This window comes from Nyctereutes procyonoides, unplaced genomic scaffold, assembly GCF_905146905.1.
Source record: "Nyctereutes procyonoides isolate TBG_1078 unplaced genomic scaffold, NYPRO_anot_genome, whole genome shotgun sequence".
Lineage (NCBI taxonomy): Eukaryota > Metazoa > Chordata > Mammalia > Carnivora > Canidae > Nyctereutes > Nyctereutes procyonoides.
The window spans coordinates 68,518,562-68,590,650 of record NW_026575146.1 but is presented as its reverse complement, the minus strand read 5'-3'; the positions used below and the strand labels follow the sequence as shown (position 1 = coordinate 68,590,650).

Genomic DNA, 72,089 nt, shown 5'->3' with positions numbered 1-72,089 from the left:
AAAATAGTTTCACTGACGTAAAAAAATTCTTTGTGCTGCATTTATTCAACCCTACTCCCCCACCCCTGAATCTGTGGCCACCATTGCTCTGTTTACCACCTCTATATTTTGCCTTTTCCAGAATGTCCTGTAAATCATACATATATAGCCTTCTCAGACTAGTTTATTTCACTTGGCAACATGCATCTAAGACTTATCTATGTCCTTGCATAGATTTATAGTTTACTTATTTTTGTTGCTGTATAATATTTTGTTGTATGGGTGTACCACAGTTTGTTTATCCCTTCATCTTATTGAAGGACATTTTGGTTCCTTCCAGTTTTTAGTGATTATGAATAAAGCTATATAAATATTCATGTATAGTTTCAGTATGGAAAAAGTTTTTCAAATCACTTGGGTAAACACCGAGGAACGTGTTTGCTGGACTACATGGGAAGAGTATTAGCCAAGCTATCTTCTAAAGTGTCCATAATATTTTGAATTCCCACCAGAAATAAAAGAGAGATCCTGTTACTTCATATTCTCAGTGTCAATTGGTATGGTCAGTCTTTTTTAATTTTAGCTATTCTAATAATGTATAACAGCAACTCATTAGTGTTTTAATTTCATTTTCCTAATGACAAATGATGTTAAGCATTTCTTCATATTCTTTTTAAGTTGAAATATAGTTGACACACAATGTTACATTAGTTTTTCATATGTGCAACATATGATTCAATAAGTGTATATGCTATACTGTGCTCACCATAAGTGTAGCTACCATCTGTCACCACACAACCTTATTACAGTACCATTGACTATATTTCCTATGCTATTCCCTTTCATTCCCATGACTTATTCATTCTGTAACTTGAAGCTTGCACCTCCCACTTCGTTTCACCCATTTTAACAACCCCCCACACTCTCCTCTTTGGCAACTGTCTGTTCTCTGTATTTATGGGTCTGTTTTTCTTCTTTTTTGCTTATTTGTTCATATGTTTTGTTTTTTGGATTCTGCATATGAATGAAATCCTATGATGTTTTTAAAATTTAAATTCAATTAGCCAACATAAAGTACATACCTTCAGATGTAGTGTTCAATGATTTATCAGTTGTGTATGACACCCAATGCTCATCACATTATGTGCCCTCCTTAATGCCTATAGTATTTAGCTTTCCCCGTCAGATTTACTTCACTTAGCATAATACCCTTTAGGTCCATCCATGTCATTACAAATGGTGAGATTTCATTCTTTTTAATGGATGAATTATATTCCATTACACCCCCCCACATACATCTTTATCCATTTATCTATCAGTTGGCACTTGGATTGCTTCCAAATGTTGACTATCATAAATGATACTGCAATAAACATAAGGGTGCATATATCTTTTCAAATTAGTGTTTTCATTTTCTTCAGGTAAGTCCAGTAGTGGAATTGCTGGATCATATGCTAGCTCTATGTTTTTATATTTAAAACGTCCAGATATTTCAGTTTTTGAGATATAACTTACATACAATATGGTATTAGATTTAGATATAAAATATACCTTTATATATGTATACATTATGAAATGATTACCACAGTAAGCTTGCTTAATATCTATTACCTAACCTAGTTATGTTTTTCTTGCAACAAGAACTTTTATTATTTCTTTTCTTAGCACCTTTAGAATATACAATCCAATTTTGTTAACAATCATCACTATGGTGTATGTTACAAGTGAAATAAATCAGAAAGAGAAAGACAAATATTCTATGATATTATTTATGTAGAATCTTTTAAAAGCACTTATATATGGCAGTTCTATTTTTAATTTTTTTAAGGAACCTCCATACTTTTTCCCACAGTGGCTATACCAATTTGCATTCCCACCAAGAATACACAAGGGTTCCTTTTTCTCCACATCCTCACCAACACTTGCTATTTCTTATCTTTTTTATTCTAGCCATTCTGATTGTAAGTAAGTAAGTAAGTAAGTAAGTAAGTAAGGTGATACTGTAGTTTTGATTTGCATTTCCCTGATGATCAATGACGTTGAGCATCTTTTCATGTGTTTATTGACCAACTGTATGTCATCTTTGGGAAAATGTCTATCCAATTCCTCTGCCCATTAAAAAAAAGATTTTATTTATTCATGAGAGATACAGAGAGAGAGGCAGAGACATAGGCAGAGGAAGAAGCAGGCTCCCTGAAGGGAACCTGATGTTGGACTCAATCCCAGGACCCCGGGATCACGCCCTGAGCTGAAGGCAGACGCTCAACCACTGAGCCACCCAGGGTCCTTCCTCTGCCCATTTTTAAATTGTATTGTATTTTTGGTGTTGAGCTAAGTTCTTCATATATTTTGGATGTCAATCCCTTATTAGATTTTCTACTTTTTCCTGATTCAGTTTTGGAGGATTGTATGTTTCTAAACATTTATTCATTTCTTCTACATTGTCCAATTTGTTGGCATATAATTTTTGTAGTATTCTCTTATAATCCTTTGTACTTCTGTGATGTCAATTGTTACTTTTCCTCTTTCATTTCTATTTTATTTATTGGATCCTTTCTTGTTTCTTTTTCCTTGATGAGTCTGGCTAATAGTTTGTGAATTTTCTTTTTTCAAAGAACCAGCTTCGGGTTTCATTGATTTTCTATGCCATATACATATACTCCTAGTGGGGTGTCTATTTATATCTTTTACCTATTTTTTATTGGGTTTAATTTCTTGTTGAATTTTAAGAGCTCTTTGTATATTCTGGATACAAATATTTTATCAGAAACATAGTTTTGCGTACCTTCCCCCACTCTGTAGCTTCTTTTTCATGGTCTTAATAAGGCTTTCTCAGAGCAAATGTCTTTCATTTTAATAAAATCCAGCTTATCATTTTACTTTTGTGGACCAGGCTTTTTATATTGAACTGGGAAAATCTTCTTCCCCAAGGTCATATAGATTTTCTTCTCTTTTCTTCCAGAAGTTTTATAGTTTTGAATTTCCTATTTAGGTCTGTAATCTATTTGGACTTGATTTCTGTATAACATGTGAAATCTATGTCTATATTTTTTTTCCATATAGACTTCTAGTTATCCCAGTACCAATTATTGAAAGAAGAAAAATCCTTTCTGCATTGTGTCTTTGTCAAAAATCAATTGACTGTATTTGTATTATCTACTGAGAGAAATGTAATTCCTTACCACTTGTAAGTCTTTATTTGCTTTGAAATTGAGGATATGTCAAGCGAATATAGGTTAAGATTTTTGTATCTTCTGGATAACTTCTCTTTAGTAATAGGTAAAGATCTCACCACCTGTCATCTTGATTTTTGCCTAAACATTGAACTCCCCAGATAGTATAACTATATATCCTTCATTTGGACAGATTTGGCTTATCTAACTTTTTTCAGTTGGTTTATACTTATACTTTATACTGGGTACTTACCTGTGTATCTTATCAGGAGTGCTTTCCTATATATGAACATTGATACTTTTTATGAACATTGGATACTTTTTATGAACATTGGATACTTTTTACTATGTGTCTCCACCAGGTATCATCAGAGTTAGGGTTAGAAGGAATTGTTTGAGGGGTTATTTCTTACTCATGCTCAATTTTATTATCATCCTTCTCTTGATCATTTCAATAAAAATATGAGAAAAGTTGAGTTTGGTCTAAAGAACTTCTTCCCCTCATCCCCAACCTTTCCAAAACTAGCAGGAAAGGAAAGCCCAGTCCCTGAGAAGCAGGAACTTTAAAAATCCTCACCGGATTATCCCCAGACGGAAAGGCGTTTAGCAGGGAAACCGGGCAGAACCACAGGAGGGGCAGTGGAGCCTCTAGGTTCCCGGGGTCACTAACAGAGGAAGTGCGCCCAGGGTAGAGCGCGCCACAGACTGTGGGCTGAGCTCGGTAAAGGGCTGGAGCGTGCGCCCGGCAGGGCCTCAGGAGAAGCTCAGGCAGCGGCTCCGGCTCCAGATGGAGGGGGCTGAGCCCTGCTGCCTTCCGGAGCCTTGGCCCCGGGAGCCCGATTCCAGCAGCACAGGCCCCAGATCCCAGGATCCTGCACTCCTCCTGGGACAGCCGGAGGTGGGGAGGGCACACAGGACAGAGAGGACTCTCTTCTGTCAGGTACCTCCAAGCTGTGTAGATCAGCGCCCCCCACCCCCAGAACATCCAGGCCAGTGTGGACTGGAAGACTGTGGTAGTTACTGCTGGAGCGGACTCTAGAGCTGGAAGGCTGGCCGCCGCCAGTGTTGTTGTTCCTCCTGGTGTCACCTGTGCCTGGGATGGAGCGGGGCGCCAGGGAACAGGGGCCTCACAGATGCACACACCTGAGAATCAGCACAGCAGGCTCTTCCCCCAGAAGACCAGCTGGAAGGAGAGGGGAAGAGCAAATTCTTGGCTGAGCATCGCTGGAAAGCTCCAGGGGAAGTTGAGGGATTTACAGTATATAAAACCAGAGGATACCCCTCCTTGTTTTGTTTTTTTTTGTTTGTTCGTTTGTTCTTTTTTTTTCTTCCTTTTTCCAGTCAACACGTTTTTAGCCACTCTGCACTGAGCAAAATGACTAGAAAGAAGAACTCACCCCAAACTAGCAGGGTGAACTATACAAGAACTTAGTTATTCCAACTGATTATAGCTTGGTGCTGACCTGAATTTTTCACAGGTTCCATTTATTTCTTTTTCCTGGTAATTATCTTTGAAGATTGACATCTCTGCCCTGATCAGGATGGCATCATCTTTATTTTCTGATTTTGGCCTTATGTGGTACTTAGAGGAGCTCAAAAAGGATAATTTTAGAAAGTTTAAGGAGCTCCTCAAGCAAGAGCCTCTGCAGCTTGGGCCCAAGCTAATTCCCTGGACTGAAATAGAGAAGGCAACATGGGAAGATCTTGCAAACCTACTGATGAGGTATTATAAGGAGCAGCAAGCGTGGAATGTGACTTTCAGCATCTTTCTTAAGATGGATAGAAATTATCTCTGTGAGGAGGCCAAGAAAGAAATTATAGATGAGGGGATCTGGGGTTGTGGGATGGGGACAGGTTCCTCATAATGAGGATCATGCTATGATTTTGATGAACATCTCTACTTGCCTCCCTACAGCAGGGCCAGAATGTACTATGGGACAGTGTTACCCTTGTAGATAGAAAACGTCTTAATTAAGACCTCATGGTTAGATGTGGTAAAATGTGGGTGGATATCCTATCCTAACCTGTACTGTGCCTCTGTCTGGAATACCAGTAATTTTGTCCTAAGCAGAGGACTTATATCTAAGCAGAAATGCCAAGGTGAAGTTGTACCATAAGAACTATGGGTTTGGCCCATTAGCATTGACAGCACCTGCTGTGGGTGGTGCCCTGAGCTGAGGCCAACCAGTGTGATTGTGTGCCTGTTCAAGACAGCACAGAATACCAGTGTTCAGGAAAATTTCTAAATCATTGCCATGCAGGTGTGTGTTTTAATATCTAGCAAGCAATAGTTCATGTCAGAGAAGTTATGACCTGTAAGCAGTATAGTCTTAAAGTCCCATATTTTTTTTTCGAGGTAAGGGTGTCTTTTTTTAAAGATTTTATTTATTTATGCATGAGAGACATAGAGAGAGAGGCAGAGACACAGGCAGAGGGAGAAGCAGGCTCCACACAGGGAGCCTGATGTGGGACTTGATCCGGGGTCTCCAGGATCCCACCCTGGGCTGAAGGTGGCACTAAACCACTGAGCCACCAGGGCTGCTCGAAGGGTGTATTTTTTTTTAAAGATTTATTTATCTATTTATGATAGGCATAGAGAGAAAGAGAGGCAGAGATTCAGGAGGAGGGAGAAGCAGGCTCCATGCCGGGAGCCCGATGCGGGACTTGATCCTGGGACTCCACGATCGTGCCCTGGGCCAAAGGCAGGCGCCAAACCGCTGAGCCACCCAGGGATCCCCTCGAAGCATGTATTTTTGTTCAGAACTTCATTGAGTTGTTGGCCACGTTATGTCCTGATCTCCCCAAATAGCTCTTTTCATGATCTCTGAGTTGCCATTACCACCGTCTGTGTTTGTGCATATCACATTCACATATAATGCAGATTCTTGGCAGCTTTATTACATCTTTATAGTAGCCTTGTTGGAGCATTTAAATATTGGAATACATTCCATTTTACTATAAATTTTACTTCATTTTAATAATTACAGTTAGGATATCATGTTGACTTTTTAATTACATCTGTGGGAAAGTTATATGAGGCACAAATGTTCTTTCAGATTAGTAAAGGAGATATGACACAAGATTTATGACTAAAAAGGTGTGTGTGTGTGGGCATTGAGTCTAATAAGATGGAGAACTACTTACTTAATCTCTAGAGGAACACTGATGGTACAGGCTTGGGCTTGGCTCCAGGTGGCAATCTCACACCCATTCTCAAACCATATCAGAGTCGGGGAGCTATGACAGAGTCTAGGGACTAACAGAGGTTCATACCTAAGACCTTCTGCTTCTCACCCCCATGCATTCCCAAAACCTGGACCAGAGAGGACAAAGATAAAACAAAAATATTTTTGGAGAGTTGCTGTGGACTCCTCTTTTAATTGCCTCCTCTTTACTCTGCTGGTGAGAGAAGGATTCCACCTTCAGGTTATGAAATTGGCCAAACCCATAATCCCCAACAATGAACAGATGAAATCAACAGCGGTGTTTCAGCCATGTATATTCACAGCCTGAGGAGGTAGGACACCACATGCCACAGAGGGCTACATGATGGATGCACTTGGGAACAGAGTGACCATGAGTGCAGGAGGCATTTTGTGATATTGAGAGTGGGTGTCCCCTGGATCCCTGGAGGACGTGAATAATTCTATGGCTAATAGGGAACTAAAACCCACTACCCAGCGATAATCAGGAACTCTGCCTGGTCTGTCAATAAGGAGATTATTTAGCTAGAGGACCTTATCTGTGGGAGCTGAGAGGGGACTTAAGGTTAGGACAGGCTCCCTCTCCCTGACTTTACTGCATGTCGAGGCAACACATGATACCGAGTCTTAATTCGGGGTCTGGCACCTCAGCTTCTTGTATAAAGTTGCCAGGTGATAGCAGACCATGTTGGGGGTACAAATGCCAGGCAAGTCTTCCCTCCAAGGGTTAAACAGGCAGGTGACCCTATAGCCAGGGCACCAGAGGCTGTGGTCATAGTGGGTTGTGTGAGGGCAGCCTCCTCTGGATCTTTCACGTGGGAATATGTGCCTTCCCATGCACAGCTTTGCAGCACTACATGAATCCATGCTGGCCTTTCTCTTTAGGGTGTCTGGAGGTTTGAGCCTCATGTACTATCTGGGTATCTCCAGGCCTTCATTGCAACAGAAGACAGCCAGGCTGAGTGTCATTCCTGTCACCACACTCCTATTCCATCACTCCTGTTGGCACATGAGAGCCTGAGAGTTGCTTTCAGGAATAAGCAGTCACTCTGTTGGGGCAATGTTGAGCTGTCCTGGCAACACAATCTGTCACGTTAGTCCGCTTCTGGTCTGTCTGCTTCCAATCAATCCCATGTATTTTGTAGCCAAAGCCACATACTTTGTTCTGTGGATATTAATGTATTCCTGCTGCTCTACCCTTGTGAGGTGCTTTGGATCTGAGCACTCCTATCTTTCTCCAATTCAGGAAACGTCTGCCTTATTACATCTGAGTTTCTTCTGACCTGTCTCTCCTTGTGTAAGGCCAGTTGTGAGTGTATGTCACACCTTCAGAGTTGCTTGTATATTTATCCTAGTGTAAGGTATCACTGTTTGTTGTTTTAAGATATCAGTGGCAGGAAATAGCCCTTCTGACTTATAGTTGTATTTTTGTCTTTGTCTTCAACATTCAGCCCCTCACTATGATATGTGTAGATATGGCTTTGTGTTCACCCTCTGTTTGAGATGTCAGCACTTGTGGCTTGGGGATATTCTTCATCCCCTGGTATCAGTCATGGTATGCATAAATATCATTTCTGTCCCATTCTTTCCTTCCTTCTTCTGGGAATCTACTGACACATATCAGACCTTTATTTACACTGTGTCTCCTCCATCTTTCTCTCTTCTCCACTCATGTCTCTGTGCTTTAGTCTGGGTATTTATTTCCAACTAATTTTCTTAGTGTCTAATCCCCTTTTTAGCTACTTCTCATCTGCTAACAAACTCATCTGTTGATAAACTCAGTTAACCTATTTTATTTATATTGAACATTGTAAGTTCTGTCCATTTTCAGATGGATATTAAAATAAGCATTTTTCTCCTGTTCCCCCCCTTTTTGTTTTGGTCCTGTGATTTTTGTTTGCTGGCATGCCTGGAAATCGAGTGCCAGACTTTGGATACAACACATGGCAGAGGTTACTGAGCAAGATACATTCTTCCAGATAAACTGAAATTGCTTCTGCTAATAGTGAGATGAATATGTCCTTAACACTGAAAACTGAAATAATTTAAAGCCAGGCTGTGTTTTTGTGAAGAATAGTCTGTTTTTCATTTCCCCTTCTTCCCAGGTTGTGCATCCAGCATCTCCTCATGCCTGACATGTGCCAGACCCATCATTTGTACCTTGATCCCTTGAACCTGGAAAGAGTTTGACTTGGCTTATTAGCCTGTTAGACCTTAATGCCTATTTGGGTTATCAGCCTCTTCAGAGCAAAATGCCCCTCTAGTTAGCCAAGTGTTGAAGTTCCTCTTCTTGGCCTTTCCTCTGTCTCCTGAATCTTGGCTTCTCAAGACCTTTCTGTTTTCATAGCTTTTTAGTGACTTCAAATAGTTATTTTGCACAAGTGTGCCTGGGTAACTCAGTCAGTTGAGCATCCAACTCTGGTTTTGGCTCAAGTCACGATCTCAGGGTTGTAGGATCAAGCCCCACATCAGGCTCTGTGCTCAGCATGGAGTCTGCTTGAGATTCTTTCCCTCTGTCCCTCCTCCTCCCTCAAATAAATACGTCTTTTAAAAAAATTGTATGTTAGGTTAATCTTGGCAGTGATTCTCAATCAGGAGTGATTTTGCCCTCCAGGGAATACGTGTCCACATCTGTGAATATTTGTTTTTGTTGTCTTCACTGGGGATGAGGACTAACATCTAGTGATTAGAGACCAGGGAAGCTACTAAATATTAAATATCCTGGATCCTCAAGACAGGCCTTCACCACAAAGATTTATCCATCCCTAAATGGCAGCAGTGCTGAAGTTGAACAACTTTGTACTAGAAACATATAGATAATGCTACCCAATATGATAGCCACCAGCCACATGTTGTTGGCTGTCAACATTTGAATTATTTTAAATTACATAAAAAATTTAGCTTCCTTGTTGCACTAACAGCATCGGAGTTGCTGAATGTGTACGTGTAGCTAGTGGCTCTCACAGTGGAAAGTACAGACCTTAACCTTCCCTTCTCACAGAAACACGACCTACATTTTCCAGTAGAGAACAAAAGGTACTGGAAATACATATTCAGTAGGATTCAGTTTCTGATCTAAAAAATACGTCTAAACAAGTGTTTTTTGGCCTGAATCATAGGCATTAAAATACAATATTTGGTGCTGCTTTTTGTTGTTGTTGGTTAACAAAATTATCATAGTTTCTATGTTTTAACAATCTCCAAGCTTTCTTCTTTCTTGTCAGCTTGAAAGCATTTTAAGAGTTTCTGAATTTCTCTTTTGTGTGTTTCTCTTTGCTTTCCTTCCTTGCAATTTTTTTTCCAGAATAAGGGTTGAGCATCAGACTTCACCAGAAATGTGAGCTTTCCTTTTATTTTATTTATTTTAGAAATGACAAATACCCACCATTTGCTTCAATGTGGATGGAACTGGAGGGTATTATGCTGAGTGAAATAAGTCAATCGGAGAAGGACAAACATTATATGTTCTCATTTATTTGGGGAATATAAATAATAGTGAAAGGGAATAGAAGGGAAGGGAGAAGAAATGGGTAGGAAATATCAGAAAGGGAGACAGAACATAAAGACTCCTAACTCTGGGAAACGAACTAGGGGTGGTGGAAGGGGAGGAGGGCTGGGGGGTGGGGGGTGGGGGTGACTGGGTGGTGGGCACTGAAGTGGGCACTTGATGGGATGAGCACTGGGTGTTATTCTGTATGTTGGCAAATTGAACACCAATAAAAATACATTTATTATTAAAAAAAGATTTTATTTATTTATTCATGAGAGACAGAGAGAGAGGCAGAGACATAGTCAGAGGGAGAAGCAGGCTCCTCACAGGGGGTCCGATGCAGGACTTGTTCCCAGACGCCGGGATCATGTCCTGAGCCAAAGACAGACACTCGGGCCACCCAGGTACCCCAAACTTTCCTTTAAAAAAATTATTTATTTGAAAGTGAGACAGGGAGCATGAAAGTGTGTGTGTGGGGGGGGAGGGCCAGAGGGAGAGAATCTTCAAGCAGACTCCCCACCAAGCATGGAGCCCCATGCAGGGCTCCATCTCACAACCCATTAAATTATGACCCATGAGACCATGACATGAGCCCAAACCAAGAGTCTGACGCTTAACCAACTGAGCCACCCACACCTGATCTCTCCTTTTTTTTTTTTTAACATCATCTTTCCTAATCCAGGTCACTGAATGTACTGTTGGACATAGAACATGTTGAGAGAGTAATTTCATTATATTTTGCAGAATTGGCCTTCAGATTGGACCTGCCTGGGCATAGCAGTTGTGGTAGATAGGTTTTGAAGGCAGATAATGGTTGGAATCTCAATGACACTTATTCATGTGGCTTCAGTGAAATAAGTGGGCTTCTCACAACCCTGTTTGTAAAAAGGCAAATTCCCTACCCTTAGTGCATTGTTGTGGACATCACGGATGCTATACAAATATCATCATGCTCAGAACCTGATCGAGAGTTAGGCCCCTAAGATGTGATATTGCTTGTATGTTGGTAGCAATGATTTGGTGCTACCCTCATTCCCAATCACAGGAGAGATCATCATCCCTTTCCAAACTGAAGTGCAAATTCGACCAATCCCTCATATTCTAAATCCCTTCACACCGCAAGTTATGCTCTCACATGCATGGTCTCTTACTGCTTGTGATCTTCATAATATCCCTATACAAGGTTGCTCAGCCTTACCTTCATTTACAATTTAGAAACCTGGAGCTTGGGGACATTTCTTTTCTTCCCCAGATCACATAGCTATGAGCAAGAGGTGCCAGGCCTCCAGAGGCCACTGAACTTCCAAGTTTAGGATTTTTTTCTACAACAACTTCTCAAATGTTCCAATATGCAATTTTGTCTCTCTCTCTCTTTTTTTTTATTATGTGTCTCTGCCACAGCTACTCATCTCTGTCATTGTAGCAGGAAAGCAGCTGTGAGCAACATGTAAACAAATAGCAGGCTAGTGTTACAGTGAAATCTTATTTATAAAACAGATTGTTGTCCAGCTTCAACCTATGGACCATAGTTTGTGATCCCAAGAAGATGCATTCTGAGAAGAAAAATTGAAAAAGGCAGTGCTATTTACCTATTTATTTATTTTTAAAAAGACTTTATTTATTTATTCATGAGAGACACACACATACAGAGAGGCAGAGATACAGGCAGAGGGAGAAGAAGCAGGCTCCACGCAGAGAGCCCGATGTGGGACTTGATCCTGGGACTCCAAGATCACGCCCTGGGCTGAAGGCAGGCACTGAACCACTGAGCCACCCAGGGATCCCTGGTATTTACCTATTTAAAAAAAGAAAAGGTACATTGGAGTTCTTTGGGGGTGTTTCATGTTTGGCCTTTTAAATGAAAAGGAACAACAAAAGCTAGATGCAGTGTTTTGCTTCCATCTGTCCCAGGAGATACAGCAGAAATTTCACCAGTCCTTACAGATAATAGGTGAGAGAAAACATCTTCAGGATGAGATAGATTTCTTGGCATTATGTTACTGTCTGTTTGAGATGCAAAATGAAGACTTTGTGCAGTGGGCAATGGCCTTTTTCCAAGATGTCAATTTTTCTTTTGCTGACAATGCAGACTTGAGGGTTTTGGCCTACTGCTTAAAGTACTGTTCCAACTTGAGGAAGCTTTGGTTTTCCACCGAAAATGTCTTTCAAGAAGGAAATGCAGACAGCTCCATGTGAGTCCATCTAACTGTTTTCTTTCTGTTGTCTTCGATATCTGTCCATATTTCCAAGTGGGTTTTTAAATGGCATTTTTAATATAGGATCGTGGTTAGGATCCCATCTTTTCTGCCAAATAGACCTCCCTTCAAGTCCTGCCATGACTCTTTAGGGACTACATGACCTTGTCCATGGGATTTCCTTCTTCACTGAAGTTGCCTCACTGTATATAGGACAATGTTAATTACTACATTATGATGTATTGTGAAGATTATATGAGAATCTGTGTGTTTCCTATACTTCTCAAATATGAGTTGGTATATATGTATAATTTGCATCACTCTCAAAGGACCACACTCAGATCCTTTCTTGAGTCCCCAACTAAATATTGTCTTTTAAAATTTATTCTAAAAATCTTACAAATTTTAACTCAACACTCATGAAAATCATGAGGTAGAGTGTATTATTACCATGTTACAGGTGGGAGAATTGGGGCAAAAAGATCATGTATGCTGCCCAAGTTAGGAGGTGGTGAAGGCTAGGTTTGAACCTAGGCTATGTTTCTCAAGACTGACTTAACAACTGGGCTATACTGCCCCATCTTTCACTGTAAAACCGCCCACATTACAGTTAGGACCCTCAACACTATTGATATTTGGGGATGGATAATTCCTTGTTATCTGGGAAGGAGAGGCTTTCCATTTCACTATAACATTTGGAAACATCCCTGGGTTTGACCCACTAGATGCCAGAAGTTACTTTCCCATAAGTTGTAGCAACCATAAATTTCTCTGGACATTGCCTAATGTTCCTGGGGCAAAGGGGACAATATTGCTCTTGGTGGAGAATCAGGAATATAAGATGAACTTACTTGGTGGACTTTATTTTCTCTAGTTAAAGGTGGGGCTAAGACAGAGATCTTGTGGCCAGAAGATAGTTTGTTCTTATGTTATTTATTGTTTGGGTTGACTATTTCATGGAAAACCTTTCCTTTCTCCTTCCTTACAGGTCAAGTTACAATATTCTTTGTTGGCATCATGTCTGCTCTGTGCTCACTACAAATGAGCAACTCAACTCCAAGTGAGTCACAGTATCTTCAATGAATCAGCCTTTATAATTCTGTGTAATCAGCTGAGGCATCCCAGCTGTCACCTTCAAAAGCTTCAGTAAGTTGGGGATCTACCTGGACTTGAATCTATCATGGAGATACCAAATTTGTTCCACCTCACTTTTGGGTGAGGCCAACTACAAAGAATTACAATCTAGAACAGAGTTCCATGTGCCTATTTCTCTTGCTGTGTCATCCTTTCCTGCACTCAACACATTAAAGTGAGTTCCTCAAGGTCACAAAGCTATGAAAGGGCAAAGCTGGGTAAACTCAGAGCTGGTCAACTGCTGCACTTGCTGTTTCCTAAAATGTTTAAGGAGCATTATGTCAACCAATATTTGAGGGTCAGCTGGGAGTCAGACTTTTACTAAATCCCAAGAATAAAATGCAGGTTAGAATTATGGTCCTCACCACAAGGAATATATGGCCAAGTGTGGCTTCGTTAGTTTCCCCACCGTGAATCAGTATAGAAATTTCTCAGTGGGAGGTGCATGTGAAAGAATGAGAAACAATATGAAATTCTCGTCATCTGGAAAGTCCTTCTAGTCTAGGATTTTAGATTATCCTCTGATATGATGTGTAGCTTAAGGCTTCCAGAGACCAGGAAGAATATGTAAGGGTGGTATTAACCTGAGAATTGGTGTGGCAGAGATGTCTCAGTGTCCCCACTACAGTGTGCTGCCCTGCCACCACACCAACAGTGAGGTATTGTCTTCCAGCTAAAGGGTTCATGTCAAAACTCCCTGGCATTTGAATATGAGTATGTGACTCTTTCTTGGCAATAAAATATAAGCAGAAGTGTCACTTTTATATGGAAGCCTTTAAGAGACTGGAGTTTCTACATGTGTACTCCCCATTTGCTAGCGGAACGTTGAAGTCACAAGACAGCGGGAAACCAAGTCTGTATTTATACTGTGGAGTGTCAAGTCATTAAAATGGAACTGCATCAAAATGGAAACGCTGCTTCAGTAGGTCTGGAGTTGGGCATAAGACTGCATTTTTTTTAAAAAAGATTTATTTATTTATGAGAGAGAGGAGGAGGGAGAAGCAGGCTCCATGCAGGAGCCCGCATGGGACTCGATCCCAGAACTCCAGGATCGCACCCTGGGCCAGAGGCAGGCGCTAAGCCACTGAGCCACCCAGGGATCCCCTGCGTTTCTTTTTTAAAAAAAGATTTTAGGGCAGCCTGGGTGACTCAGCGTTTAGCACCGGCTTCAGCCTAGGGTGTGATCCTGGAGACCTGGAATCAAGTCCCACATTGGGCTCCCTGCATGGAGCCTGCTTCTCCCTCTGCCTTGTGTCTCTGCCTCTCTCTCTCTTTAAAAAAGAAAAAATAAAAAAGATTTTATTTATTTATTCATGACACACACACACACACAGAGAGAGAGAGAGAGGCAGAGACCTAGGCAGAGGGAGAAGCAGACTCCCTGTGGGGAGCGGGATGGGAAACTTGATCCTGGGACACCAGGATCATGCCCTGAGCCAAAGGTAGATGCTCAACCACTGAGCCACCCAGGCATCCTCATAAGACTGCATTTCTAATAAGTTCCCAGATGATGCTGATGTGGTTTGTCCAGGAACCAAGGTTTGAGAAGTAGGATGTAGAGCAGTGACTTCTTAATATTGTCCACATGTTAAAAATTTTTTTAAAGATTTTATTTATTTATTCATGAGAGACATAGAGAGAGAGGCAGAGGGAGAAACAGGCTCCATGCAGGGAGGCCGACATGGGACTCAGTCCCGGGTCTCCAGGATCACGCCCTGGGCCCAAGGCGGTGCCAAACCACTGAGCCACCTGGGCTGCCCCACATGTTAAAATTATCCAAGGATATTTTTTAAAGTTCTTCATGCCCAAGTTAAGCCCCCAAACAAATTTATCAGAATATCCCCCATGGGGTTTCAGTGTACAGCTAAGGTAGAAAACTATTGTTTTGAAAAGAAATCCCTCCCCTTCTATCATCAGTAACGTGCATTGAACCATTACATGAGGAAAAAATAAACATTGTGTTAGTCCACTTAATTTGGGATTTTTAAAAACATGGATAGTATTCTATCAGAGTGTCTCAATCTTGACACTATAGGCAGTATAATTTTGGGGGTGGGGCATTGTCCTGTGCATTGTAGGATGTCAAGTAGCATCCCTGACATCTACTCACTAGATGCCAGCAACATACACCCATATCACTCAGTATGATAATCAAAAATATCTCCAGACATTGGGCCATTTTACCTATACAGGGGCTGGTTGGCAGATTGAGAAACACTGGGCTACATGTTTGAATTGTGAAATTAGAGGTTGTGGGAGCTAATTATAGGTCATAGATCAAAGACAGGCGTGTGTTCTCAGGTTTTGTTGGATGAAACCTACACTATTTTTTTTTATACTTTTGCACACAATGTTTGATACACAATGTTTACCTCTATGTTGAGAGCTGGCTTTTCTTTGAGGTGCTCACTCATAGTCTGGATTTGAAATACCTGAACCTCAGTGGCACAACACTCTTCCATCATGATGTGAAGTTGCTCTGTAATGCCCTGAACAATCCAATGTGTAATATGGAAGAGCTATTGTGAGTCTCTATGCTCCTTGGGATCACTGCTTTGATTCCTGAGGGGACCATATACTTTTTTTTAAACCTACTTTCACCCCCTTTTCTATTACTCATATGGAAACATAACCTCCTGAATCCTTGAGAATTGATTATGAGGTTAATTTCTAAAATAGTACAACCACTTTGCAAAACAATTTACTTGTATTCAGCTTTCATAAATTCTGACATTCTACATAACCTATAATTCCACTACTAGGTGTACAGTTCAACAGAATTGATGTATAAATTTGCTGAAAGATAGGTACTAAAAAACATACATGGCAAGTATTCATAATACCTGAAAAGTGGAAATGCCTATTAGTGGTAATTTAAATAAGAGAACTTTGGGGATGCCTGGGTGGCTCAGTTGGTTAAGCATCTGCCTTCAGCTCCGGTCATGATCCTGGGGTCCTGGGATTGAGCCCCATGTTGGGCTCTCTGTTCAGCAGGGAGCCTGCTTCTCCCTCTCCCCCTGCCTGCCACTCTACCTGCTTGTGTGCTCTCTCCCCTCTCTCTGTCAAGTAAATAAATAAAATCTTTTTTTTTAAAGAGAGAGAGAGAGAGAGAACTTTGGCTATTCTCATTCCCTGAGACTGAATCTACAACTATAAGCAACAATTTGGATGAATCTCAAAGACTTGGTTGATGGAAACAAGTCAAATTTGAGAGTATATCATACAACTTTATTTATATACAGTTCAAAGATGGGCAAGACATGGTATTAGAGGTTAGAATGGTGAAAGGAGGTGATGCATATGGTGTTTCTATACCTGGATACTAATAACACAATATGTTCAGTTCATGATAATTCATTGGCCAACAGTTAGTACTTACGTGCTTTCCTGTATATATGTTACACTTGAATTTTTTTCAGTCAAGTAAGGATTTCAATACTTAATCTCCATTGACCTTCTTCAGTATCCACATATTCAAATTCATCTCCATTCAACTCTTGATCTGTCATTCTTTAGTTGCCCATAAACCACATACACAAAAATCCAAACCCATTTGTTAATAACAGCTTTATCAAGATATAATCCATATACCATAAAACTCACCCCTTCAAAATATAAAATATACTAAGTGGTCTTAGCCTATACTCACAATGGTGTGCAACCATCACAATTATCTGATTTTAGAACGTCAAAAACAAATTCCTGCATACCTATGAGCACTCACTCCTCATTCCCTTGTTGTCCCGGCAACTGCTAACACACTTTTGGTCTTGATGAATTTGCCTACTCTGGACATCTCATTTAAATTGAATCATACAGGGGTGCCTGGGTGGCTCAGTTGGTTAAGTGTCTGTCTTTGGCTCAAGTCATGATCTCAGGGTCCTGGGCTCAAGCCCCACATCAGGCTCCCTGCTTAGTGGGGAGCCTGCTTCTCCCTATCCCTTCCCCTTTTCTGCTCCCCCTGCTCATGCTCTCTTCCTCTCTCTCTTAAATAAATAAAATCTTTAAAAAACAAATAAATTGAATCATGCAATATGCAGTGTTTTGTGAGTGGCTTCTTTTACTTGTAAAACGTTTTCAGGGTTCATCCAAATTGTGTCCAGTATCAGTATTTTACTCCTTTTAATGGCGGAGTAATACTCCATTGTATGGCTATACTATGTTTTGTTTATCCATCTATTGATATGTGTTTGGGTTGTTTACACCTTTGGGCTATTGTGAATAGTGCTGCTATGAACATTAGTGTTTAAACACCTATGAAATAGATGTTTTGGTATGTAATTAGAAGTAGAATTGAGTCAGAAAGAGTTGGGTTTTTTTTTTGTTTTGTTTTGTTTTTTTTGTTTTTTTTTTTTAGAGAGAGAGGGAGTGCAAGCAGGGAAAGGAGCAGAAGGGGAGAGGGAGAGAGAATCCTTAAACAGACTTCCCACTGAGCACAGAGTCTGATACAAGGCTCAATTCCAGGACCCTAAGATCATGACTTGAGCTAAAATCAAGAATCAGATGTTCAATCAACTGAGCCACCCAGATGTCCCTGAAATTGGGTCATAAATAATTTTATGTTTACTTTTTGGAGGAACCACCAAAGTATTTTCCACAATGGCTGAACCATTTTATATTCCTACCAGTATGAGGGTTCTAATTTCTCCATATCCTTGCCAATACTTAGTTTCCATTTTTTAAACATTTATTTATTCATTAGAGAGAGCAAAAGAGAGCACGAATGTGGGGGCAGTTGCAGAGGGAGAGAGAGAAGCAGACTCCCTGCTGAGCGAGGAGCCTGACGTGGGGCTCAATCCCAGGACCTGGAGATCATGACCTGAGCTGAAAGAAGATGCTTAACCATCAGAGCTCCCCAGGTGCCCTAGTTATTTTCCATTTTTATTTTAAAATTTTTTTGTATATTTTTGTTGGAGTTTGATTTGCCAACATATAACACCGAGTGCTCATCTTATCAAGTGCCCTCCTCAGTGCCCATCACCCAGTCATCCCATCCCCCTGCCCAATTCCCCTTCCACTACCCCTTGTTAATTTCCCAGAGTTAGGTGGATCTCATGTTCTGTCACCCTCACTAATATTTCCCACTCATTTTCTCTCCTTTCCCCTTTATTCCCTTTCACTATTTTTTATATTCCCCAAACAAATGAAACCATATAATGTTTGTCCTCTCCGATTGACTTACTTCACTCAGCATAATAACCTCCAGTTCCATCCATGTTGAAACAAATGGTGGGTATTCATCCTTTCTAATGGTTGAGTAATATTTATTTTTTAAAAGATTTTATTTATTTATTCATGAGAGACACACACACAGAGAGAGGCAGAGACACAGGCAGAGGGAGAAACAGGCTCCACGCAGGGAGCTTGATGCGGGACTCGATCCTGGGCTTCCAGGATCACGCCCTGAGCCGAAGGCGGGCACCCAACCACCAAGCCACCCAGGTGTCCCTTTCCTCCCCATATTTCTTTAAAAAAAATTTTTTTTAATTGGAGTTCAATTTGCCAGCATAACACCCAGTGCTCATCCCACCAGTGCCCCCCTCATTGCTAATCACCCAGTCACCCCAACCTCCTGCCCACTTCCCCTTCCACTACCCCTTGTTCATTTCCCAGAGTTAGGTGTCTCTCATGTTTTGTCACCCTCACCGATATTTTCACTCATTTTCTCTCCTTTTCCTTTATTCCCTTTCACTATTTTTTATATTCCCCAAATGAATGAGACCATATGTTTGTCCTTCTCCGACTGACTTACTTCACTTAGCATAATACCCTCCAGTTCCATCCATGTCGAAGCAAATGGTGGGTATTCATCCGTTCTGATGGCTGAGTAATAGTCCATCGTATATATAGACCACATCTTCTTTATCCATTCATCTTTCAATGGACATCGAGGCTCCTTCCACAGTTTGGCTATTGTGGACATTGCTGCTATAAACATTGGGGTGCAAGTGTCCCAGCGTTTCACTGCATCAGTATCTTTGGGGTAAATCCCCAGCAGTGCAATTGCTGGGTCCTAAGGCAGATCTATTTTTAAGTCTTTGAGGAACTGCCACACAGTTTTCCAGAGTGGCTGTACCAGTTCACATTCCCACCAACAGTGCAAGAAGGTTCTCCTTTCTCCACATCCTCTCCAACATTTGTTGTTTCTTGTCTTATTAATTTTCCCCCTTCTCACTGGTGTGAGGTGCTATCTCATTGTGGTTTTGATTTGTATTTCCCTGATGGCAAGTGATGCAGAGCATTTTCTCATGTGCTTGTTGGCCATGTCTATGTCTTCCTCTGTGAAATTTCTGTTCTTGTCTTTTGCCCATTTCATGATTGGATTGTTTATTTCTTTGGTGTTGAGTTTAATAAGTTCTTTATAGATCTTGGATACTAGCTCTTTATCTGATAGGTCACTTGCAAATACCTTCTCCCATTCTGTAGGTCATCTTTTAGTTTTGTTGACTGTTTCTTTTGCTGTGCAGAAGCTTCTTATCTTGATGAAGTCCCAATAGTTCATTTTTGCTTTTGTTTCTCTTGCCTTCATGGATGTATCCTGCAAGAAGTTGCTGTGGCCAAGTTCAAAAAGGGTGTTGCCTGTGTTCTCCTCTAGGATTTTGATGTAATCTTGTCTCACATTTAGATCTTTCATCCATTTTGAGTTTATCTTTATGTATGGTGTAAGAGAATGGTCTAGTTTCATTCTTCTGCACTTGGCTGTCCAATTTTCCCAGCACCATTTATTGAAGAGACTGGAAAAATATTCCATGCTCATGGATTGGAAGAATTAATATTGTGAAAATGTCAATGTTACCCAAGGCAATTTACACATTTAATGCAATCCCTATCAAAATACCACGGACTTTCTTCAGAGAGTTGGAATAAATCATCTTAAGATTTGTGTGGAATCAGAAAAGACCCCGAATAGCCAGGGGAATTTTAAAAAAGAAAACCATAGCTGGGGGCATCACAATGCCAGATTTCAGGTTGTACTACAAAGCTGTGGTCATCAAGACAGTGTGGTACTGGCACAAAAAAAGACACATAGATCAATGGAACAGAATAGAGAATCCAGAAGTGGACCCTCAACTTTATGGTCAACTAATATTTGACAAAGCAGGAAAGACTATCCACTGGAGAAAAGACAGTATCTTCAATAAATGGTGCTGGGAAAATTGGACATCCACATGCAGAAGAATGAAACTAGACCGTTCTCTTACGCCATACACAAAGATAAACCCAAAATGGATGAAAGATCTAAATGTGAGACAAGAATCCATCAAAATCCTAGAGGAGAACACAGGCAACACCCTCTTTGGATTGGCCTCCCCATATTTCTTAAGTCAAAAGTAGACCTTCTCTGTTTAGCAGGTGCTAAACCGCTGAGCCACCTAGGGATCCCTGAGTAATATTCAGGGACCACATTGTATATATAGACCACATCTTCTTTATCCATTCATCTAAAATAATATCCTAATGCTAGAAATAACTTTAAAACCAGGCATTGGCACAAAATCATCCTGGAGAAATGTTAAGATCCACGGACTAGGTAACTTGCCAATTACATGTTATTTTCTTGACAATTAATTGTTTACATCCTTATTGTCTCTCAGGTTTATACTCTTTTTGTGGCAGCCAGAGGAAGAGCATCTGAGGTAATAGAAAACCACAATCATTGGCATCCCCTACTAACTCAAGCAAGCTACCAACTGATGGACCCTATAGAATTACAGTTGAAGGCATCTTTAGTGCAATGTCCTCTGAAGAGTGTTACTTGAGCAGAGGCCTGGAAGATAAAGATCCATCTAACCACAGGCCAGCCAAAAGCATTCCAACAAGGGTGGACAAGTGCAAAAACCCTATGTGGGGCAAAGGAATTGGGGGTGGGGACATATGGGGAGCAGCAAACATGAATGACTATTTTGAGCAGTTCCTGATGTGGTTAAGACAATGACCAGCATGACTGGACACAAGGATGTAGGAATAAGCAAGGGCCTCATAGACCATGTGATGTGTTTGAGGCATTTTCCTAAGCCACACATGGATAATAAGTCTGTGTGTCCAGTGATTCCTCAAATCCTGAAAGGGACTGGGATCAAGAATGGGATCCGTGAGCTACTGAAGTAGAGCAAATATGTGTTTCCTGACTCATACAGGATTAGCAAGAGGAATGAGTCAGGGAAAGAGAAACTAATGAAATGTGACATCTTCTCTTTCCTACATGCTGACAAATTGTCACCTCTCAGCAGATGACTGTGAAGACTTCACTTGTGTCCTAAACAACAGCAGGAAGCTGAGGCTTCTTTATGTATCCTACAACTACTTGGACCAAGGGGTGCCCCTGCTGTGTGAGGTCTTGTGCCACCCTGACTGTGATCTGGAGGTCTTGATGTAAGTGAACATTGAGAGAGTCCACTGTGGAGAACTGTGCAGCAGTTAGTTTGAATTTAGGCCTGTTGTTTAAAATCCTACCCAGTGATGGAGGCATCACTGCAGAGATTTTAAAGCATAAGCTGAAGACTCAGGAGAACTTGAGCAAAGTTACTTCTTTTGGGTTCAAGTTGTTCCTCTGTAAACAGGAGGGAAAAATTCTGTCCTTCAGGTCTTACAAAAATTGATATTATGCAGAGCACATACACAGCAACATAAAGAAAATATACTGAGTTGTTCTTTTTTTTTAAGTATCAGACTGGGTGAAAGTATCTGCAAAGCTCAGATACTTCCTTACTCCTATGTGTTACTAGTATGTAAAGTGAGCCCACAGCTGTGGTTCTTGATAAGGGCTGCAGCAAAGCAAGATGTTGGGAGCTTCATTTAATACAGTCCCGCTGAGACACCTGGGTGGCTCAGAGTTGAGTGTCTGCCTTTGGGCGTGATCCCAGAGTCCCAGGATCAAGTCCCACATTGGGCTCCCTGCGAGGAGCCTGCTTCTCCCTCTGCCGGTGTCTCTGCCTCTCTCTCTGTGTCTCTCATAAATAAATAAATAAATAAATAAATAAAAAAAATCTTTTTTTTTCTTTTTTTCTATTATAAATTAATTTTTATTGGTGTTCAATTTACCAACATACAGAATAACACCCAGTGCTCATCCCGTCAAGTGTCCCCCTCCGTGCCCGTCACCCATTCACCCCCACCCCCCGCCCTCCTCCCCTTCCACCACTCCTAGTTCATTTCCCAGAGTTAGAAGTCTTTATGTTCTGTGTCCCTTTCTGATATCTCCCACACATTTCTTCTCCCTTCCCTTATATTCCCCTTCACTATTATTCATATTCCCCAAATGAATGAGAACATACACTGTTTGTCCTTCTCCGATTGACTTACTTCACTCAGCATAATACCCTCCAGTTCCATCCACGTTGAAGCAAATGGTGGGTATTTGTCGTTTCTAATGGCTGAGTAATATTCCATTGTATACATAAACCACATCTTCTTTATCCATTCATCTTTCGATGGACACCGAGGCTCCTTCCACAGTTTGGCTATTGTGGACATGGCTGCTAGAAACATCGGGGTGCAGGTGCCCCGGCGTTTCATTGCATCTGAATCTTTGGGGTAAATCCCTAACAGTGCAATTGCTAGGTCGTAGGGCAGGTCTATTTTTAATTCTTTGAGGAACCTCCACACAGTTTTCCAGAGTGGCTGCACCAGTTCACATTCCCACCAACAGTGTAAGAGGGCTTCTCTTTCTCCACATCCTCACCAACATTTATTGTTTCATTCTATTAAATAAAATTTTGTTCATGTTTAAAGGTTGGAAATTTATTTTTAAATCTACAAGTGCCAGTAAATGTAGGTCTGTACTCTGTATGTGGTTCATGTGACACCAGTGTGCAACTTCTGGCTTACTTTGCTGTACCTTACAATTTTCCTCAAGTGAATTTTCATCTTGTTGAAAGCTATGAACTTAGGGTTTTTTTTAAAAGATTTTTTTTTTATTCATGAGAGAGAGAGAGAGAGAGAGAGAGAGAGAGAGAGGCAGAGACACAGGCAGAGGGAGAAGCAGGCTCCAAGCAGGGAGCCCAATGTGGGACCCGATCCTGGGTCTCCAAAATCACGCTCTGGGCTGAAGGTAGACGCCCAACCGCTGAGCCACCCAGGGATCCCCAGAACTTAGGGTTTTAAATAACAGAATTTAAAAAGTTAAAGATTGAATTTAAATTAAAAAAAGAGGATTTTCTACATAAGGTAATTCAATACATTTCCTCAGTCCATGAGTGGGCAGTGTCAGAAGGCAAATGCCTTGTTCAAGTACAGCATCAGAATAGAGTTAGACCAACATTTTCTAGGTTCTTCTAGAGTATTCATTGTGTCATGTTCTTCCCTTTATATTACTTTGTCAGTTTTATTTTCTAACCCTTCTGTGATGGGAGGAAGAAAACACAAAGGGGGAGGTATTTTCAGATAAGACCTAGTTCATGGTTTCATTGAGGATTGTGTATGTAAGATTATAGGAACACTACCTGTAACATGGAGTTAAAGTTCTGTGTGGCATCAGTCCCTCTTCCCTTGTCCTTCTCCCTCTTTTATTGCCATGTTTGTCCCCACAGGTTAGGTTACTGCTACCTCACTGAACACTGCTGGGAAAAGGTCTATGAAGTTCTCCTGTGTAACAAAAGCTTGGTCCATGTAGACCTCAATGCCAACATCCTGAAATATGAACACTTGAAACTTCTCTGTGAGGCCCTAAAGCAGCCAAGCTGCTACCTGCAGTCATTATGGTAGGTATTCTTGAGTGGGGCTTGGAGGGCTGAGAAAGTACCTAGAATTGAGGAGGACCATAGTATCTGTGCCTCGGAACATGAGGGATAGAAATGACCGGACTCAGATTCTTGTGGAAATGTTGAGATAAGCAAATCTTACCTCCCTCTTGTGCCACAGATTGAGGGTATTGTAACTGGTCACTCAGAAGAGTAGATATATGAGCTGAGAAAGAATCTAATTATGACTGGAAGCTGAGGGATGGTCTTAGGTTGGATGCTTGGCATGAATTCCACCAGATAAACAGGTCTCTTAGGATGGAAATCCCAGGTAGGAAGATCGAACATGACAATGGGAGGCCTGATAACATATGTGAGACACAAATGGATAACCCAAGGGATGTCTGAGGAAGGAATCAGGGCAGTAAAAGTAATGATAAAGGGAAGAATGAAAAGACTTAATTTTATGTTTAAGATTGAGAAATATTTGGGTAATCTTGTGGTGGTGGTGGTCGTGGTGGTATTTTTGAGTTACCAATGGGGACAGTATTTCCTCATCAAATGTCTCTTTCCCTGAGAAATCAAGAGGTGTGGATTGGCACAGTTATTTATACCTAATCCATCAAGAAATCTCAGTTTAGAATTTTGTATTCCTTGCTCAAACAGAATGTTAACTAATGTGAGAAAAGAGTCAGATGCATTCTTTTTCTTTTTTTAGTCAGATGCATTCTTGATCTTGTATGGTGCATTAGATTATCTGGCTCAGTCCTTGAACTGAAGGTTACTAAAAATATCAGATACAATTTTAAAATATTAAAAGCATCTGGAGGGGGAAGGGCAAGATGGCGGAAGAGTAGGGTCCCCAAGTCACCTGTCCCCACCAAATTACCTAGATAACCTTCAAATTACCCTGAAAATCTACGAATTCGGCCTGAGATTTAAAGAGAGACCAGCTGGAATGCTACAGTGAGAAGAGTTCGAGCTTCTATCAAGGTAGGAAGACGGGGGGGGGGGGAAAAAGAAATAAAGAAACAAAAGGCCTCCAAGGGGGAGGAGCCCCGCGAGGAGCCGGGCTGAGGCCGGGGCGAGTGTCCCCAGGACAGGAGAGCCCATCCCGGAGAAGCAGGAGCTGCACCAATCTTCCCGGGCGGAAAGGCCTCGCAGAGAGTTGGAGCAGGACCCCAGGAGGGCGGGGATGCCCTCAGGCTCCCTGGGACAGTAACAGAGGAACTGCGCCCCGGGAGATGCGGGGGGGGGGGGGGGACAGCGGAGGAGCTTGGAGGGGGTTGGGCGGCGGCTCTGCGGAGGGGGCTGCGCGGCCGGGAGCGTGAATCCAACAGCGCAGGCCCGGGACCACAGGGTGCTGGGGACACAGCCCAGGATACGGCCTCCCCTGGGACAGGCAGAGGCTGGGAGGGCCCAGGACCGCAAGGACGCTCCGGCCCAGAGCTGAGCAGATCAGCGGCCCCGCCCCGGAGCCACCAGGCCCTGCAGACGGAGAGCCCCGTAGTTCCTGCGGGAGCTGAATCCTGGGCTCCAGAGCTGGCCGCTGCCACTGTGGTTGTTCCTCCTGGGGCCTCACGGGGTAAACAACCCCCACTGAGCCCTGCACCAGGCAGGGGCAGAGCAGCTCCCCCAAGTGCTAACACCTGAAAATCAGCACAGCAGGCCCCTCCCCCAGAAGACCAACTAGACGGACAAGTTCCAGGGGAAGTCACGGGACTTAAAGTATACAGAATCAGAAGATACTCCGCTGTGTTTTTTTTTTCTTTTTGATTTGTTTGTTTCCCCCACCCCCCCTTTTTCCTTTCTTTCTTTTTCTTCTCTTTTGTTTCTTTTTTCTTTTTCTCTTTTCTTTCCTTCTTTCTCTCCTCTCTTTTTCTCCTTTTCCCAATACAACTTGTTTTTGGCCACTCTGCATTGAGCAAAATGACTAGAAGGAAAACCTCACCTCAAAAGAAAGAATCAGAAACAGTCCTCTCTCCCACAGAGTTACAAAATCTGGATTACAATTCAGTGCCAGAAAGCCAATTCAGAAGCACTATTATACAGCTACTGGTGGCTCTAGAAAAAAGCATAAAGGACTCAAGAGACTTCATGACTGCATAATTTAGATCCAATCAGGCAGAAATTAAAAATCAATTGAATGAGATGCAATCCAAACTAGAAGTCCTAACGACGAGGGTTAACGAGGTGGAAGAATGAGTGAGTGACATAGAAGACAAGTTGATGGCAAAGAGGGAAACTGAGGAAAAAAGAGACAAACAAAAGACCATGAAGAAAGATTAAGGGAAATAAACGACAGCCTGAGGAAGAAAAACCTACGTTTAATTGGGGTTCCCGAGGGCGCCGAAAGGGACAGAGGGCCAGAATATGTATTTGAACAAATCCTAGCTGAAAACTTTCCCAATCTGGGAAGGGAAGCAGGCATTCAGATCCAGGAAATAGAGAGATCCCCCCCCTAAAATCAATAAAAACCGTTCAACACCTCGACATTTAATAGTTAAGCTTGCAAATTCCAAAGATAAAGAGAAGATCCTTAAAGCAGCAAGAGACAAGAAATCCCTGACTTTTATGGGGAGGAGTATTAGGGTAACAGCAGACCTCTCCACAGAGACGTGGCAGGCCAGAAAGGGCTGGCAGGATATATTCAGGGTCCTAAATGAGAAGAACATGCAACCAAGAATACTTTATCCAGCAAGGCTCTCATTCAAAATGGAAGGAGAGATAAAGAGCTTCCAAGACAGGCAGGAACTGAAAGAATATGTGACCTCCAAACCAGCTCTGCAAGAAATTTTAAGGGGGACTCTTAAAATTCCCCTTTAAGAAGAAGTTCAGTGGAACAATCAACAAAAACAAGGACTGAATAGATATCATGGTGACACTAAACTCATATCTCTCAATAGGAACTCTGAACGTGAACGGGCTTAATGACCCCATCAAAAGGCGCAGGGTTTCAGATTGGATAAAAAAGCAGGACCCATCTATTTGCTGTCTACAAGAGACTCATTTTAGACAGAAGGACACCTACAGCCTGAAAATAAAAGGTTGGAGAACCATTTACCATTCGAATGGTCTTCAAAAGAAAGCAAGGGTAGCCATCCTTATATCAGATAAACTAAAATTTACCCCGAAGACTGTAGTGAGAGATGAAGAGGGACACTATATCATACTTAAAGGATCTATGCAACAAGAGGACTTAACAATCATCAATATATATGCCCCGAATGTGGGAGCTGCCAAATATATCAATCAATTAATAACCAAAGTGAAGAAATACTTAGATAATAATACACTTATACTCGGTGACTTCAATCTAGCACTTTCTATACTCGATAGGTCTTCTAAGCACAACATCTCCAAAGAAACGAGAGCTTTAAATGATACACTGGACCAGATGGATTTCACAGATATCTACAGAACTTTACATCCAAACTCAACTGAATACACATTCTTCTCAAGTGCACATGGAACTTTCTCCAGAATAGACCACATACTGGGTCACAAATTGGGTCTGAACCTATACCAAAAGATTGGGATCGTCCCCTGCATATTCTCAGACCATAATGCCTTGAAATTAGAATTAAATCACAACAAGAAGTTTGGAAGGACCTCAAACACGTGGAGGTTAAGGACCATCCTGCTGAAAGATGAAAGGGTCAACCAGGAAATTAAGGAAGAATTAAAAAGATTCATGGAAACTAATGAGAATGAAGATACAACCGTTCAAAATCTTTGGGATGCAGCAAAAGCAGTCCTAAGGGGGAAATACATCGCAATACAAGCATCCATTCAAAAACTGGAAAGAACTCAAATACAAAAGCTAACCTTACACATAAAGGAGCTAGAGAAAAAGCAGCAAATAGATCCTACACCCAGCAGAAGAAGAGAGTTAATAAAGATTCGAGCAGAACTCAACGGAATTGAGACCAGAAGAACTGTGGAACAGATCAACAGAACCAGGAGTTGGTTCTTTGAAAGAATTAATAAGATAGATAAACCATTAGCCAGCCTATTAAAAAGAAGAGAGAGAAGACTCAAATTAATAAAATCATGAATGAGAAAGGAGAGATCACTATCAACACCAAGGAAATACAAACGATTTTAAAAACATATTATGAACAGCTATACGCCAATAAATTAGGCAATCTAGAAGAAATAGACGCATTCCTGGAAAGCCACAAACTACCAAAACTGGAACAGGAAGAAATAGAAAACCTGAACAGGCCAATAACCAGGGAGGAAATTGAAGCAGTCATCAAAAACCTCCCAAGACACAAAAGCCCAGGGCCAGATGGCTTCCCTGGGGAATTCTATCAAACGTCTAAAGAAGAAACCATACCTATTCTACTAAAGCTGTTTGGAAAGATAGAAAGAGATGGAGTACTTCCAAATTCGTTCTATGAGGCCAGCATCACCTTAATTCCAAAACCAGACAAAGACCCCACCAAAAAGGAGAATTACAGACCAATATCCCTGATGAACATGGATGCAAAAATTCTCAACAAGATACTAGCCAATAGAATCCAATAGTACATTAAGAAAATCATTCACTGGGGATCCCTGGGTGGCGCAGCGGTTTGGCGCCTGCCTTTGGCCCAGGGCGCGATCCTGGAGACCTGGGATCGAATCCCACATCGGGCTCCCGGTGCATGGAGCCTGCTTCTCCCTCTGCCTGTGTCTCTGCCTCTCTCTCTCTCTCTCATAAACAAATAAAACTTTAAAAAAATAAAAAAGACACATAGATCAATGGAACAGAATAGAGAATCCAGAAGTGGACCCTGAACTTTATGGTCAACTAATATTCGATAAAGGAGGAAAGACTATCCATTGGAAGAAAGACAGTCTCTTCAATAAATGGTGCTGGGAAAATTGGACATCCACATGCAGAAGAATGAAACTAGACCACTCTCTTGCACCATACACAAAGATAAACTCAAAATGGAGAACGCTCTAAATGTGAGACAAGATTCCATCAAAATCCTAGAGGAGAACACAGGCAACACCCTTTTTGAACTCGGCCACAGTAACTTCTTGCAAGATACATCCACGAAGGCAAAAGAAACAAAAGCAAAAATGAACTATTGGGACTTCATCAAGATAAGAAGCTGTTGCACAGCAAAGGATACAGTCAACAAAACTAAAAGACAACCTACAGAATGGGAGAAGATATTTGCAAATGACGTATCAGATAAAGGACTAGTTTCCAAGATCTATAAAGAACTTATTAAACTCAACACCAAAGAAATAAACAATCCAATCATGAAATGGGCAAAAGACATGATCAGAAATCTCACAGAGGAAGACATAGACATGGCCAACAAGCACATGAGAAAATGCTCTGCATCACTTGCCATCAGGGAAATACAAATCAAAACCACAATGAGATACCACCTCACACCAGTGAGAATGGGGAAAATTAACAAGGCAGGAAACCACAAATGTTGGAGAGGATGTGGAGAAAAGGGAACCCTCTTACACTGTTGGTGGGAATGTGAACTGGTACAGCCACTCTGGAAAACTGGGTGGAGGTTCCTCAAAGAGTTAAAAAATAGACCTGTCCTATGACCCAGCAATTGCACTGCTGGGGATTTACCCCAAAGATACTGATGCAGTGAAATGCTGGGACACTTGCACCCCAATGTTTCTAGCAGCAATGTCCACAATAGCCAAACTGTGGAAGGAGCCTCGATGTCCATCGAAAGATGAATGGATAAAGAAGATGTGGTTTATGTATACAATGGAATATTACTCAGCCATTAGAAATGACGAATACCCACCATTTGCTTCGACATGGATGGAACTGGAGGGCATTATGCTGAGTGAAATGAGTCAGATGGAGAAGGACAAACATTATATTCCTAATTCATTTGGGGAATATAAAAAATAGTGAAAGGGAATAGAAGGGAAGAGAGAAGAAATGGGTAGGAAATATCAGAAAGGGAGACAGAACATAAAGACTCCTAATTCTGGGAAACGAACTAGGGGTGGTGGAAGGGGAGGAGGGCGGGAGGTTGAGGTGATTGGGTGATGGGCAATGAGGGGGGCACTTGGCGGGATGAGCCCTGGGTGTTATGCTATATGTTGGCAAATTGAACTCCAATAAAAAAATTTTTTAGGGGATCCCTGGGTGGCGCAGCAGTTTGGAGCCTGCCATTGGCCCAGGGCGCGATCCTGGAGACCCGGGATTGAATCCCACGTCGGGCTCCCGGTGCATGGAGCCTGCTTCTCCCTCTGCCTATGTCTCTGCCTCTTTCTCTCTCTCTCTGTGACTATCATAAATAAAAAAAAATTAAAATTAATTTCACCTGTTTTCTATTTTTAAAAATGTGTCTACTGGGAAGTTTCCTATTATGTATGTGGCTTGCATTAATTTTTTGGACAGTGCTGATACATGGTAGGTGCTAGTCTTTCTAAACTTTAGCCTTCTGATCCTTCCTACCATGACTTGTTTTATTAATTTATGCTCTTTTTAATTTATCTTTCCCCAGGCTTTTTTTGCCATTTAAAAAGTTTCTAAAGAGGGACACAGCTTATTTATTCTTCAGCCCTTTTGTATGTATACTTTTTTATTGGAGTTCAGTTTGCCAACGTACACTGTAACGCTCAGTGAAAATACCATCAAGTGCCCCTGTCAGTGCACGTCACTCAGTCACCCCAATCCCCTGTCCACCTCCCCTTCAGATACCCCTTGTATGTTTCCCAGAGTTAGGAGTCTCTCGTGGTTTGTCACCTTCTGGGAAGACTTGGTAACTTTGCCAGCTCCAGCTGCCTTCTTGTCCACTGCTTTGATGACACCCAGAGCAACTGTCTGTCTCATGTCACTGACAACAAAACGGACCAGAGGAGGATAGTCAGAGAAGCTCTCAACGCACAGAGGTTTGCCAGAAACCATATCAACAATGGCAGCATCCCCTGGTTTCAAGAACTTGGGACCATCTTCCAGCTTTTTTCCAGAATGACGATCTATCTTTTCCTTCAGCTCAGCAAACTTGCAAGCAATGTGAGCTGTGTGACAATACAGCACAGGTGCGTATCCAGCACTGATTTGGCTGGATGGTTCGGGATTATCCCCTGAGCCATGAAGCCAGCTGCTTCCATTGGTGGGTCATTTTTGCTGTCACCAGCCACGTTGCCACGGCGAACATCTTTGACAGATACCTTCTTGACATTGAAGCCCACATTGTCCCCAGGAAGAGCCTCACTCAAAGCTTCATGGTGCATTTCAACAGACTTTACTTCAGTTGTAACATTGACTGGAGCAAAGGTGACCACCATGCCAGGCTTAAGAACACCAGTCTCCACTCGACCCACTGGGACAGTACCAATACCACCAATTTTGTAGACGTCCTGGAGAGGCAGACGCAAGGGCTTATCAGTTGGATGAGTTGGTGGCAGAATGCAATCCAGAGTTTCAAGCAGTGTGGTTCCACTGGCATTCCCATCTTTATGGGTGACTTTCCATCCCTTGAACCAAGGCATGTTAGCACTTGGCTCCAGCATATTGTCACCATTCCAACCAGAAATTGGCACAAATGCTACTTTGTCGGGGTTGTAGCCAATTTTCTTAATGTAGGTGCTGACTTCCTTAATGATTTCCTCATATCTCTTCTGGCTGTAGCGTGGTTCAGTGGAACCTATTTTGTTAACACCAACAATTAGTTGTTTTACACCCAGCGTGTAAGCCAGAAGGGCATGCTCACGGGTCTGCCCATTCTTGGAGATACCTGCTTCAAATTCACCAACACCAGCAGCAACAATCAGGACAGCACAGTCAGCCTGAGATGTGCCTGTAATCATGTTTTTGATAAACTCTCTGTGTCCTGGGGCATCAATGATGGTCACGTAATACTTGCTGGTCTCGAATTTCTACAGGGAGATATCAATGGTGTTACCACGTTCACGTTCAGCTTTCAGTTTATCCAAGACCCAGGCATACTTGAAGGAGCCTTTTCCCATCTTAGCAGCCTCCTTCTCAAATTTTTCGATAGTTCTTTTGTTGATCCCACCACATTTGTAGATCAGATGGCCAATAGTGGTAGACTTGCCCAAATCTACGTGTCCAATGACGATGATGTTGATGTGAGTCTTTTCCTTTCCCATTTTGGTTTAGGTTTAGTGGTGGTTTTCATGACAACTGTGTTCTGGCAGCAAACCCGTTGCGAAAAAGCCTTATTCTTTCTTTTGTGGTGAGTTCTTCCTTCTAGTCATTTTTGTCAAGTGTGGAGGAGTGGCTGTATGAGTGGGCTGAGTCAAAAATATCAACCAACGACCTAAGTAAAATATATCCTAGATGATTCTGAAGAGGTCAGAGACCAGAAAATGAAAGAAAAAGAAAAGAACAAAATAAAACAAAAGGACCACTAAAGTGAAAACAAATTTTAAAACACAGCAGTAAAAATAAAAAGCCAAAAATGAAAAACAAAGAAGCAGCAAAAAGAAAAAAAGTAAAGAAAAGAGAATAAAGGGAGTGATGGTGGTGATGAGGAAGTGGTAGTGGAGATAGAATGTAGTTTACCTGAGGGGTCCTAGAGGGTGATCCTCTTGGTTCTGAGTGTATTCTGTACTGTATGTTAGAAGATCCTCAATCCCAAATTTATATAAACCAGCAATACTTATATAAAGCCCCAACATTGACCGCCAAAACATAAACAAGATAAAAGAGGGGGGGCAGGGCAGCCCTGGTGGTGCAGCGGTTTAGCGCCGCCTGCAGCCCGGGGCGCGATCTGGAGACCCTCGATCGAATCCCACGTCAGGCTCTCTACATGGAGCTGCTTCTTCCTCTGCCTGTGTCTCTGCCTCTCTCTCTCTCGCTCTCTCTGCATCTCTATGAATAAAAAAAATTAAAAAAAAAGTGGGGGGCAGAATGGGAAAGAAGAGGGAATATAATCTCACAGAATGAGCCAACACAATATTCCACTTGGTTCTGGGTGAATTTTGGTCGTGTGTTAGAAGGTAATAACTTCCACCATTGTAAAACCAAACGAGGCAGAATGAAAATTAAAAAAAAAAACAGAAAAAAAATAAAAATAAAAAGCAAACAAAACAAAACAAACAAACAAAAAAAAAAAACAAATACTGACATCTCATATATCTACCAAAATTAAATTGAAAACATTGAAGGGAATCCAGAAGTGAAAAATATATCTAAGACATGTAATTGTAGAAATATGAAAGTCAAAAAGGAAAAAAGAATGAAGAGTTGGCAAAATATTGTAGTTAAGGTGGGAAAAGAAAGGGATGCCTGAGTGAAGTGTCTGCCTTCAGCTCAGGGCGTGATCCCGGGGTCCTGGGATGGAGTCCCATGTTGGGATCCCTGCATGGAGCCTGCTTCTCCCTCCACCTGTGTCTCTTCCTCTCTCTCTGTGTCTCTCATGAATAAATAAAATCTTTTTTTAAAAAGTGGGGAAAGAGAAAATATTGGAAATTTTTAGTCTGATATAAAAACAAATCATAATGGAAAAAGGAAAAAAAAAGGACCCTCTAGGTCTATATACTATTTTCCCTCAGTCCCAAAGGGACTTGTTCAGTAAACTTGCTCTTCCCTTGTTCTTCTAGCTGGTCTTCTGGGGGAGGGGTCTGCCGTGCTTATTCTCAGGTGTCTGTGCCTGGGTGGAAATGCCCCATCTCTTGCCAGGTGTTGGGCTCAGTGTGAGCTATTTATCCTGTGAAGCCTTTGTTCCCTGGTGACCCGCCTCTCCCAGACACAAGGTGAAACAAAGAGGGAAAAAATGGCGGTGGCCAGGTTTCCAGCTCTGAAGTCGAGCTCCCCATGAGTAACTAATTGCAGTCTCCCAGTTATCACTGGCCTAGATGCTCCTGGGGGCAGGTGCAGGTGCACTGCACAGCTTGCAGGGTCCCAGCGGCAGGAGAGTTTTCGCTTTCCTGTGCCCTCCATGCTTCCACCTGTTCCAGGAGGAATGGAGGATTTCCGGTTTTGTCCACGTGGATGCCCTGGGATCCAGGGCCCTGTGCTGCTGGACCCGTGATCCTGGCGACCGCCTCTCCTGAAGGGAACGGGGCACAGCCACCCCCTTCCGTTGCCAGCCTCTAGGGCAAAGGCAGCTCCGGAGCTGGTCTGCATAACAAGCTGGCTTTTCCCAAATGCCCCGGGGAGCTGTGGCACCCAGCCCTTTACCGATCTTGGACCACGGTTTGCAGTGAGCTTTCCACCGGGCACTCCTCCTCTAATAGTGACTCCAGGAATCTTGAGGCTTCATCGCCCCTCCTGTGATTCTGCCTGATTTCCCCGCTAAGCACTTTTCTGTTAGGGAAAACTCTGGTGTGGGTTTTTAAAGTTCCTGCTTCTCCAGGGCTGGACTTTCCTCCCTCCAGAGGCTCTCACAGCTCCTCTTTAGCCCTGCTAGTCACGGTTCTCCTCCCCCACTTTATTCTTTTTTTCTCACCTTCCTACCTGTTAGAAGCACAAAGTTTTCTCTCTGTAGCATTCTAGCTGTTCTCTCTTTAAATCTCAGGTTGAATTTGTAGGTGTTCAGGATGTTTTGAAAATTATCTAGGTAAGTTTGTGGGACCAGATGAGTTGAGGACCCATACTCTTCTGTCCTCTTGAACTCTCCTACACCTTGATTCTTTAACCTAACAGAATGGCCTTGTGTGTATGTATACACACACACTTCATTTGAGTGATCTATTTATAGACTTTTAGTTGGTTTCTAATATTTGACATTATACATATCATTACAACCTACAACCTTGTAAATCTCTTCTCCTATAGGAGTCTGAGTATTTCTTTAGGTTAGCCACCTAGAGATGTACATGCAGCTACAAGGCAACCAATAGAAGGATAAAAATTATAACAAGAGGGAGGCAGGTGGAGTGGGCATGAAGAAGTGAGCTCAACATCCAGCACAGTAAGACAGTAGTAGACACTGTGTAAAATTGCTATGCCAAACATCAGCAAGATAAGCTTCTGGCCTCAACGTGGTTCAGGAAGGAATAAGCTACCAGCTGAGCTCAGCATGTATTTGTCTTCATCAGTAAAGCCTCCAATGGGCATTTCTCTATTGATGGGAAGCTCTGCTGATTCCAGAAAAGCTGGCTATACACATCCAGATTGGGTGGTGCAGATGTGAGTCTGTCACTGTGCCAAACAAGTAACTATCTTCCCTGCTCCCTTGCCTTTCCTCTTTCTGAACACATGCCTTCTCAGGATTCCGGGCTTCCATCTCCTAGTTCAGGAGAGCTTAAAGTTTAAATTGAGTTTCGTGGCATGGGACTAGATTGTTAAATTGACATTGAGACTATTATGTGATTTTTTAAAAAGTGGCTCAGGACAAGCATTTAACTAGATGCAGGAAAAGATTTCACATCTGAGAGTAAATTTGGACAGTTAGGCTAAAATGTTCTATCTCATGAGTCATGCTTGTTCAGTGGAATAAACTGAAAAAGTAGAAGCATAAAATTAAAAGTAGTATACAAACACCAGAGAAGATGCCACAAATCAGCCTCTGAAGAGCTGTAAAATCACTCCATCAACAAAAACTGCAAGCACAGCACTCCCCCAAAAGAACAACTAAATAATTGTCTTTTGCCTCCTCCCAAGTTTTGGGTCATTTCTCTACATTGCTAATCTTACCCTCCCCACATCGCCCTTTGCCTCTCCCATCTTTCCCCAGACTCCACTCAGATACTCCTCCTCCTACTATACCTTATGGCTTCTAAGACTCTCTACTCTTCTTTCCCTTCCTCCAAATGAAGACCTCCAACCCCATGAATGAAGATGGGGGTAGGAACGGGAAGGAAAGCTTAAGGGGTATTTCATTTCTGGACTCCTTTGCCATCAATTTAGGAGTTAAGACTGATAAAGTCAGCAAGTGTCCACTAACAAAGGAATGGATGAACGCAATGTGGATGAAATAGGATTCAGCCTTAAAAAGCAAGGAAATGGATACCTGCTGTAACACAAATTAAACTTGAGGACATTATGCTAAATGAGATAAGCCAGTCAACAAAAGGATAAAATTCTATGATCCTATTTTTTAAAGAGTTATTCATTTGAGAGACAGAAAGCATGAGTGGTGGGGAGGGACAGAAGGAGAGGGACAAGCAGACTCCCCATTGGACACAGAACCTGACATAGGGCTCAATCCCAGGACCCTGAGATCATGACCTGAGCCCAAAGTCAGATGCTTAACCGACTAAGCCAGCCACGTGCCCTTGTATGATCTTACTTTTATGAGGTATCTAGGGTGGTCAAATTCAGAGCCAAAACTAGAATAGTGGCTCCAGCTGGGGGCATGAGAAATGGGGAGTTAGTGTTTAATGGGGCAGTTTCAGTTTGGAAAGATAGAATTCCATGGAAGGATGGTGATGAGGGTTGCACAGTAGTGTGAAGTTATTTAATACCATAGAACTGTTCACCTTAAAATGGCTTAACGATGAATTGGTTATGTCCATCTTACCACAATAAACAATGCAAGAGATAAAGATTAAAAAGTCACTTCATGTCATTTGTAGAAAAGAGGGATGACACTCGACCAGGGCTTCTGTGAGACAGACCGGCTGGAAGAAACAAAGAACTTACTCCCCTTGCTACAATTATATTAAGGGGACCTCCATTCCCACCCACTAGGAGGCACTCCAACAGTTTCCCTGTAATCTCAAATTTCTTTCCCTCAAATGTAGAGGTCAGTAGGAAAGAGGGGGAAGGATATGCAGATAAAGAACTGAGTCATGAAGCACCCAGTTTGCAAGAGAGGATCTTGAGATGGTAGGATAGAGGGAGATTATTAACCTAAGAAATATTTACAGCTGTTTACCACACACAGGGTATTTAAAAAGTTACTTTGTGTAAATTTTGCAAAACCTGAGATTGATGCTATCAGACCCATGTTGTAGGGAGAAAGTCAACTTAAAGGGTGTAAAATCGCTAGCTAAGCAGCAGTGGTGCCATCATCCAAAGCCACTGTGGATGTTTCCATTCCATAGCATCTATTTGTCTCACCAGATTCCACTCAGGATCCTTTTCTCAACCACAGCTCCTCCATTACCATCACAAAGGGGATTCTCTCGCTTCTAACATCAACTATACACTGTCCTTGCCTTACACCCCACCCCCCGCCACATCTACCCACACTTTTAAGATGGCAAAGTAGCAGGTGTGCAAAAGGAGAGTGGGTGGGTCTTCCACATGATCACAGACTTACAGTTAGTGTGTAATTGGTCACAAATTAATCACTCCTTGCTGGATCATGGGCTTCATAACCAGTAGTAAGCCTGGGGAAGCAGCTCAGCAATCACAGCTCATACAAATCCCTTCTTTCTCATCTCTTCCTTTCCTGAACCCCCATCACCCTTCCTGGGGCAGGGGTAGGTAGACCTATTATTGATTCCCCTAGAAAGCCATTTTTGGGGATCCCTGGGTGGCTCAGTAGTTTGTCGCCTGCCTTCGGCCCAGGACGTGATCCTGGGGCTCAGGGATGGAGTCTCGCATCGAGCTCCCTGCATGGAGCCTGCTTCTCCCTCTGTGTCTCTGTGCTTTCTCTCTCTCTCTCTCTCTCTGAATAAAAGCTTTTTTTTAAAAAAAAACCCATTCATCTGTTGATGGAAATCTGGGCTCTTTCCGTATTTTGGCTATTGTGGACATTGCTGCTATAAACATGGGGTACATGTGCCCCTTCAATTCACTATGTTTGTTCCCTTTGAATAAATATTTAGAAGTTAAATTGCTGGGTTATAGGGTAGTTCTAGTTTGAACTTTTTGAGGAATCTCCATACTGTTTTCAAGAGTGGCCACACCAGTTTGCATTCCCACCAACAGTGTAAGAGGGCTCCCCTTTCTCCACATCCTCACCAACATCTGTTATTTACTGACTTGTTCACTTTAGCCAATCTGACCCATGTGAGGAGGGATCTTATTGTGGTTTTGATTTGTATTTTCCTGATATCAAGTGATACTGAACATTTTTTCATGTGTGTGTTGGCCATTTGTATGTCTTCTTCGGAGAAATGTCTGTTCATGTCTTCTGCCCATTTCTTGGCTGGATTTTTTTTGTTTTGTTTTTGGGGTGTGGAATTTGATAAATTCTTTATAGATTCTGGAACTATCCCTTTATCTGATATATAATTTGTGAATATCTTCTCCCATTCCATAGGTTGCCTTTTAGGTTTGTTGAATTTCCTTTGCTGTGCAAAAGCTTTTTATCTTGATGAAGTTCCAATAGTTATTTTTGCTTTTGTTTCCCTTGCCTTTAAAGATGTGTCTAGTAAGAGGTTGTTGCAGCCAAGGTCACAGAGTTTGCTGCCTATGACCTCCTTACGATTTTGATGGATTCCTGCCTCATATTTAGGTCTTTCATCTACTTTGAGCTTGTTTTTGTGTATGGTGGAAGAAAGTGGTCCAGTTTCATTCTTCTACATGTGGCTATCCAATTTTCCCCAACATCATTTGTTGAAGAGACTGTTTTATCAAAGATTAGTTGACCTGCATGGGGCCTGCTTCTCCCTCTGCCTGTCTCTGCCTATCATGAATGAATAGATAAAATCTTAAAAAAAAAAAGCCATTTTGGCATTATGTGGCTGTGAAATAAAACAACACTCTTAGAACATGCAAGGGTTAAGATCCTTTGCCACAATTGAATTAATTCCATGGCAAATTCAGGAATTCTAGAATAAATTCCTAAAATACTGTGAAAATTAGAAAAAAAAAAGAAAATAGGAATAGACAATTTGTAGATCCAGTACTCACAGAAGAATATCCCTGTGTTATAAAGAAACAAGAAACTGGGATCGTCTTGGATTTGGGGTTAACAAGTAGTTTGTCAGATTATCAGAAATGACAGGATGCCATTTTAATCAGCAGTAGTTTTAGTCATGACATGGTGACTAGATCTAAACCGCTGGTTTTTTAAATCTTCCTCAACAAGAGTTTCTAAATTAGTTCATATACCTCCCCTGTTATTTTACCAGTTTTCTTTTTTTTTCTTTTTTTTTATTTTTAATTTTTTTTTTTTTATTTATTTATGACAGTCACAGAGAGAGAGAGAGAGAGGCAGAGACACAGGCAGAGGGAGAAGCAGGCTCCACGCACCGGGAGCCCGACGTGGGATTCGATCCCGGGTCTCCGGGATCGCGCCCTGGGCCAAAGGCAGGCGCCAAACCGCTGCGCCACCCAGGGATCCCAGTTTTCTTTTTTTTAAATTTTTTATTTATGATAGTGAGAGAGAGAGAGAGAGAGAGAGAGAGAGAGAGAGAGAGAGGCAGAGACACAGGCAGAGGGAGAAGCAGGCTCCATGCACCGGGAGCCCGATGTGGGATTCAATCCCGGGTCTCCAGGATCGTGCCCTGGGCCAAAGGCAGGCGCTAAACCGCTGCGCCACCCAGGGATCCCGCCAGTTTTCATCTACAATGAATGACAAAAGTGCAGGAGGAAGAGAATGAAGTATTTCAAGGATCTGGGCTTCATGTATGTTTATGGTAGGGGAACATGGATGGAAAGAAGGATCATGGCAGGCAACTTACTAAAAGACTCCACTGGCTTTCATAAGACATGTTGGCTCTTAGAAGGCTTGGATTCCAAGTTCCATTATTTGACTTACTATTTCTGTGATCTGTTTTAAAGCATTCACTGTCAGTATCTTTCATTTTTCAATTCATCAAGGAAGAATGTCTCTGCCTGCAGGGCTCTGGTGAGGATTGAGACACACCATGAAGATTTTATAAGCTACAAAATGTAAAATAAAATGAATATCCAACTGTTCCTTAAGACTTGTGATAGCTGTTGTTTATTGAATAATAGGGCAAGGGAAAGAATTGTAATAAGCTCCTATCTTCATTCATATGTATTCCCATGCAGGATATTAATTTCACATTATATCCTGTGTAGGATCCATGTTCCTCTATTTTCAGGTGGGTAAAATACAACAGAGCCATGATCAAAGGTAGACACAAAGCCAAAATTTGCATACTGGGAGTGGTTCTGGATCTCCATCTGACTGGTTTATCCACAGAATAATGATGGAATTAGAGTCACATCTATCCCATCTCTTAACCTACCAGAAATGAGGCCTTAGGCTTTATCAAGGTACTTTTAAAAATATCCTTTGATTCTCAGATGTTAAGAAGATTCAATAAAGAAAAGATATTACACCAAGAAGGACAAAAGGAAATTTAAGGCAACACCAATGTAGGGTCTTGGGGGCAAATGTAGAGTTAGATTAGGATTATGGAGATTGGGTATTTAATATGCTACCTACAACAAATGGCAGAAAAACACTGAGGTAATAGTGCATTTGAACAGGAACACCTGAGCAATCTCCTGATGGTTCTAATCCAAGACCATCCCATGGTGAAGCATGGCATCTCCTCATTGGATCACCACCACCACTTGTCTTCAAGGTCATTGAAATCCCATTTACACTTGACTCTTAGAAAGGACCCCCTCTCCTGCAATTTCTCCAGCTCTGCCTTCACTAGGTCATACAACTCTTTCTTGAGCCTGCAAGAAATAGAGAGATAGAACACCCTTTAAAATGCATTACTTAGACCTGAAGTTGGTAATATAAGGTCCTGAATGTATAGCTTTTGATCAACTTCCCAAAGTAGGCAAAGTTCCTTGATATTGGAGACGATTTCTGCTAAAATGTGCCTAGTTGAAGGTCTCTCTCTTGGTGGTGGGGGGAACCCAACTGCTTGCGGCACCTGGGTGGCTCAGTGGTTGAACGTCTGCCTTCGGCTCAAGTTCTAATCCCAGGTTCTGGGATTGAGTCCCACATCAGGCTCCCCACAGGGAGCCAGTTTCTCCCTCTGCCTATGTCTCTGCTTCTCTCTCTCTCTCTCTCTCTCTCTCTCTCTCTCTCCTGAATGAATAAATTTTAAAAAAATACTACTTAGGTTTCTGACCTTATCTCCAGAATACTGAATAAGGTGGAGAGTATGCTAATTAAATGCTCTATTTCAATGCCTGGAAGGGGCAATACAGAGCTTGGTAGTCCAACCTCAGGGCCTTTACACATGCTACTCCAACTTCCTTACAACACTCTTCATTTCTTGTCACTGACTATGTTGCCCAGTATGTTCATCACTACCCACATGTGGCCATTTCAGTAATTCAAACTGAGGAAAGTCAAGAATTCAGTTCCTTGGTTGCACCAACCCTGTTTCAAGTGCCCAGTTACCACAGGCTGCTACTGACCACTCTACTGGACAGTAGTTACAGACTGTTTCCATCATTGCTAAAGGTTCTGCTGGCCAGCACTGCTTTAGCAAATTAAATGCAGAGTGAACTCAATGTTTGCTTTAAAACATTAGCCCATCCAGCCCCCTTCTCAGCTAGTGCTTCCCAGTATAAAAGTCCCTGGGGATTACCCAAGTTTCTGTAGTTTGCACATTGACTTTTTCAAGGCCTTCCACAGTATGCTGACTCCACTGGGCTCCAAGTCATTCTCCAAAAGGTTCAGGTTAACCAGGCTTTTACTGCTTGTGAGAACAGAGGAGAGATGCTGGCAGCAAGCAGGCGTCAGATTGCATTTCTCCAACCTAGGGGTGGGTGAGAAGGAAGTGTGAAAGATGGTCCTCTAAGACTGAGAAGTTAGAAATGAGACCAGATCTAGGAAAAAGTCTGTGGTTAAAGCAAACTGGCTTACAGTGGAGAGTTTACCACATATTGGACACTTTTCCAAATGCTTACACATAACTCATTAAATCCATATACCAGTCCTGTAAAAGGTAGCCAATATCAAACTCCATTTGCCAGATGAGGCAACAGAATGTTAGGCTGCCCAACTGTGAAAGAAACAATGCTCTTAAAAAGTGGATGTGAATTTACTTATAAGGTTCTTGAAAGAACTAAAATAAGATTACAGCCCCTTCCTTACATTTTCATTTTGTTTCTAAATTCCACAAAACAAAATCTGTATTCCTAGTAGCTAGTCAACCATATGTTCAAAGATGAAAATGACAAAGTGTTATATCAGTTTAAGGTAGTGGAAATTTCCACCTAAGTGTACAAAGAAACAGGACAAGTGTCTATACATGAAAATTTTGATACATAAAGAATAAAGGGAAAGAATAGGTTTCCTTAGGGTGGAAGAAGTTGGGTAGGATCCAGAGAATGCTTCAACGTAAAGGTACTATTTGGTGGACAGGGAGTGAATGACATAAGAAAAATGGGTTCTGGGACTCCTGGGTGGCTCAGTGGTTAAGCATCTACCTTCCACTCAGGGTCTGATCCTAGAGTCTGGGATCAAGTCCCACATCGAGCTCCCTGCATGGAGCCTGCGTCTCCCTCTGCTTATGTCTCTGCCCATGTCTGTCTGTCTGCCTATCTGTCTGTCTCACGAATAAATAAAATCTTTAAAAAAAAAAGAAAAAAAAAAGAAAAATGGGTTCCATCACACAAGTGTGTCCTGTCTCTGGTCTAGCACCACCTGCAGGGCTTTTACCACTATGTTATATATTGTTGACCTTGACCATATACCTTTAATAGTATTCCCTTGGTCATCTAGGCCAATGTTTCTCCATGAGCTGTGATCTTTTCCCTATAGGGAGACTAAGCAATGCCTGCAGAGTTGGGAGGTGCCATTGGCATCTGGGGGTGGAGGCCAGGGATGCTGCTCAGCATCATACAGTACACAGGAGAGCCCACTGCCAAGCATTACCCAGCCCAAGGTGTCAGTAATGCTGACCTTGAGAAACTCTGGTCTGATAATAAAGATGGGACCCTGTGAACCCAAATAAGACACTCAGGTGCCTGTCTGAAGGCTACAGCATTGGAGAATGAAACTGGATGAAAATGAACTGAATATTAGGCAGGGATTCATCATTAAAAAACAATACAATAATAAAAACAATACAATAACTGTTGCAAACATTTTATTCATTTCTAACATCCAGGGAGAGGCACCTAGAGAGTGAGGTCTTAAACCAGACCAGGATTCTTTTTAAGGCACAAACAGAACCCTGAATTACTTGCATAAATCTGTTTCTTCTTTACCCACAGGATAAAGAATACTGCACCTGAAGATACTTCTTAAAGGGCAAGGATGTGGTTTAAAAAAAAACCCAAAAACTACAACAACAAAAAACTCTGACTTATTTCACTTATGGGCATAATGTCCTCAAGGTCCATCCATTTAATGCAAATGGGAGGATTTCCACAAAGAAATACTGTATGATCTCTAAGCATTTTGTGAGTAGAATCACCACCCGTGTGAAAAATAGCTATCACATAAGCCACACTTAACCAAAACTCCTATTATTTTAGTCTAAACCATCTTAGTTAGCTGAACAAACACATCACCTTATGGTTAAAATCAGGCTTCTCCTTAGAAAAGACTCTGGGGCAGGAAACATGCTGCACCTGCCCCCTCCCTACGATCCCTTTGATTGAAACAAAGAATACTTACGATATACCCAGGAGGGAGTAACTGGAATGAACTGCTGTCTCTGAAGTTGAGCCTTATCATTAAGCAGAATAGATTTTTAACAAGAGAACTTTGCTGTTCCCCACCTTCTTGAATCCCCAGGTGACTGCATATTATTCCCTCCCAGTGCAAGAGTAGAGAGGGGGGCTTCCCGAAAAGAGAACAGCTTCAACTCACCCAAGTGTGTTCAATTCACAATTCGGATCCTGTAGAACCTCACACAGGTGTTTCACTCCATTATCCTGAACATCATTGTTCCTGATATCCAAAATCTTCATGTTATGATTATGCCTGAGGGCATTAGCAAGCTCCTGACATCCATCTGCTGTGAAAGAACAATCTGACAAACTACAAAATAAACATAAGGGGGGAAAGAATAACTCTTGAATCCTTAGACTTTGCTCTATGTACCTGAGCTGAGCCCATGCCACAGTCTTCTAAGGAAGAGAGAGATGCCAAAGCCAGACTTCTAATTCTGAACCCTGGGAAGAGGAGGGTGCTGGTCAGGAGGTCTGAGGACTCTATCTACTTCATAGAAAAGAAGTAGACAGAACAGCAATGCAGTTTCCACCCCATGTCATCTACAAGGAGCTTGCACCTTGCCTCTGGACTTCACCTTGTACATCTTTCCCCTTTGCTGATTTTTTGCTTTTTCTACTTTCACTGTAATAAATCACAGCCACAAATTTGACTGCATGCCAAGTTCTTGAAGTCCTCTATGAGTCAGTCATCAAACCCACAGGGTGGTCTTGGGAACACCCAACACATGTTGTGGTTGGTCCTTAGCAGTTATTCCAGTACCCCCACCCCCTACCATAGGCACCACCACCCATCCCCATCTACCTCCTCCAATAGAATCTGAAGTTCCTCTATGTGAGCAATCATGTCTACACCCAGGGCTCCAGCTCTACATGGAACTCAGGCATTTGCAAGTCAATTCACATGCTCTCTTCGCAACATCTGGAGGACAGAAAGGCAGTTGAACTCACTCCAGGTTCTGTAGGCTGCAGTCCGGATGACTCAGGGCCTTACACAGAAACTTCACTCCCTCATCTCTCAGCTTATTCCTCCTCAGGTTCAGATGTGTCAAACTCTTGTTCTTAAGGAGAGCGTCTGACAAGTACCTGCAACTGGGCGCACCAAGCTGGCAGAACCAGAGCCTATGGGGCAAGAGCCACAGAGACAGATGCTCAGGAAAGTATTCCAAATGGAGGCCCGTGGGGACACAAGCATCAGGCTCTGCCTCTGAATTCAACCATGGTGTCCCCCTTAGCCTCAGTCCAGAACATGCTGAGTATCTGTGTTACTTATCCTTTCCCAGATTTACGCAATGAGCACATCAAGAACATGCTGGTCATTAGTGGTTTAAAAAAATATAAGAAGCTTTTGCACAGCAAAGGATACAATCAACAAAACTAAAAGACAACCTACAGAATGGGAGAAGATATTTGCAAATGACCTATCAGATAAAGGGCTAGTTTCCAAGATCTATAAAGAACTTATTAAACTCAACACCAAAGAAACAAACAATCCAATCATGAAATGGGCCAAAGACATGAACAGAAATCTCACAGAGGAAGACATAGACATGGCCAACACGCACATGAGAAAATGCTCTGCATCACTGGCCATCAGGGAAATACAAATCAAAACCACAATGAGATACCACCTCACACCAGTGAGAATGGGGAAAATTAACAAGGCAGGAAACCACAAATGTTGGAGAGGATGCAGAGAAAAGGGAACCCTCCTGCACTGTTGGTGGGAATATGAAATGGTGCAGCCTCTCTGGAAAACTGGGTGGAGGTTCCTCAAAGAGTTAAAAATAGACCTGCCCTATGACCCAGCAATTGCACTGCTGGGGATTTACCCCAAAGATACAGATGAAATGAAACGCCGGGACACCTGCACCCCGATGTTTCTAGCAGCAATGTCCACAATAGCCAAACTGTGGAAGGAGCCTCGGTGTCCATCGAAAGATGAATGGATAAAGAAGATGTGGTCTATGTATACAATGGAATATTACTCAGCCATTAGAAATGACAAATACCCACCATTTGCTTTGACGTGGATGGAACTGGAGGGTATTATGCTGAGTGAAAGAAGTCAATCGGAGAAGGACAAACATTATATGTTCTCAGTCATTTGGGGAATATAAATAATAAAATAATAATAATATTAAATAATATATTAATATATATTAATATGTTATTAAAATAATATATTAATATATATTAATATGTTATTAAAATAATATATTAATATACATTAATATATTATTAAAATAATATAAATAATAGTGAAAGGGAATAGAAGGGAAGGGAGAAGAAATGGGTAGGAAATATCAGAAAGGGAGACAGAACATGAAGACTCCTAACTCTGGGAAATGAACTAGGGTTGGTGGAAGGGGAGGAGGGCAGGGGATGGGGGTGAATGGGTGACAGGTACTGAGGGGGGCACTTGACAGGATGAGCACTGGGTGTTATTCTGTATGTTGGCAAATTGAACACCAATTAAAAATAAATCTATTAACAAATAAATAAATAAATAAATAAATAAATAAATAAATAAATAAAGATTGGGGTGCCTTGTGGCTCAGTTGGGTAGGCTTCTGACTCTTGATTTCAGCTCAGGTCATGTTTTCAGGGTCTTAGGATTGAGCCCTGTGTTGGGCTCTGCTCCTAGCAGGGAGTCTGTTGAGGATTCTCTCTCTCTCCTTCCTTTGCCGCCCCTCCCCCGGCTTGCATTCTCTCAAATCTTTAAAAAAAATAATAACAGGATGATGGTCAAAATATATCAGGTTTCAGTAATGCAAGAAGAGCAAGTTCCGAAGATCTATCATACAGCATTGCACTTATAGTTAACAGTACAGTATTGTGTGCTTATAGTTCTCTAAGATTTAGAATTTTCTATGTATTTAAATTTTCTATCTTAAGTGATAGCACAAAAAAGTTTAATAATAAAAAAGGGGAAGGAGGAAACTTTGGAAGGGGACAGATACGTGTATGGCCTTAATGGTGGTGATGGTCTCATGGGTGTGTACTTCTCCCCTAACTTACCAACTTGTACTCGAAATACATAGGACTTCTCATGTGTCAAAAGTTTGATGCGAGTTTACTTATTTTTTTAAGTAAAAATAAAAAATAAATAGAAGGGAAAACATTTTAAATGACCTGGAGGCAGCTAGGAATGAACCTAAGGCTCTGGAACCAGTCAGACATGGGTTCAAATGCTGCTCAGCCATTACTAACTATTGTCAGACATGTTGCATTATTCCCTCCAGCCTTCATTTCTTGCTAAGCTGGAGATTATGATGGCCCATCACGGCACTATTGATGATCCCATGAGCCGTGACAGGCAGTGCTTGGGACAGTACTTGGCAAGTGTGCAATACAAGTTGTAGGAGATATGGAATATAAAGAGATTCTATCAGCATTAGATATATATAATAAATATGTATACCATATATATTATAGATCTAAAATATATAGGTGATAGGTTATATTTACATGTTATTGTATAACATGATTAAAGAGATTATATATAAGATATTTTATGTTATATATTAATGTATCTATATTAAATATCTAATTATATATTATATTGTTATAAGCATAATTATATATATTCTTAATATAACCTATAACTGTCATATTAGTTCATATTACATATGTATTAATTAGCTATTAATATTACAGTTTTTTGAGGCTCAGTGCTGAGTGAGTGCTAACCCTTGGGTCCCTAGCTCAGATTCTATGGTCTTTCACCATTTGCCCCCTTGGATGCACCTTTTATACTCACCTGAACAATATCCAATTCCAGGAAAATCCATCTCTTCATCTATTCCACACCTGCCCCAGAGAAGCACAGTGTAGCTAAAGTAGAAAACATCTACGAAATCACACTTGGCACCTACCACTACCAATAGACTCATCCTCACCTGGCAACCCCCTGGAGACCTACAGCCCTACATACACCTCCTCAGGTAACATCTCTATGTGGTTAATAGGCATCTCATGCTCCCATGTCCCAAACCAACCCCTCACACTCAAACCTCATCCTCCCCTGTCCTCCCCCATGTCAGAAAATGGCACCACCTTTGACCAGCTGCCAAGCCAATCACCTGGAGGTGTTTCAGTTCTTTCCTTCCTAAACTGCCACTAATTCGTCAGGGAGTCCCATTGCCCCTACCTTCAAGTATACTCCAAATCCTACCATCTCACTCTGGCCAATTTGCTCTCATCCTCTTGCCTGATTTACAGGCACTTGCTTCTGCTATTTTTTGCTTTCATTATAGTCCACCTTTCAACAGCAGTCTGGGTGATCTTTCAGAGTATGTCCCCATACAAACTCCAGTCCTCAGATGACATTTTTCCTCCAAACAAAATGGATTCCTTCCCGCCAGAGCATATTCCAGGCATCGTCCTTGTCTCCTCTCTAGCTTTATCATTGCCCATCACTCACGTTACCCCAGCCTTACTAGTGGTCTTGCTGTTCCTATGACACCCCAAACTCACTCCACCCTCAGATCCTCTGCCTTCCTCTTCCTTCCCTCTGCATGTGGCTTCTTTAATGTCTGGTGGCTTCAGTGTCACCTACTTGGATAGACTGGTGAGAGAAGACTACCAGGAAACCAACCCACTACTTCTTGTCTACTTATTCCACTTTGTTTTTCCTCCTAGCTGAACTACTAGTTTTTGATTTTGGGGATCTCACTCATACATCTACATCCTCCACACGGGCAAGAAGCTTGTCTGTCTTGTCTACCACCCCAACCTTGGTGCCCAACTCTGTGTCTGGAGATAGGAGCTCAGATGTTGTTTGACTAGATCATAATGTCCCAGTATCCTTGTTAAAACTGAGGTCCTTGGCACAACTTCCAGAGATTGATTCAACAAATCCCAAGGTGCTACTCAAAACCTGCATTTAGAATGATGCTTAGCACATGGAGTAATCACTCAATGCATGTTAGAACTTAATGATATAAATGGGTCCTGAATGAAGGACTTATTGTTTTCCTCCATGCCCACCCCCAAGGAGAGTCACTTCTAGAAATGGAGCCAAGAGGAACTTACACCAGTCTCTCTAAAGCACACTCAGGATGAGTCAGGGCAGCACAGAGGAGTCTCACACCATCATCTTGGAGTGGATTAAATCCCAGGCATAGTCGAGTTGTCCTCTGGGTGCTAGAGAGGTGCAGTGCCAGATCCTGATAGATGGCTGCTGACAGGTTGCATTTCTCCAGGCTGTGGAAGTTACAAGTGCAGGGTAAGCCTCAGCCATTCCCACTTTCTCTTTAACTCCCAGTCCCTTTAGCCACACATCTGGGACCGAAACATCATGAAAAGATTAAACTGGATAAGGAACAAAAGCTTTAAGAAGAAAGGGTGAAGTTTCTCAATATCAGCCCTACTGACTTTCGGGTTAGATCATTCTTTCTGGTGCTGGTGTGTGTGTGTGTGTGTGTGTGTGTGTGTGTGTGTGTGTGTGTGTGTGTGTGTGTAGGGGGAGTAGGGAGTCCTCCAGTGCATTGAAGGATATTGATCATACCTGGCTTCCACCTACTACATGCCAGTAGCATCCTCCTCTCCCAGTTGTGAGAGCCAAGTAAGTGTCCAGACATTGCCATATATCCCCTAGGGGACAAGATCACCCCCAGTTTAAAACCACTGAATTTTCCCTGCTCAGTGAGGAATCTGACTCTCCCTCTGCCCCCCACTCACAGTTGTGCTCTCTCTCCTCCTCCTCTCTCAAATAAATAAAATATTTTTTTTAAAAAATGGGGCACTTCAGTGGCTTAGTCAGTTAAGCTTCTGCTTCAGCTTAGATCATGATTTCAGGGTCCCGGGATTAAGTCCTGCATTGGGCTTCCTGCTCAGTGGGGAGTCTGCTTCTCCATCTGCCCCTCCTTGTTGCCCCCCAGCCCCGCTCATGTTCCCTCTTTCTCAAATAATCAATCCTTAATAATAAATTAATTAAAAATGAAACCACTAAGTTTAGGGAAGGCTGGCAACAAAACTCCCACAATTAAGGTGAGGGCAAAGCTGTCTTAAGGCAGAGCCCTAAGGAGTAAGGTGGAAAAGAATGAAAATAAAGAGTGTGTCATTGGGGGTAGGTAACTACAATAGGGGGATCCCCAAGTTCCCCCCAGAAATGCTCCCACTGCCACCCCACCCTGCCACTTAACCTTGCAAAGACACCATTTTGACAAGGCAAGAGGACTTACGACAGCTCCTTCAGGGAAGATGTTGACATCCCAGAGGGCCCCTGCAGACCCTTCACACCTGAGAGATCATTGTCCCCCAGGCTGAGAAAGCTCACACTTGAGTTCCTGCTGAGCTCCATAAAGAGATGACGACACACCAGAGGGGTAAGGCCACATGATTCCAACCTAACAAAGGGGCCCCAACACAGGCAGTTACTTCAGGGAAGAGGGGTCTTCATTTGGAGGCCTTTCTCCACAAAAGCTTATTTCTCCTTGTTCCTCATCCTTACCCCAGGCAGGATGGCCCCCACGTCTGTGCCACTCAGAGTGTGGTCCACGGTCTAGCACCACCTTGGAGCCTATTGGAAATGCTAGCTATCAGGCCCCCCAGCAGCACTGCTGGGTCTTAGGGCATGGATTCCAGGACCCTGCATTTTAACATGTGCCCTCAGATGGGTCTGGTAGACATTAAGTTTTGCAAAGCACTGCCCTGTACACACATACTTGTTCCCTTTGTTCCTTTTTCTCTACATCCCTCTTGCTGCCATGCTGAGTCCCATCTTCCCAAGGCATCACAAAGCTAGGGGTGATGTGGAGGACAGATCTGGAAAACCAGAGATTTACCACAGATACTGGAGGTTGCAGGCTGAATGCCTCAAGGTTTTAAAGATCATCGTGGACACAGGAACTCCCAAGTTGTTCGAGCTCAAGTTCAGATGGGTCAGCCTGTTGTTACCATGTAAGACAAGGACAAGCTCCTTCAGAATCTTCACAGGAGTTATTGATTTGCACCTGAGGAAGGGAGGAAGTGAGATGGCTGGCCTCATGAAGGGGAATGCTTCTTCTTCTTGACTTTCTACCACACACACACACACACGTACACACATGCACCGCCTCCCTCAAGGATATACATATATAAGGAATCCAAATATTGAAGCCCAGTTGGAAGTATTAACTCAGGAATCAATCCTCTCCCCCACCAAGTCTGCCATAAGAGACTCTGGAGCTGCCCACTATTCTAGGCAGGGGATGACCCCCCCACGCACGCGCACACACACACGCGCACACACACACGCACACACACACACACAGGATGGTCTGGTGAGAATATATCTCTCCTCTTGTTTTTTCTTAAATATGTTTCTCCTCATCTTTAGAACTAAGTGATAAGACCAAAATGGAGGGGAAAGAGGAAAAGATGAAAAAGTCATATCCTAATAAAGGATGTTTAAGGTTGCCTCCTGTGTGTTTGATCCCGTTCACAGAATACACTGAAGTTTGAGGACAGTCACTACTGGCAAATCTCTCTTAACTCACTGAATCAGTGCATGCATCTGGTTTTCAGAGTTCAAGGTAGTACTAAATTCCAGAGAAACAGTAGGAAGTTGGTGTGGACCCCAGAGCATCCAACCCAACACCTTCTCGAACTCCAAGAGTCACTCACTCTGTCCTCACTCAGGTAGCAGCTCTTCCCTGGCTGCTTATTCAAGCGCCACCTCTATTCTTCTCTACCTTTGAGTCAGATTTGGGACCCTGTGATCTCTATTTACATCATGTGAGAGGTTTCAGTCCAAAATGATGCTTTAGCTCCAATGAGTAGATATTTACTCAAATATTTTTGAGATAAGAGAGGCCCTTCTGCTAGCTCTATCAAAAAATGCAAAGCCTCCTCTTCCACACCCTGAGTGCCTTAACAATTTCCTCCTGCTTTGGGAAATCTCACTGTCTCGTACACTACTCTGGTCATTTAAGCTTGTTTCTCCAACACTGTAAGCTCTGTGAAGGCAAGAATTATCCATTCCGTTCACTGCTATAAGCTCAGAATGAATAAGAGATGCTCAATAAATATCCATTGAATGAACAAATGCTTCACCACAAACTACCCACCTTTCCTTAAGGCCCAACCCTTCATAGGGCTCCACATAAACTCTGGCTCTCCTCAAATGCTTTGTCCCAATCACATGCTACAAGTTTTCTGCTCCTTCATATTCAGCTCAAAATAGCAGTCTTATGGAAAAACTAGTTTGTCTACTTGTACCTCTCATGCAAGATCACTCATGACAGACTGCCAAGTCTTTGCCTAAACTCACACAAACACATTTATTTATTTTATTTTCCCAAGCTCCTGAGCTTACTTTCTGGAAAACAGATACTCACTGCAGCAATCAAGAGGAAAATGCCAGATTATTTTCCAATGGAACTTTTCAAAGTGTGTCACACTTACGTCAGTTTTTGGAGCTTACACCTTGGATTTCTCAGCTCATAACAGAGTTTCTTCATTGAAGAAGCATTAAGTTTGCTGTTACTCAGATCCAGCTCACTCACATGCCCATTGCAAAACACGGAGCAAATATCTTGCCACTGATAAATCTTGGAATGTGGCCTTGTTGTTTATGAGAGAAAGAAAGAAAGAAGGGTTACTAAAGTAACACCTAGAGGTGGTCTACAAGAGGCAAAAACTGTCCCAAAGGAAGTGTAGGCATTCACTGGCGTTCCAGGCAGGAAAATCATGGCCCCCAAAGTATAGTTCTTACAGTTCTGGATCTTTTATTCCAACAATCATCAACCATCCTTTTCAGAGGAAACAAACTGCATAAGCGAGGCCACGGGCAAGGTGGCCATTGGTATAATCCATAAGTTCAGACAAGACCTAAGATAAATTCAGAGCTGTGTTACCTATAATATGATTTAATCTCCATGCTCCAATTTGCTATCTCTAAATGTACATAATAAAACTTACCCTCAGACAGAACATGAGAGACTCCTTACTCTGGAAAATGAACAAGGGGTGGTGGAAAGGGAGGTGGGCGGGGGTGTGTGGCTGGGTGACGGGCACTGAGAGGGGCACTGATGGGATGAGCACTGGGTGTTATGCTATACATTGGCAAATTGAAATCCAATAAAAAAAGAAATAAATTTTAGAAAAAGGAAATGGGGTTTTAGGATATGTGGGGACTTTTACTTTTCATCTTATTTGTTTCTGTACCTTTTTAGTGCTGTGAATTTGTATTACCTTATCATTTTAAATCTGATTTTTAAGAGTTACTAAAAATAAAAAGTAATATGACCATTAAAAATAAATAAAACTTACCTTCATAGAATTTTGCAATTAAAATGGTTTATGCAAATATTTAGAACTTAGGTTTATTAGAAATTTGGAATTTCTTTAATGTAGTAGGCTCTCAATATTTACAAGAGTAAAAGAGCATCCAAATCATGAATTAGATTTTTTATCTCCAGTGAAGAAAGTAAAACAAAGAACACATTAAAATCATCTGAAGGATATAAAATTCTACATGGTGAGCCCAGAATTCTAGCATTGGGTAGAGCAATATTTCCAACCATGGTGTGCATGTATGTGTGTGTGTGTGTGTGTGTGTACACACATGCCACATATTCATATGTTTAACATCCCAGTTAATTCTGAGATACAACAGAATTAAAAACCACCAAGGAAAAGAAATACTATAGAGAAACAGACTGTCCTTAATATTGGAAGGTCTGTTATCAACTTTAGGGAAAACATGACATCTTCAGCTTTAGGATAATTGTGTGTAAGGTGAGGAATGGTGTTGATGGAGTATTAATCCTTACAATAAATGGTATTATCCTTTGGAAAACATTTGGTAGTAAGGACACATAACCCAAAGTGAATACTACCTAAATAAAGCCACTATTTAGGTTTTAGGGAATCTAAGACTGGACAAATAAATGACAGCCAATATATATTGAATATTTAGGGCTCCAGACCCCAAAACCAAACATCTTATGAATATTCCAATCTGGGCAAACACAGATTAATCTTCTCAAAATTTCTATTTGTACAACCAAAATTGAACTGGTATTTCTTGTAGGTCTGAGGGTCAAGCAAAGGATTTGGGAACACATAGCAACCTCTGTCTCATGAGAGGAGTTTAGAAAACACTCTTAGGGCCTAATATAGCTAGAACACTCAGATCTACTTATCTCCTAGACTGGAAGTCAACAGTATCAGCAATGGGAAAAGGTCATAGGGTAAGAACTAGAAGTAGTTTAAGTATTTTTGGGATTCCTCTTCCAGGAGGCAAAAGTACAAACTCTTCATAATAAACTTCAGGATTTAGTTGACACAATTGGACCCATCCCCACCCCAACTCATGCTCAAAGGAGGGGCAAGCATTTTGAGATCTGGAGCTCTGGAAGAGAGCTGAGCATTGATCTAGGCTAAGCTGCTTAGTGGCTATACTGACATAAGAAAATTCAGTTTTTATTCAGTTTTCTCATCTATGAGTGGCAGTAACACCCTACCCTCCATTCAATAATGGACATAGCTTCGGTAGAGATCTTAGCACAATGCCTGGCACATACACCTTCACTTTGCAGGACCTGAAATGGAAGCTCCACCTCAAAATAAATCAACTGAAGTACCTGGGGAATCCCTACAGGACACCTAAAGGGAAATAGTCTTCTAGGTTGGAATGACCTAGACTGTTTGGTCAATCATAACCAATGATAACATAACATATCCCCAGTTCTTCATGGAAGAACTCAGAGCCTGGAAAGATGGGAGGGAAATGGTTTGCATTACTCACTCCAGAGTTTCCACACTGAAAGTCAATTCCGTTTGAGGGATGGAACTGGTGACAGAAAGCCTTAGCTTACTTAAACTTCGACAGTGCTTTAGGCAAAATGAAGAAACTTGGAGTTGTTGATTCCCAAAAATATTGATGTCAGCTTCAAGGAGAGGACTCAAAATCTGCCTTACAAAGTTTTCCTCCTGAGTCTCATATAAGCATGAAAAAAAGTGTAGGAACTCAAAACGGTTAAGGACAATGTCATAACTTTTTAATTCCTCTGCCCATTCTAATAATTCATCCATTATCCTTTGACCCACTTTACAACACAAAGTATCTTCCAGTTCTTTTATTAGGCTTCTTTTTAAAAGGCCAAAGAAAAAAAGAGCCATCTGATTCCAATAGAAGTTTCTGTCAACCAAAGTGTCATTCAGTAGCACCCTCATCTCTTCATGCTTTGCAGGGCCACCAAAGGATCCTTTTGTCCCCCGAAGTACATAGAACATGGCCCCCAAAAACACCTGGAAACTCTGATGAGTGAAAGTAACACACTCCTCACAGTCATTTACCTTACGAAGAATATTCAACCTGAGGAGAGAACCAATGAGATGGGCTTCCAGGCACTTGTGTTTGAGGTCCTCTTTTGTAAATGTGAAGTTCCTAAACCACATCCCCTCTGCAGCCAGAGAGCATAGGGCACTCCACTGCTCTGGCCAGTTCTGCTCTGACAAACTCACCTCTGCTGTGGCAAACAAGCTGGAGAAAAAATGAACATACAGACTGGTGGTGGTCTGGGTGCTTATCTGGAAGTGAGGATTTCTTACCATCTGCCGTTTCAGGCAGGAACACACAGTCCAGCATACCAGTGGGGCAGAGCAGAAATAAAACAGAGTCTCATTTTTTCTTACCCAATACAAGACTTTCTTAGCTTTTTTTTGGTCACCAAAGTACCTGATGAAATATTCCTCCCGGTCTCCCTCTGTGAACCCTAAGATTTGTACAAACCATGGATTCAGTAACAACTTTTTAAGATCCTTGGTTCTATACTCCTTGGTTGTGATCAGTAAGGTAGCCATGGGAACCAATTCTTTCTTCAGCAAGTAGAACAGGATTCTGTTGACTGGGAGTTTCTGATACCAGTCTGTACATGGTGGGCTGTTGTCCAAGTTGGAAGGAATGTCCATTTCCTCAAAGCCATCAATGACAAACAGGAGCCTCTCAGGGTGACTCATGAGCTCTTCAATGGGGACCTGGGAGTCAGGCCAGTCCCAGGAAAGCAGGCCAGCAAACGTGGTATCCTTCATGTCTTTAACTTTATGGCAGCTGATAAAGAAAACATAGGAGAACCTCTGCTGAAAGAGATAGCCCTTTGCCCAATGCAGCATGGCCTTCATTGCCAGAGTGGTCTTCCCAACCCCTGCTATTCCCTCCAAGATGATTGTCTGTGGCTGGGCTCCAGTCCTGTTAGGATACAGGAGGCTCTTCAGTTCTTCATGTTCCTTCTCAGTTACATTGCGGAGATATATATGGTCTTCAGGCCACGGCATGTTGTCCCACATCATCAATATTTTAGCCTTCATCCTCTCTCTGTATCTTCTTCTGTGAACTAAAACAGAGAAGTGAGGCAAAAACAGAACAATGGTCAAAATGAATTTCAGCCTTAGGAATAGTAAGTTTTTAATATTAAACCTTGAGCAAGACAAACAAGTTCTACCTCTAAGAGTCTAGCTTTTGGGAGGAGCATGGTGGTAGAAAGTAGCAAAGATAGCAGAATAGTTTGAATATATACACAAATAAACACAGAATATGAGACTGAGAATGCCCTTTGAAGGGCAGAAGGGATCTGTAGAGCCTTCTGCAGGACAGTTAACACCAGGATTACAAGAAGCCGCCAGTCCAAGATGTAGAAAGAGAGGCTTTCAGGCAGAGTGAAGGGCTAATGTAAAGGCCCTGAGACAAAAGTAAGAACATTCTAGAGTACAGTGAACAAGGTACCCGACAGGGGCACTCAACTGTGGGGAGGGGCTGGTCACAAGTAGCTTTGTTCTAAAGGTCAAGAGATAATAAGCCCTAATCTACATTTTTAAAAGGTCACTGTTGCTTGGTGAGGGAGTTATGGTACAAGAAAGGAGGAAAGAACCCACTTATGAAGCTGCTTCTGTTTAAGTGAAAGTGGGTAGGTTTGGTCAAACAAATCCATTGATAACATAACAGCAACAACAATAGGTCCCTGGTTCTTTGTGGAAACACTTGAGTAGAGCTTGTGAAGAACTAGAGGATAGTATTTAAAAGAAGATGAAATCGACTTAATGTACATATTGAGAGTAGAACCGATAGGATTACTAATAATTTCTAATAACAAGGGTGTGGGGAATGCTAAGGAAAATAAAGTTGTACATGCATTCTGGTCTTGTGGCTTAAATATCTTGGTGGAGAGGATTCGATTCCTTTTACTACACACACACACACACACACACACACACACACACACACACACTTACTTCTGGTGGAAAGAGCAGGAGAGTAGGAATACCAAAGCCCCACCCTCGCATTTTCTTTAGGGCTGTGATGCTTTGTGGATACTTCAACTAATTTGAACCCCAGTTCCCTTGTGTATAAGTTCTAAATAAGCAGGAAAGAATGGAAAAACATTTTTTCTTTTACCTACCAGAGGAGAAATGTCATCTTCTGGAGGTGGGGTCCTTTCTGCTCAGATTATCAAAGGTCTCTGAAGGCTGGCATGCCTCAAATATTCAACCTTGCAGAGCTTTACCCCATCTCCAGACAAGAACTGTTGTTCTGGACTGACCTCAAGACTGGACCATTCAACCTTTAAGAAATGGATCTCATGGATTCAAAGAGTGACTCCTCTAGGACCTTCTTCCTAAGTACAAGGAAATCCATCTCCCCCTGCCCTTTGTTCCCTTCCATGCAGCAAGAATTGGAAAACATGTGAATCTAAACACAGGTGGCAGGGACACCTGGGTGGCTCAGTGGTTGAGCATTTGCCTTTGGCTCAGGGTGTGATCCCTGGATCTGGGAACAAGTCCCACATCAGGCTCCTTGCAAGGGGCCTGCTTCTCCTTCTGCCTGTGTCTCTGCCTCTCTTTCTCTGTGTCTTTCATGAATAAATAAAATCTTAAAAAAAAAAAAAAACTCAGGTGGCAGCTACAGCAGAGCTACCCTTCCTGTCTCTGCCTCGCCGCCATCTAGCCAAGAGAAGTCTTGCTATCCAGATGATATAAAGCAGAACATAAACACACACATGTAAATTCAAAAGAGAAAAACTGCATGACAGAGAATACTTGCCATCTATAGGACAGATTAAGAGGTCATTCATTTTCTTTTTTTTTTAAATTTTTTATTTATTTATGATAGGCACACAGTGAGAGAGAGAGAGAGAGGCAGAGACACAGGCAGAGGGAGAAGCAGGCTCCATGCACCAGGAGCCCGACGTGGGATTCGATCCCGGGTCTCCAGGATCGCGCCCTGGGCCAAAGGCAGGTGCTAAACCGCTGCGCCACCCAGGGATCCTGGTCATTCATTTTCTATGAGTAATGTGCCCTTACAAGTCAATAAAGAAGACAACAAGCCAAACTCCAATAAAAAAAATATGAAAAAAAAATTTAAAAAAATTAAAAAGAAAAAGAAGAGAGCAAGCACACACCCCCAAAAGAAGTAGAAGGGGAGAATAAATGGTTATTTTGCAAGAAATAAACAGGCTAAAAGCAATTACAGTTTTCAACTCACTCATAGAACAAATGCAAACCAAATATTAAATCAGAGCAGAATTTTTATCAAGTTGGCAAATATTTGAAAGAATCTGTGTTGGGGCACCTGGGTGGCTCAGTGGTTGAGCATCTGCCTTTGGCTCAGGGCGAGATCCTGGGGTCTGGCATCAAGTCCCACATCAGGCTTCCTGTGAGGAGTCTGCTTCTCCCTCTATGTCTTTGCCTCTCTCTATATATATATATCATGAATAAATAAAATCTTAAAGAAGAATCTGTCTTGATAGCAGGACGGCAAAACAAACATTCATAGTATCATTGGAGAAGTCATTTTATACAGCCTTTTAGAAGATCAATTTACCTTCAAAGCTTAGATTCTGCATGTGCTTTGATTCAGGAGTTCTAGCTTAGGCACATCTTCTACAGAAATACTTGCAGATGTACATAATGGGTCATGGATGTTTATAGAAGTACTGTTTAATATGCACACACCCAGAAGCCTAAATTTCTACCAACAGTGTAAGCTATATATAGGCCATACAATATATGATATGCCCATACAATGGTATATCAAGTAGCTATTAAAGAGTGAGGCTAATATGTTTGTACTGCTTTTTGTTTGATACAAACTGATATATAATCTAATTCATGAAGAAAAGCTGGAAGAACACCAAATTTTTAAGCTGGCTACCTTTATGGAATTGATAATATAGGAGATACTAAAATATTAAGCACACTGTACCATTTATATCTGCTTGTGCAATCACTTTATTCTAACCAAGAAACAGAGAACTTTGGGAACCAAAAACTGCTCCAGAAGTTGAAGAAAAATTTTAAAAGATATTATATTTGAAAAGGATATTAATAAGAAATACTGTTAAGAGTTTTGATACTAAAATTATTATTGGTGAAATAGACTTCACAGAAGGTATGATAGAAAGTTGAAGGGAGGGACGCCGGGGTGGCTCAGCAGTTGAGCATCTGCCTTTAGCTCAGGGCGTGATCCCAGGGTCCTGGGATCAGGTCCACATCAGGCTCCCCACGAGGAGCCTGCTTCTCCCTCTGCCTGTGTCTCTGCCTCTCTCTTTCATTAATAAATGGATAAATCTTAAAAAAAAAAAGTGGGGGAATCCCTGGGTGGCTCAGAGGTTTAGCATGCCTTGGGCCCAGGGCGTGATCCTGGAGTCCTGGGATCAAGTCCCGCATCAGTCTCCCTGCACGAAACCTGCTTCTCCCTCTGCCTGTGTCTCTGCCTCTGTGTCTCTCATTAATAAATAAAATCTTTTTTTATTTATTTATGATAGTCACAGAGAGAAAGAGAGAGAGAGGCAGAGACACAGGCAGAGGGAGAAGCAGGCTCCATGCACCGGGAGCCCGACGTGGGATTCGATCCCGGGTCTCCAGGATCGTGCCCTGGGCCAAAGGCAGGCGCCAAACCGCTGCGCCACCCAGGGATCCCCAAAATCTTTAAAAAAGAAAGGAAAGCAAAGAAAGCAAAGAAAAGGGGAGGGAGGGGAGAAAAGAAAAAAGAAAGAAAAGACGGGAACCTGGGTGGCTCAGTTGGTTAAGCATCTGCCTTCAGCTCAGGACATGATCCCAAGGTCCTGGGATTGAGCCCTGCATTGGGCTCCCTGCTTAGCTAGGAGTCTGCTTCTTCTCCCTCTGCCGCTCCCCCAGCTCGTGCTCTCTCACTCTTGTTTAAACAAACAAACAAACAAATAAATAAATAAATAAACAAACAAATAAATATTAAAGAAAAAGAAAGTTGAAGTAGGGATCCCTGGGTGGCGCAGCAGTTTGGCGCCTGCCTTTGGCCCAGGGCACGATCCTGGAGACCCGGGATCGAATCCCACATCGGGCTCCCGGTGCATGGAGCCTGCTTCTCCCTCTGCCTGTGTCTCTGCCTCTCTCTCTCTCTGTGTGTGACTATCATAAATAAATAAAAATTAAAAAAAGAAAAAGAAAGTTGAAGTAATCTTTTAAACAGTTTTAACAAAAACAGAGATGGTGGCATGGGATTAAAAAGTTACAACTGGGGGAAAGCAGAATGGGTAAAGAGGAGATACAAGCTTCCAGTTATGGAACGAATGAGTCACAGGAATAAAAGGCACAGCGTATAAATATAGTCAATGATATTGTAATAGTGATGTAATGGGACAGATGGCAGCTACACTTATGGTAAGCACAGCATAATGTATAAACCTTTGAATTGCTAAGTTGTACACCTGAAACCAATGTAACATGTCAACTATACCCAAGATAATTTAAAAAATAAATTTTGTAAAAAAAAAAAAAGTTATGATCTAATGTTAGTCCCAGGAAACACAATGCCTGATTAGAATTGCAGAAAAAGAACAGAGATGGAATAATTAATGCCAAAAAAATAATGCTGAATATTTGAGAGCAGAAAAGCATGTTTTTATAGTTAAATGTCCTGCTTAGTATCCATCCCAATTAAGAGGGTAAGGACCCAAGCCTAGTCACCCCATAACATTTCAGAACACAAGGGTGGAGGACCCCATAGGCTTTCATAGTGTAAGAGATAGGAATTTCTTACATTGTATATGACCTAAGTTATCAAGGTTTAGCCACACTGGGCACTAGATGACCAGAAAAATAGAGGGAGGGGCGCCTGGGTGGCTCAGTGGTTGAGCATCTGCCTTTGGCTCAGGTCATGATCCCAGGGTCCTGGGATTGAGTCCCGCATCAGGCTCCCCACAGGGAGCCTGCTTCTCCCTCTGCCTAGGTCTCTGCCTCTCTCTTTCATGAATGAATACAATCTTAAAAAAAAAAAAAGAAAAGAAAAGAAAAGAAAAAAAAAGAAACGGAAGGAGAAGCACTCTCAAACCAGACAATTATACCCATGCTGTTCATCACAGGCGCACTAGAGAAATTATCAGGCAAGCTCTCAAAGAGATTCCCTCATACTGACTTTTCTAAGTTATTATAAAGGGGGTACCTGAAACAGGGGAAAGGAAGACAGATGGAGGTAGGACCTAAGCAAAAGGGGGACGGCAACATTCGAGAGTAGAAAGTGAAATTTGAGATTAAATCAAGCGCAGGAGAGTCCATAGTCCCAGATAGGGAAGGATGTGCAGCTTCAGGAAACTGTCTAGAAATAGTGACAAGGGAGCTGATAGGTTCCTTGTTACATCCCATTGCATTACACTTCCCAACGAATTTGGAGATAATGATCACACAGAAAGTTTAAAAAGGAGTTAGCTCAAACAGGCAATGGATTTCCCCAAAAAAGATATGTGTAGGGGGCTGAACAGCGATACCCCACCACCACCACCAAAAATGAGATATGCCCACATCCTAATCCCCAGGACCTTGTATAACAAATGTAAGGACTCTGAGGAGAGGAACTTCTCCTGGATTGCCCTACATGTAGCCAAATGTATTCTTACAAGGGATAGAGTTCTGACACAAAACAGGAGGTGGCCATGTAACCACAGAGGCAGAAATTGGTGGGATACAGCCACAAGCCCAGGATTGTCATCAGAAGCCAGATAAACGAGGATGCTGCTCCCCACAAACCCTAGGAGAAAGCACGGCCCTGCTGATACCTTAATTTTGGACTAATCCAGAAACATTGAGGGAATAAACTTCTGTTATTTAAGCCACCCAGTTTGTGGAAATATATTATGGCAGCTCTAGAAAAGAGCATATAATCCTGATGTATTATGTGGCTCAGCATTGATTTATATCCAGGACACTGAAAATTGATTGCTCCATGAAAATAATTGGGGGAAGAGAGATATTTGCCTACCATGACAATTGATTGAAAAACCAAGAGGTTGCAGTGTTAATCCCTTTTGAGCATAGGAATAGTGAAAGTGGCAGCTTAGAGTGGCGTATAGTTGCTTCTACAGAACAGAACTCAAGAGTTGAGAAATGGATTGATGTTTTTCATTACAAGATTTAGGTTTCTATGATTCCTTCTGGATTATGCACTAGTACGAATATTGGAGAAAACCAAACCCGTTCCACAGCTGCACGTATAACTTTGTCAACATGGAAATCTCCAGCAGTCAACTGGTACCAAAAAAAAAAAGTTACCTATTAATGTAACAAAATCATAAAGTCCAGAAACAGACACTATAATCTAAGAACAGAGTAGAGTCAGAAATTATCCAGGTTACTGTAACTTATTATTCAACAAGCAGCAGTGGAAGAACAGGTTGGGAATGGTATAATTTCCTGAATGCTATAAACTGAAGAAAATTTCAGAGGTGGTGGCAGTTATAGATCCAATAAAAGGATGCCCCATCAAGCAATCTGTCTGTGATCACCATAAAGTATCATACAAACCTTTTTCTTCCTCTGGCACCTCTGCTTCTTCTTGGTTTGGATCTTGGGGTCCCAATGCCTGTTCCATCTCTGAAACAAACAGTGATGGTAGGATATTGAGATACCCAGGCTGAAAATGGCCAATGGTACTCTCTACAGAGCCAACTATCACTCTGACAAGCTTAAGACTGAAGAGACAAAGGAATCATGTCTTCAGCTCCATCAACTCAGGTGCTCTGAACCCAGCCATCCCCTGTCAGGAATGCTCTCTCCCCATACCCATATGGCTCACTGCTTGACCTCCAAGTCTTTGCTCAATTTTAGCTTGATGGTGCTAGGCAGTCCTGATTAATACTGTACCTGATCCCTACAGTACATACCCAAGACTCTCCCCACTCACCTTTCTCTCTTGCCATTGCATTTGTCACCTCCTAACACACCACGTAGTATAGGTATTTCTCACATTCAGTACCTCTCTTCCCACCCCACCCCCCACTGAAGGAGGGGCACAAATGACTAGCCTCTGTTTGCTTACTTATCCCAAGCATGTAGAACAGTGCCCAGCTCATAGAAGCCACTTTAATATTTCTGGATACCAGAATACTAGAGAAATAAAAGCACCAATTGGGTTCTAACTCAAGCCTCACCCTGTATGTTTCACAAAACCACTCTGAATATTCCATTCCTCATGAGCTACAAGGGCCCCTTCCAGGTCTAACTCACACAGCAATAATTCCTATTCCACTGCATAGTGCTTAGCTGCTATGAGCCAATGTCCTGTAAGAGATAATAACTCTAAAGGAGACATGGCTCTTAACATTTATAATTCCATTGGTTGTCAAGGTTTGCAGGACTTGATCTGCATAGCTAGCTGGATCCTGGGCTTCCTCCTCATGCCCCAAGCTCCTTTTATCTGTACACCAACTACATGGCACGTTGCATTCCTCTGTTGCACATAAACCCAGTGATGGGACCCCTCCAGATTACAGCTTTGCTGCCACAAACCATAGCTTAACACAGTAAATCGAAGGCTTTAGATGTAGCTGGGGCTGCCTGTCAAAAGAGCCAACATGACAGCCTAGAATTTAAGTCCAATTCCTTAAGAAAAAAGTTCCCAGTTCTGACTTCCCTTCATCTGTCTAGGAAAGTTTACTGAACTACAGATTTACCTACCCAAAGTCTGTTGAGGTAGTCCTAGGTAGGGTGGAAGGTACACGCAGTGAGAGGACAAAGACATTCTCAGTTGTGATACTACCTGAGATACTATCTGGCATTGTCCTCAAAGTAGCACCTGGAACCCAGAAAGAACTACCCTAAAGATAAATGAACATGTGAGAGCCTCTGGAGACCTGCTACCTGGATTCAAGTCACCTTGGGCAACTTGAGCTCTGGGTCCCCGTTTCCTTGTCTACAATACTGGAATAACAGGACCTCCTTCTTAGGAGTGCAGTTAAAGACTACATTCGAATGCATAGGAGTCATCAGGATCAATGCCTAGCTCTGAACAAGTACCAGCAAAAGTTAGGATGATTTTCCCCAGGTCTTAGAGACAACTGGTTCAGCCATAAAGTCACATATACACTCCTAAGGCTCACCAGATAAAAACCACATGGGTCTTTATTTTATAGGAAAATGGATCGGTGATACATTAAAAAAAATGATGGAAACAAAACCAGTAGCACAGTTTTACCCTTATTCACTGGTTATGAAACACATCACCATCACAATACTACACAATACAACGGCACACCAGGTAGGTAGCTAACTACTGCAACGCCACCATAAACAGCATGCACTTTACTTTTTAAAAATATTTTTAAAGGTCTGATGCTTGCTTGTGGATGTGGGAAGGGTTATAGCTTGTGAGGTTTTATAAAGTGGAAGGAGAGGGATCTAAAATTAGTACATTTTGGGTGGGTGTGGCTCACGCTAGAGTAGCTGGTAGATGTTTGAGGTATGTATGTGCATGTGTGCATTTTGTATATTCCTTCATGGCTTGGCTCAGCTGGGTTCAGTTTTGTTGGCATTTCCCTAGTGTTTCCCTTGTAGGAAAAAAAAATCCTACATAAGCAAACATGAAACTCCTGTTATACTCAAATTACTAATACTACAGTCACATTGGAAGAAATGCACTGTACTTTTTTTAAAAAAGATTTTATTTATTCATGAGAGACAGAGAGAGAGAGAGGCAGAGACATAGGCAGAGGGAGAAGCAGGCTCCCTGTGGGGAGCCTGATGCAGGACTCAATCCTGGGACTCCAGGATCACGCCCTGGGCCAAAGGCAGGCGCTAAACTGCTGAGCTATCCAGGGATCCCCGCACTGTACTTTCAAAAGATGATCTGCAACACAACTGAGTGTACCTCTTAGTTTCCTGTTTTTGCTTTGGGTCACCATTCCTTCCCAGGATGGAACTCCAAATCTTTGTAGCCTTTATACCTTTACCTTAAACTTTCATAGCCCACCAGGGAGATTCTTTTTTAGGTATAGCTAGCAATTTGGTATGACTCCATAAAAATCCAGCAGCAATCTCTTTGCTCCTATGAGCTCCAGGCAGATGCTTCTTTGTGCCCCCATTCATCTGTCCATCCATCCCTCATGTGGACCCACTCACCATTCATCGTTGCTCTAATTTCCATACACAACGAAGTCAGGTTCATGTTCTCAAAGATGCTGAGAGTCACTTCCCACATCTGTTTTTCTGAAAAGTATTCACTCAACAGACATAGCAGATTAATGGGATCAATGGCTTTCAAGTTTGCCCAGGGGATCTTCTGGAAGTTCTCAAGCAGCAGCTGTGGGGACTGGAGACACAGCTTGAATTCCTCCAGCTGAGACTGATCCAGGCCCATCAAGTAAGACAGAAGCTTGTCATAGGAACCATTGTCAACATAAATGTTCGCAGAGGAGCTCATCTTGCTCAACACACAAGATTTCTAAGCTTTGCCCAAGAACTGTCACATCCACAAAACAGAGCCTGTAGAGAATAGAGTTGAAACCATAAGCCAGATTTCACCTCCTCCAAAAGAAACCTACATCCTTTTTCTACTTTCTCCCATAGCACTTCCTGCTACCTGTGTTTGTATACTTCTCTATCTCTCAACGCTGCAAGAGTGTAAACTCCCTTGGGACACATGGTCTGTTGTGGGCTGCATCTGGCACACAGGACAGAATAGGAGATACTGAACACTTACTCTACACTATGATCCATCACCCTCGTTTCATTCTCTAAAACACCAGTGACACAATTATCACCAGTGACATGCCAATTATCTCTATTGTATAAAAGTAAAAATGAAATGACATCTTTAGATTACTATAAAGAAAAGAAACCCCACACTGCCATCTAGATTAGATGTCCAATGAAAATATCATTTAAAAATGAAGGCAAAGGGGGCACCTGGGTGGCTCAGTGGTTGAGCATCTGCCTTTAGCTCAGGTCATGATCCCAGGGTCCTGGGATTGAGCCCCATATCAGGCTCTCTGCTCAGTGGAGAGCCTGCTTTTCCCTCTCCCCACTGCTCCACATGCTTGTACTCTCTTTGTCAAATTAATGAAGTCTTTTTTTAAAAAAAATTAAGGTAAAATACAGACTCTTAACTATTGAGAACAGCTGATAGTGACCAGAAGGGAGATGTGTGGGGAATGGGGAAAACAGGTGATGGGGATGAAGGACACTCATTGTGATGAGCACCAGGTGATGTAGGGAAGTGTTGTATGACTAATATAGATCTGAAACTATTATTACTGTATATTAATTGGAATTTGAATAAAAACTTTAAAAATGGGGATCCCTGGGTGGCTCAGTGGTTCAGTGCCTGCCTTTGGCCCAGGGCATGATCCTGGAGTCCTGGGATCAAGTCCCAAGTCAGGCTCCTTGCATGGAGCCTGCTTCTCCCTCTGCCTGTGTCTCTGTCTCTCTCTCTCTCTCTTTCTGTATATATCTATATGTCATCTATATGTCATCTATATGTCATCTATATGTCATCTATATGTCATCTATATGTCATCTATATGTCATCTATATGTCATCTATATGTCATCTATATGTCATCTATATGTCATCTATATGTCATCTATATCTATATATCTATATATCTACATGCAGATATACATATAGATATCTATAGATATCTATATATATCATGAATAAATAAAATCTTAAAAAAAACTTTAAAAATGAAGGTAAAACAAAGATGTTTCCAATCAAATACCGAGTTGCTAGGGGCTGGTGAGATGTTGGTCAAAGGTTACAAGTTTTCAACATGAATGAAACTGGAGAGTATTATGCTGAGTAAAATAAGTCCATTAGAAAGACAATCATCATATGATTTCACTCATACGTGGAATTTAAGAAATAGCACAGACGGTCATAGGGGAAGTGAGGGAAAGCTGAATGGGAAGTCATCAGAGGGTGAAAAGTCATGAGAAACTCTTAACCATAGAAAACAGAGGTGCCTGGGTGGATCAGTCTGTTTAGCATCTGCCTTCAGCTCAGATCATGATCCCAGGGTCCTGGATTTGAGCCCCACATGGGACTCTGCGCAGCAGGGAGCCCACTTCTCCCTCTTCCTCTACCACTGTGCCCCCTGCCTACTGTTCCCCTGCCTGTGGTCTTTCTCCATCAAATAAATAAAATCTTAAAAACAAAACAAAACAGGATTGCTGAAGGGAATGTGGATGGGCGGATGGGGTAACTGGTTGATGGGCATTAAGGACAACACATGATGTGATGAGCGGGTGTTCTACACAACTGATAGATTATTGAACATTACATCTGAGACTAATGATGTACTATAGCTTGGCTAACTGAATTTTTTTTAAAAAAGAAAAAAGCTGACGTGTGCTCCCCAAACAGAAAAAGGAAATGCTGATGTTTCAAAAAAGAGGAATACAGAAGTGGTCACTGTGTGGATAAATGTGTAAGAATATTAACCCTTGACAACATATTGTATTATATCAAAATAATAAATACATTAACACAGACACCTGCACCCCGATGTTTCTAGCAGCCATGTCCACAATAGCCAAACTGTGGAAGGAGCCTCGGTGTCCATCGAAAGATGAATGGATAAAGAAGACGTGGTTTATGTATACAATGGAATATTACTCAGCCATTAGAAATAACAAATACCCACCATTTGCTTCAACGTGGATGGAACTGGAGGGTATTATGCTGAGTGAAGTAAGTCAATCGGAGAAGGACAAACAGTGTATGTTCTCATTCATTTGGGGAATATGAATAATAGTGAAAGGGAATATAAAGGAAGGGAGAAGAAATGTGTGGGAAATATCAGAAAGGGACACAGAACATAAAGACTCCTAACTCTGGGAAACGAACTAGGGGTGGTGGAAGGGGAGGAGGGCGGGGGGTGGGGGTGAATGGGTGACGGGCACTGAGGGGGACACTTGACGGGATGAGCACTGGGTGTTATTCTGTATGTTGGTAAATTGAACACCAATAAAAATTAATTTATTAAAAAAAAGAAACTGAATTTAGGGGCAAAGTAAAAATAAATAAATAAATAAATAAATAAATAAATAAATAAATAAATAAATACATTAACACATTATAACATACATGGTAAAACAGAAACCGTGATAAGGATGAGAAGTAAAGGAAATGCAGATACTCCATGGTTCTTGTTATGATCAGTCATGACCTCGCAGGCAAACCACTAATCAGAGGTAAATATTGAACTCTCTACAGTAACCACTGTAACAAGAGAATGTAACAAAATATTCCTTCAGAAAATGAAGAATAAAAGCACAGAAAACAAAAAACAAGAGGACATACCAAAACCACAATGTGTTGGCAATCATAGAAACATAAATAAGATAAATACTGATTCAAGAAAACTATCTACCAAACTGGATTAAAAACAAATGGCCAACAGACACATGAAAAAATGTTCCACATTACTTGGCATCAGGGAAATACAAATCAAAACCACAGTGAGATATCACTTTACACCAGTGAGAATGGCTAAGATGAACAAGACAGGAAACAGCAAATTTTGGAGAAGATGTGGAGAAAGGGGAACCATCTTGCACTGTTGGTGGGAATGCAAACTGGAGCAGCCACTCTGGATAACAGTGTGGAGGTTCCTCAAGACGTTAAAAACAGAACTACCTTACGACCTAGGAATTGCACTACTAAGTATTTACTGCAAAGATACAGATACAGTAAAATGAAGGGCTAAATACCCAGTATATAAAAAGCACATAAGTATCAGAGCATAGAACATTTAAAGTAAGTTACTATGAAAAAATGCAGTGTTCACACCTAACCAGAACTAGCAAAGCTATAATATTATCTAAGTACATTTAAAGGTAAAATTATCACTAAACACATTTTATAACAGAACCAGTCCAGCAGGAAGATAGAGCAGCTCTAATTTTGTATGTACCTAATAATACAGCTTCAGTTACATAAAGCAAAAATATAAATAAAATGATTAATTGGGGGTTTAAACACAGATCTCAATAACTAAGGGAACAGGCAGGAGAAAAGATATAGAACATTTGAACCACATCATTAACCGATCCGACCTGATATATGCATATAGAACACTACCCCCAACAACTGTGATAAAAACATTCTAATTTTACTAATGGTCAGAACACTTCAAGATCCATGTCACAGGTGAGGTTATCCAAATGACTGACCCATGAACAGGACTTATCAGAAAATTTCCATTAGATCCACAAGAATTCTAAACCCCCAACTGGAGGAGTTAAAATGAGTAAGGACTGACATCCAGTGTTGTCACTAATGTGGAGCTGGAGCAACCATGCCTTGCTTGTGGGAGCGTAAAACGATATGGCTATTTTGTACAACACCCTGCAGCAAATCCTAGAGCTACATGTGCATAGATCCCGCAATTGCCCTCCCAGGCACATGTCAGAAAGACACGAACAAGAATGTTTAAAGCAAAAAAAAAAAAAAAAAAAAAAAAAAAAGAATGTTTACAGCAACTCTAGCTGGTAATAATCAAACACTTGGAAGAAGCCAAACATCCACTGATGTCGGAATGTCTCACATCCATACAGTGGTATTCTTTAGAGCAATAAATAAAAACAAACAACTGACAAATGCAACAGCATGAATCAACCTCACATTACGTGGAGAAGAGATCAGATCACAAAAGGTACACACTGCATAATATCTTTATATGAAGCTCAGAAATTAATCCACCATGATAAAGTTTAGAATAGCTGTTAACTCTGGGGGAGCTTGGGAGGGACACAGGGAGGCATTCTAGGGTACTGGAAATATTCAGAGTTGTATGGGGGCAGGGTGCATTACAGTATATGTAAAAGGCATTATGCTGCTATAAACACAAAATCAAAAGTTAACATTATTAATTCTCACTCATGTAAAAGAGGGAAAGGACTTTCCTCATTTTTAAATTTCAGTCTTATTGAGGTATAATTTACAGAACTGTAAGATATTCAAGGTGTATACTGTAGTGACTAATAATGTATATATTGTGAAGGATTCTCCCCATCAAGTGAATTAACACATCCATCTTGCTTATATTTTGTACATGTGAAAACATTCAAGTTTTACTCAGCAAATTTCAATTATACAATATGTTATCAAGCACAGTCATCATGTTTTACATTAGATCCTCAGACCTTATTCATCTTACAGCTGAAAGTTGAAGCCTTTACTATCTCCTTGCATTGTTTCCCATCCTCCAATCCCCTGCCACATGATGAGCCTGGAAGACATTTTGCTAAGTGGAATAAGCTAGACAAATACTGCATGGCATCACTTACCTGTGTAATCTTAAACTTAAAAATCAGTCAAAAATAATAGAAACAGGAAGTAGACAAGTGATTGCCCCTTCCTTTCCTTAGGGCATCTCTTTAGCAAATCTGTCATTGTAAATTCTTTCTCTACCTCTTCGAGATGCATGGAAAGGTCTTAAAAGTCTAACTTGCTTCTTGCTGGCATTATCCCCTCTGATCTGTAAATGCCAAGGAAGATAGCACCCCTATCCTTTGGTCTCCGGGACACTTTAATTTAGGTCCTGGTTCCAAGTTGTGATTACCTGCCTGTCCTAGAGAAGCTACACAATCTGTTACTGGTGAAAGACCATTGACTTACACAAATGGCCACCCCAATTACCAGGTACATTTAGGATGAAACACATGTATCAAATGTTGTCAACTCTTGTGCAAGTCCTCATACTTAAAGACTAGTTATTGTTTATCTTGAAAACATGTATGTAACTGGCTGTATCTGCCCGGCTTTATGAGAAGGGCAAAATTTCTATCTGCCTTTGTGTTCTCTTCAGTGAATTGCCTGTGACACACTTTGCAGTCTGACTTAATGCTTATCAATAATAAAACTTTTTTCCCTTTTAATTTTGTGCAGCAGTTTTCTGGGTTGGCAGCTTTTAATTGTTTCCCCCAATGCTGTATACTCGTGATGTCTGTGCTTTACCTTTGATGAGTAATTGGTGAAGTTAAGGGTCGAATCACTAAATTGTACACCTGAAACTAGTATTACACTGTGTGTTAACTGGAATTTAAATAAAAACCTTTAAAAAGTCTGTGCTTTATCCACATTACATTTCAATAAAGAACCAAAGAAGCCCAAGATTGCAAGAAGTTTAAGATCATTGTGTGTAACTGAAGAACCACACAATAAGTCAGGAATAGCTTTGTGCATCTGAGCTTCTCCTCTGCCTTGCAGAATTACTTAATTACCAGGCTGTACCATGTACAGGTTGCCAAGATTCCCACAATTTCATATCTACACAGACGGAAAGTTTGTAACGTTCAACCTAATATTTGAGTGCCTACTTATGCCAGTTCTGGGAGGCAAAATAAAAGCCCTGGTGCAAGCTCTCTAGTCTACAAAGGAAAACACTAAGATTTTGTCCTGCTCACCATTTTATTGCAGCAGTGCCCAATGCACTACAGGCACCCAAATATTTGTTGAACAATGGTTAACACAAGGGGGAAAATATTCAACCTAACTTAGCTTGAATAGTCAAGAAAAGTAGGCAGTTACTCTATAATGCAGCCATTCCACTCCTGGCTATCCACCCCACAGACATGAAGACAGATGCTCAAACACTTGTACACATGTTCGTAGCAGCACTACTCACAATACTCAGAAGGGGGAAACAATTGTCTATCGACATGTAATGAGTGAAATGTGGTATATTCATTCAATGGAATATTATTCAATCAAAAAAAAAGAAGGTATTAATTACGGGCAGCCCGGGTGGCTCAGCAGTTTAGCGCCGCCTTCAGCCCAGGGCGGTATCCTGGGGACCTGGGATGTAGTCCAACATTGGGCTCCCTGCATGGAGCCTGCTTCTCTCTCTGCCTCTCTGTGTATGTGTGTCTCTCATGAATAAGTAAATAAAATCTTTTTTTTAAAAAAAAAGGAAGGTATCAGGTTCAAATACACACTACCATGTGAATGAACATCAACAAACATTATGTTCAATGAAAGAAGTCAGACATTAAAAGACTACATGTTGGGATGCCTGGGTAGTTCAGAGGTTGAGCATCTGCCTTTGGCTCAGGGTGTGATTCCCCGGTCTGCAGATCAAGTCCCCGCATCGGGCTCCGTGCAGGGAGCCGGCTTCTCCTTCTGCCTGTCTCTCTCTAGGTCTATCATGAAAAAAAAAATAAGTAAAATCTTAAAAAAAAAAAAGACCTGTTATATGTTTCCATTTATACAAAATACACAGAATAGGTAAATCCATACAGACAAAGCAGAGGGCCTGGGGCTGCAGGATAGGAAAACATGGGGTGACTGCCTAGTGGGTTCACATTCCATTTGGGAGTGATGAACATATTTAGGGGACCAAGGGGGTTGGTTGCACAATGGTGAATGTACTAAATACCACAGAAATGAACACATTAAAATGTTTAATTGAAAAAATAAAAATAAAAATAAATAAAAATAAAATAAAATGGTTAATTGTAGTGTGAATTTCAGTTCAATTAGAAAAAAAAACTACGAGAAAAGTTTGATAAAAAGCATTTCAGATAAGACATTTAAGATGTATTAGTGGAAAAGTGGAGGGTGTGTGGAATAAGGAGGG

General features: G+C 41.7%; 1 protein-coding gene across 1 annotated transcript; it reads right to left on the bottom strand.

The window, feature by feature from the left end:
• Nucleotides 1-41,174: 41,174 nt before the first annotated feature.
• Nucleotides 41,175-64,928, bottom strand: LOC129500061 (NACHT, LRR and PYD domains-containing protein 13-like). The gene is made up of 8 exons (XM_055310202.1): nt 64,628-64,928; nt 54,012-55,599; nt 51,665-51,823; nt 50,065-50,232; nt 48,311-48,481; nt 44,225-44,395; nt 43,413-43,583; nt 41,175-41,349 (listed from the first exon to the last, which is right to left on the bottom strand). Exons 1-8 carry the CDS (start codon nt 64,926-64,928, stop codon nt 41,175-41,177), a joined length of 2,904 nt encoding a protein of 967 aa, XP_055166177.1.
• Between the last annotated feature and the right edge of the window lie 7,161 nt (nt 64,929-72,089).

Bases quoted from the DNA above. Each gene is read 5' to 3' on its own strand.
- LOC129500061 (XM_055310202.1), bottom strand. From the start codon at position 64,928: ATGAGCTCCTCTGCGAACATTTATGTTGACAATGGTTCCTATGACAAG. The intron at 51,824-54,011 runs GTGAGTAATGCA...ATAAACAACAAG, and splicing joins TTCAGTGTGGAAACTCTGGA to GCCACATTCCAAGATTTATC. The intron at 44,396-48,310 runs GTAAGTTCCTCT...CTTGCCCCATAG, and splicing joins TGTGCTTTAGAGAGACTGGT to GCTCTGGTTCTGCCAGCTTG.